The sequence below is a fragment of the Oryzias latipes genome, chromosome 22, assembly GCF_053564925.1.
Source record: "Oryzias latipes strain Hd-rR chromosome 22, Olatipes_Hd-rR_3.1".
NCBI lineage: Eukaryota > Metazoa > Chordata > Actinopteri > Beloniformes > Adrianichthyidae > Oryzias > Oryzias latipes.
In genome coordinates, this window is record NC_136258.1 from 24605962 (window position 1) to 24671933 (window position 65972).

The window sequence follows — 65972 nt, forward strand, 5'->3', positions numbered from 1 at the left end:
TCGGGAAAAGGTGGCCATCTTGAATTTTCTATAAAAAAACACCTTTGCCACTGGATTCAAACGTAAACTTGTCTATGGAATTTTTATCGATCGTCTCGAAACTTTTTGGGCATCAATGGCAAGCTACTGTGGAAAAAATGTTGGAATTAGAAGTTGTAGATTTTGAACGGCGTGCGCGTGGCAAGCTAGCAAAGTGGCGCACTGTTATAACTCCCATGCATTTCAATACAATACAGTGAAAATTGAATGCATGCATTCATGCCTGAAACTGAATACATTGAAAAACACTGGTTCTGGACATATAAGGAATATGGGCGTGGTTAGCATAAAACCACTGTTGCTAAGGACGATAAAAAGTTTACTTTTAACGATTTGTCCGAAACTGACGTCAATCTGTTCGTCTTCTCAAGGGGAACATAACATAAAATGGTTGCTATGGAGATAAAATAAACCAAAAAGCCGCCATTTTGGAAAAAGTGGGTTTTTTATCAACTTATGGCATATAGCTCTCACCAATGGAGGAATGTGTTTTTCTGAGTCAGTTGATGATGCTGATCGCTATGCTAGCACTTTTAGCCACATTAGCATAGCTAGCATAGTTAGCATAATTAGCATATGCAGTTTTGACTAGCCTTCATCAAAAGTGGGCAGTGAGGGCGGTGAGGGCGGTGAGGGCGGTGGTGCGTAGAGTTGGGCGTGGAAGGCGTGGAAGGCGGGTAGCGCCTGCGGGCCATACAACGCCGCTTGCGGCTTTAATTATTATTATTATTTTTCTTCTACTTTCTTTCTTCCACTTTGAGCTCAAATTTGACCCCCGCCACATACCCGAAAACTCACCAAAATTGGCACAGACCTAGGATAAATTGAAAATGAATTTTCGGCAAAGAGAACGTCACCCCCCCCCACGATGATGACATCACAGCGAGCGTTCCCGTCAAAAAAATGAATGGGCCGAAAATCGCTTATGGGGCCAAAAAAAAATATTTCGGAATACAGTTACGAAACCAAAACACGCGTGTTGGAGATATCCCCAAGAAGTTTTGAAATCATTATGGGATGGCCACACGACCTACGGCTTGGCAGCCATTTTGTGGCGAACTCTGAGAAATGGCGATTTTTGTGTTTTTTGACAATATGGGAAAACAACACTTTTGTTCAAGCGATTTTCACGAAATCGGACATACATGCCACTAGCACGATTCTACAATAACCAAAGAAGTTTCGTTGACCTTTGACCTTGGGAAGTGGCGGTCATCTTGAATTTTAAAAAAAAAGCACCTTTAGTAAGGTATTCAAACGAAAACTCTTCCTAGGAATTTTCATCGATCTTTTTGAAACTTCTTGGGCATCAATGGCAATCAATTGTGGACAAAATGTTGGAATTAGAAGTTGTAGATTTTGAAACGCGTGCGCATGGCGAATTCGCAACCGTCGCCATTTTAGCTAGCTTGCACATATTTTATCGGAATGTCGTGAAAATGAAATATACGATTCCCTGGCTCACACTGAACAAAACGATGTCACATACGACAAAATCGATAAAGGAATGTGGCCGTGGTAAACAAAAAACGATCGCAAAAAAAAGTGCTGACTCGGCTAAAAAAAAAAAATTCGGATTTTTTTTTTATGAATCGGCTAGCGAAACCCAGATAACTTTGTCGGGTATATCCAAACAAAGTTTTGAAATCATTACGTGATGGCGACACGACCTACCGTTTGGCGGCCATTTTGTGCCAAAATCGGCCATTTTGAGTTTTTCGCGTTTTTACACAATATGGAAAAATGAACTTTTTTTTGAGCGATTTTCACGAAATTTGACTCGCATGTCCGTAGCATAAGTCTACAATTACCTCTGGAGTTTCGTCGACCTTTGACTTCGGGAAAAGGTGGCCATCTTGAATTTTCTATAAAAAACACCTTTGCCACTGGATTCAAACGTAAACTTGTCTATGGAATTTTTATCGATCGTCTCGAAACTTTTTGGGCATCAATGGCAAGCTACTGTGGAAAAAATGTTGGAATTAGAAGTTGTAGATTTTGAACGGCGTGCGCGTGGCAAGCTAGCAAAGTGGCGCACTGTTATAACTCCCATGCATTTCAATACAATACAGTGAAAATTGAATGCATGCATTCATGCCTGAAACTGAATACATTGAAAAACACTGGTTCTGGACATATAAGGAATATGGGCGTGGTTAGCATAAAACCACTGTTGCTAAGGACGACAAAAAGTTTACTTTTAACGATTTGTCCGAAACTGACGTCAATCTGTTCGTCTTCTCAAGGGGAACATAACATAAAATGGTTGCTATGGAGATAAAATAAACCAAAAAGCCGCCATTTTGGAAAAAGTGGGTTTTTTATCAACTTATGGCATATAGCTCTCACCAATGGAGGAATGTGTTTTTCTGAGTCAGTTGATGATGCCGATCGCTATGCTAGCACTTTTAGCCACATTAGCATAGCTAGCATAGTTAGCATAATTAGCATTTTAGGCAATGTGTTTTTCTGAGTCAGTTGATGATGCTGATCGCAATGCTAGCACTTTTAGCTACATTAGCATAGCTAGCATAGTTAGCATAATTAGCATTTTTAGTAATGTGTTTTTCTGAGTCAGTTGATGATGCTGATCGCAATGCTAGCACTTTTAGCCACATTAGCATAGCTAGCATAGTTAGCATAATTAGCATTTTAGATAATGTGTTTTTCTGAGTCAGTTAATGATGCTGATCACAATGCTAGCACTTTTAGCCACATTAGCATAGCTAGCATAGTTAGCATGATTAGCATTTTAGGTAATGTGTTTTTCTGAGTCAGTTGATGATGCTGATCGCTATGCTAGCACTTTTAGCCACATTAACATAGCTAGCATAGTTAGCGTAATTAGCATTTTAGGTAATGTGTTTTTCTAAGTCAGTTGATGATGCTGATCGCTATGCTAGCACTTTTAGCCACATTAGCATAGCTAGCATAGTTAGCATAATTAGCATATGCAGTTTTGACTAGCCTTCATCAAAAGTGGGCGATGAAGGCGGTGGTGCGTAGAGTTGGGCGTGGAAGTCGGGTTGCGTCTGCGGGCCATACAACGCCGCTTGCGGCTTTAATTATTATTATTCTTCCCGTTTCTAACGGATCCGTAGATCGCAAATTTGACCCCCGCCACATACCCGAAAACTCACCAAAATTGGCACACACCTAGGATAAATTGAAAATGAATTTTCGGCAAAGAGAACATCACCCCCCCCACGATGATGACATCACGGCGAGCGTTCCCGTCAAAAAAATGAATGGGCCTAAAATCGCTTATGGGGCCAAAAAAAAATATTTCGAAATACAGTTACGAAACCAAAACACGTGTGTTGGAGATATCCCAAAGAAGTTATGAAATCATTATGGGATGGCCACACGACCTACGGCTTGGCGGCCATTTTGTGGCAAACACAGAGAAATGGCGATTTTCGTGTTTTTTGACAATATGGGAAAACGATACTTTTGTTTGAGCGATTTTCACGAAATTGCACACACATACCACTAGCACGATTCTACAACTGCCAAAGAAGTTTTGTTGACCTTTGACCTTGGCAAGGGGCGGCCATCTTGAATTTTCATAAAAAAGCACCTTTAGTAACGGATACAAACGAAAACTTGTCCTAGGGATTTTTTTCGATCTTTTTCAAACTTCTCGGGCATCAATGGCAATCAATTGTGGACAAAATGTTGGAATTAGAAGTTGTAGAATTTGAAACGCGTCCGCGTGGCGAATTCGCAACCGTCGCCGTTTTAGCTAGCTCGCACATATTTTATCGGAATAGCCTGAAACTGAAATATGCGATTCCCTGGCCCACACTGAACAAAACGATATCACATACGACAAAATCGATAAAGGAATGTGGCCGTGGTAAACAAAAAACGATCGCAAAAAAAAGTGCTGACTCGGCAAAAAAAAAAAAAAATCGGATTTTATTTTTAAGAATCGGCTAACGAAACCCAGATAACTTTGTCGGGTATATCCAAATAAAGTTTTGAAATCATTACGTGATGGCGACACGACCTACGGTTTGGCGGCCATTCTGTGCCAAAATCTGCCATTTAGAGTTTTTCGCGATTTTACACAATATGGAAAAATGAACTTTTTTTCGAGCGATTTTGACGAAATTTGACTCGCATGTCCTTAGCGTAAGTCTACAATCACCTTTGGAGTTTCGTCGACCTTTGACCTCGGGAAAAGGCGGCCATCTTGAATTTTATATAAAAAACACCTTTACCACCAGATTCAAACGTAAACTTGTCGTTGGAATTTTCATCGATTGTCTCGAAACTTTTTTGACATCAATGGCAAGCTACTGTGGAAAAAATGTTGGAATTAGAAGTTGTAGATTTTGAACGGCGTGCGCGTGGCATGCTAGCAAAGTGGCGCACTGTTATAACTCCCATGTATTTCAATACAATACAGTGAAAATTGAATGCATGCATTAATGCCTGAAACAGAATACATTGAAAAACACTGGATATGGACATATAAGGAATGTGGGCGTGGTTAGCATAAAACCACTGTTGCTAAGGACAACAAAAAGTTTACTTTTACCGATTTGTCCGAAACTGACGTCAATCTGTTCGTCCTCCCAAGGGGACAAAAACATAAAATGGTTGCTATGGAGAAAAAAATCAACAGAAAAGCCGCCATTTTGGAAAAAGTAGGTTTTTTATCAACTTATGACATGTAGCTCTCACCAATGGAGGAATGTGTTTTTCTGAGTCAGTTAATGATGCAGATCGCTATGCTAGCACTTTTAGCCACATTAGCATAGCTAGCATAGTTAGCATAATTAGCATTGTAGGTAATGTGTTTTTCTGAGTCAGTTGATGATGCTGATCGCTATGCTAGCACTTTTAGCCACATAAGCATAGCTAGCATAGTTAGCATAATTAGCATTTTAGGTAATGTGTTTTTCCGAGTGAGTTGATGATGCTGATCGCAATGCTAGCACTTTTAGCCACATTAGCATAGCTAGCATAGTTAGCATAATTAGCATTTTAAGTAATGTGTTTTTCTGAGTCAGTTAATGATGTTGATCGCTAAGCTAGCACTTTTAGCTATGTTAGCATAACTAGCATAGGTAGCATAATTAGCATTTTAGGTAATGTGTTTTTCTGAGTCAGGTGATGTTGATTGCAATGCTAGCACTTTTAGCCTCATTAGCATAGCTAGCATAGTTAGCATAATTAACATTTTAGGTAATGTGTTTTTCTGAGTCAGTTGATGATAATGATCGCTATGCTAGCACTTTTAGCCAAATTAGCATAGCTAGCATAGTTAGCATAATTAGCATATGCAGTTTTGACTAGCCATTATCAAAAGTGGGCAGTGAGGGCGGTGAGGGCGGTTGTGCGTAGAGTTGGGCGTGGAAGGCGGGTTGCGTCTGCGGGCCATACAACGCCGCTTGCGGCTTTAATTATTATTATTATTATTATTCTTGTCCTATAACGGCGTCTTTGAGCTTAATTTTGACCCCCGCCACATACCCGAAAACTCACCAAAATTGGCACACACCTGGGATAAATTGAAAATGAATTTTTGGCAAAGAGAACGCCACCCCCCCCGAAGTCGATGACATCACGGCGAGCGATCCCGTAAAAAAAATGAATGGGCCGAAAATCGCTTATGGGGCCAAAAAAAAACATTTTGAAATACAGTTACGAAACCAAAACACGCGTGTTGGAGATATCCCAAAGAAGTTATGAAATCATTATGGGATGCCCACACGACCTACGGCTTGGCGGCCATTTTTTGGCGAACTCAGAGAAATGGCGATTTTTGTGTTTTTTGACAATATGGGAAAACTACACTTTTGTTAAAGCGATTTTCACGAAATTTCATACACATGCCACAAACACGATTCTACAACTACCAAAGAAGTTTTGTTGACCTTTGACCTTGGGAAGGGGCGGCCATCTTGAATTTTCATAAAAAAGCACCTTTAGTAACGTATACAAACGAAAACTCGTCCTAGGGATTTTTATCGATCTTTTTGAAACTTCTCAGGCATCAATGGCAAGCTACTGTGGACAAAATGTTGGAATTAGAAGTTGTAGATTTTGACACGCGTGCGCGTGGCGAATTCGCAACCGTCGCCATTTTAGCTAGCTCGCACATATTTTATCGGAATAGCCTGAAACTGAAATATGCGATACCCTGGCCAACACTGAACAAAACGATGTCACATACGACAAAATCGATGAAGGAATGTGGCCGTGGTAAACAAAAAACGATCGCAAAAAAAAGTGCTGACTCGGCAAAAAAACTTTTTTTCGGATTTTATTTTTAAGAATCGGCTAGCTAAACCCAGATAACTTTGTCGGGTATATCCAAAGAAAGTTTTGAAATCATTACGTGATGGCGACACGACCTACGGTTTGGCGGCCATTTTGTGCCAAAATCTGCCATTTTGAGTTTTTCGCGTTTTTACACAATATGGAAAAATGAACTTTTTTTCGAGCGATTTTCACGAAATTTGACGCACATGTCCCTAGCGTAAGCCTACAATCACCTCTGGAGTTTCGTTGACCTTTGACCTCGGGAAAAGGCGGCCATCTTGAATTTTTTATAAAAAACACCTTTACCACCAGATTCAAACGTAAACTTGTCGTTGGAATTTTCATCGATTGGGTCGAAACTTTTTGGGCATCAATGGTAAGCTACTGTGGAAAAAATGTTGGAATTAAAAGTTGTAGATTTTGAACGGCGTGCGCGTGGCGAGCTAGCAAAGTGGCGCACTGTTATAACTCCCATGCATTTCAATACAATACAGTGAAAATTGAATGCATGCATTAATGCCTGAAACAGAATACATTGAAAAACACTGGATATGGACATATAAGGAATGTGGGCGTGGTTAGCATAAAACCACTGTTGCTAAGGACAACAAAAAGTTTACTTTTACCGATTTGTCCGAAACTGACGTCAATCTGTTCGTCCTCCAGAGGGGACCAAAACATAAAATGGTTGCTATGGAGATAAAATCAACAGAAAAGCCGCCATTTTGGAAAAAGTGGGTTTTTTATCAACTTATGACATGTAGCTCTCGCCAATGGAGGAATGTGTTTTTCTGAGTCAGTTGATGATGCTAATCGCTATGCTAGCACTTTAAGCTATGTTAGCATAACTAGCATAGTTAGCATAATTAGCATTTCAGGTATTGTGTTTTTCTGAGTCAGTTGATGATGCTGATCGCTATGCTAGCAATTTTAGCGACATTAGCATAGCTAGCATAGTTAGCATAGTTAGCATTTTAGGTAATGTGTTTTTCTGAGTTAGTTGATGATGCTGATTGCAATGCTAGCACTTTTAGCCACATTAGCATAGTTAGCATTGTTAGCATAATTAGCAAATCCAGCCTTGACTAGCTTTTAATTTGCGGGCTGTGAGGGCGGTGAGGTCAGCGGTGGTGCGTAGAGTTGGGCGTGGAAGGCGGGTTGCGTCTGCGGGCCATACAACGCCGCTTGCGGCTTTAATTTCTTATATATTTTTGAGATGACTGGTATCTTGAAATATCCTGACTTACATCACTAGTATTTGTTCTTCAGATATGTCTGCTGGCCATATGTTCCAAATCCTAAATTCAGATATGACTGGTATACGGACATCAGATATCAACAGATATGACATGGATAGAATCTGGAAATATCCTGAACTCAGATATCACTGGTGTTAGTTCTTCAGATATGCCTGCTGGCCATATGTTCCAAATCCTAACTTCAGATATGACTAGTATACGGACATCAGATATCAACAGATATGACATGGATAGAATCTGGAAATATCCTGACCTTGGATATCACTAGTGACGCATCTCATATCTGGAGAGAATCTCATCTCCAGATTCTATCAGAATAAAAGTGTCCCATACTCGGAGTTGATATGCTCAGGACATGAACTTAGAGACAGTCATGTCCGGAGAGTATCCACCGTAGATATCACCAGATATGGGGTATTTCTGAGGATATCCAGACAAATATATGTCCTGATTCTGGGGGCTTTTGCGCAGTGTGTAAAGAAAGTTATTCTCAAAACATTTCATATTTCCTTCAATAATTAAATAATGTCCTTCATCACATTAACTTCAGCCACAAATAATTCAACTTAAATTCTAAAAAGAAAAAACGAGAAACAAAAACAAGATAAATTAGGAACAGTTGTTTCATAAGATTTACAACAATATATAAACAAAAAAAACAAATCCCTCGGTTTGGCTGTCAACGAAGGGGGCGTGGCTAAGACGCCGCTGGTGCTGAGCTGCTGCTGGGCTGCCATGAGTAAGCGTTTGTATGTATGTGTATGCTGAAAACTACTGATGACCAAGTGTGCACCCGAGGTCTAAACTGTAACAATGAAGGGTGAATTGTAAGAAACTATGGTTTCACAGCGAAAAGATTTGATAATGACGTGGACGCGCGCACCAAACCCTGTGGGTGTGTGTGTGTGTGTGTATGTGTGCTCACGGTGTTTGCTCAGCCCGAGAGACGGAGCCGCTCCGTCACATATTTATTTATCCATTTTATCTTGTTTTATGAACTTACACTATATTTTAATGTTATTTTAATTTTAATTTATTTCAACGTTTTATTGTTGTTTGCCTTTGTTGTTTTATTCTAGCTTTCTGTTGAAGGTTTTAATTATAATTGCATGTGAGTTTGACTTATATTATTTTTAGTTTAACTGCATTATCTCCATTTCATTTTTTTATATAGTGTTTATATATAAATATACACATTTAAGGGTATTAAGTGGCATGGTTCCTGACCTGACTTAACAAAAGTGCAGATGGATCCATGACAACCCGGTCTCATCCTAAAATGTGTAGTAGCTACATTTGTTCACATGGAAATGCGTGAGAGTTTTACAAAAACGCCCCCTAAACTGTGACGCGGATATGTTTCATTTTTCTATTCATTTTCTACGAGCCTTCTCAGGATCACGTGACCTTGGAGGTTTTGCCTGCCGTGAGCAAAAAACATGGCGGATGCACGTTCATTTTTCGGTGGAATATCCCATAAAACAAGATATTTTGAGGACTAATTTTTATTTTGACAACATTTCTAGTGAGAAATATACCATTTTCTTTTAAAATATGCTTTCATTTAGGACATACAGTTTGTAGTTTGCCTGTTTCGTTCAACTTTTTCTCCCAAAGGCTCTGTTACGTTGGAGAAACACGTTAACTTTCATTCATATCTGCAGACGTGCGCGTGGGTCACGTGACTAATATGTTTCTCTTTTTTTCCGCAGAAAATTCTATAATATGAGTGAATATGGACTGATTTATTTTTGAAAACATTTCTAGCAGTATATATCCCCTTTATTTTCGTAATATTGCAGACATGAAGTTGTTTTTTTGTTACGTTCAACTTTTCCTCAAAGGATCTGAAAGCGTATGATCTTTTCCATTCATATATGCGGGCTGATGTGGGTCACGTGACGTGACTTTCTCTTTTTTTTCCTGTGGAAAATCTCGTAAAAAGGTACGTTGCGATTTATTAATTTCTTTTATTTACATTTCTAGGGACCCGTGTATAGGTTTTCTCGTTCCGTGTTGCTGTTGCGGCGATTAGGCTTTGATTGACATGTGACAACAAACCGGAAAAATGTTGAGTTCAGGGACGGACCAAGGAGTTCTTTAAATTGATTTTTCTGCATTTTAATTTATTTACACTACGAGTCTAATGGTGTGTGATAAAAAATATAAATATTATGATTAATGAGATAAAACAATTATTTTGATGGAGTTTATAAAATACTAGCATCTATTATATTCTTTTTTCTTTAACTGTCAATTTTTGACGTATATCATATATTATAGTATTACAATGAAGTGCTCTAATTTATCTGTTAAAAATGTTTCATCACTGTTTCCTGTAGTAATTCTCAATAAAGTTTTAAATAGGATATATTAAATAGGATATATTATCTAAAGTAAACGGGCTTTTAAGCCTTCAATTTGCCCCAATTGACATGAAGTGCGCATTTCGAAAAGCCAGTGAACGCAGCGGGCACCCCCACCCCACTCCCACGGATACCACCGGATGAACCCGCAGGAAGGCGCGCGGCTGAAGAACTCTTGTAGTGGGAGGTGGGCGATGCTTTGTACTTTTCTCTGTAGAAAAATCTAATGTTTAGATTTGGGAAACCAGAGATGGGTTTTTAGTAAAAACGTGTTGGCTGTTTAGGATTGACGTTGAATGACGAGGCGTTTTTCCATCTTAAATTTAAAAGGCCGCAGCATCACGGTGAAGGCCTCTTCTGTAGGACGGGGGCGGAAACGTCACGTGGTCTCCGCAGAGGTAAGTTTCCTTTTGGGTCATTTAGCCAGAAACGGGGGTCTGCAGCCCTTAAACAGCTAAGAGCCTTTCCAAACTCACTGTCCAGAACTCAGTAGGACCCACCAGGTGTCTCTTCAGCCTTTAGAAAATCAAACCCTCATTTGCATTTATGTTATTTTGGAAACTTGATAACTACTGGGGTTTACAAAGGCTTTTTTTCCCCACACATTGTGATTTTATGTTGTTAGTACATCTCAGCCAGTATTTTGTTTAAGGGCCTATATCATGCAATATCAACGTTTTAAAATTTTTAAGTGTATTATAATGTTAATTCCTCACAAAAACTAATCCACAGTAGTATTTTGATCCATTCACGCATCTCTCAGCATTCCTCTGAAACCCTCTGAGCACCAGCCCCTCCCAAATCACAATAAGGGGGTCCTCACATTGTGACGTCATCACAAGTGAGGAGCAGCCTCTTCCAGGAAGAGCCTGTGCAGCTAAACCCCCTCCATGCTAACAGACACGCCCACTTTCTCAATGGAGCTAGCGGTGATCAGCAAAATGCTTTCATTGCACAATATGCACATCCATCTTTGCAAAAGTTTGGATGGAAGAAACGCTGCCGACGCCGGTTCTAGGTTGATGTCATGAAGTGGGCGACACCCACAAGAAGAGAAAGGCGGAGCCTCAGAGATCAAGTCGTCTTATTTCTGGGTGGGAGAAAGAGCTGAGATGTTCTTTAGTGTACTAAAGGTAATATCTCATCATATATATATATGGAAATAGTTTACTCTAAATGGCTAGCATGGTATAGGCCCTCTAAATTGTGCGTATTGACCTCAAATTGATTTTTTTGTGGTACGTTGTCAGGTTTAAAAAATTTGTCATAAATGCTGGAATTTCTTAAAATATTGTGCATCACCGCTTGATAGATTATTGAACCATTATGGGTACTGTAGTCAGGAGCCTGGCACAGTAATATGTACTTTGCTTCAACGGTTGAGTAGATCACTTAGTTAAGTAAAGTTTGACTTATCTGACTGTTTTGTTTTGCGTGATGCGTTGTGTCGTCCGCAAAATAGGATATTTGTTTGAATTAAAAACATTTTTATTTTTTGTCAGAGAACCACAGAGGAGGGGTCAAGGGGCCACATGTGGCTGTGGAGCATCAGGCTGCAGACCCCTGGTCTAAAAAGTTATGGCTGATTTGGCTGACCACATTTATTTATCCTAGCGTTGTCAACAAAGATAAAGAGCCGCTCCAATGGAAATCATGTTTTTAAGATCAAACATTTTTCTCATTATTGAGGACATTAACAAAAATATAAACATATACACTATAATATAAGATTAAAACTGTTTCTGAGTATTTATTCAAATCCCAATGGATCAGGAGAAGATGAAACTCATTGTCTCAAAAAGCTCTTAGTTGTGACGCTCTAACTGCCATGAAAGGGCCAAAGTCTGTACTCCGCTCCAATTCTGATGCATCCACTTGCAGACAAATACCAGTAGATCCATTAATGTCCTGAGTTCCCTTGTCTGAGCTGGTATCTGGCTCAAAAGTGTACACATGGATAGCTCCAATGTTGCTCATTGATTTCTTTTTTTGCTATGCTAATGTCAGCTAGGGCTTGTGAGGTGCTATAAGCTAGCGGGAGAGAGAATCAACAAACGGTTTATGGGAAATTAGCAGAGGCAAACATCTGCACCACAGCTCTCAGGTGAAATTCTTATGAGCTGCTGTGCTGCAGAAAAATGTCTTAAAAAAACAAAATGATCGTAATTAAAAACACACTGGGAACGATTTTATAATAGCTAAAAACTCTGTTGGAGTGGGACTTAAAGTCCCACTCCAACAGAATGTCTGATTCCTGATTCTTGTATGTGTGTATGTATGTATATACATAAAAGAACCTCATGTTTTTTTCCCTTTCCTCTCTCAGACTGGTTACTTATTTGGAGACAGCGAGCCGCTGGTTCATCTCAAACACGTCTATCGTTGCATTTTCCCCACGTATTTTCAGTGTGTCTAAAACTAATGTTTTTGCTCGAGCGTGTTTAAAGTTCAAGCCCCGTTAGCTGTCACGCATGTACGTGTGGGACATTTATTCTCCTCAGCTGACCCGACTCCCGCGGGAGCGGTGTGCTGCCGTAACGGCCATGCATAAACCGTCTGATGCGCCGCCGTAACCGTAACCAAAACCTAAACCTTCCTCCGGTTCTGTGCGGCCCAGAGAAAAGTTCAGCACGGACTGCATGTATGTAGAAAATTACGAGCGAATAAATACGTTCTAAAGGAAAGTAAGGAACTCCTTCATGTGGTCTGGGGAGGGAGGGGGCTGTCAGGTTTCCTGCTTTCAAACCCTGTCATTGTCACGCCCCCAAGAGTCATTTACCCCACTGTGATTGGTTTGTCAGCTCCGCGCACGACAATGAAAAAGTGTCATTCATTAAAACTGGCGGGCTGCAGTAACATTAAACCTTCATATTAAGGCGGGGACCGCAAAATATCATCTTGGGGGCCACAAATAGCCTGCGAGTTTGAGACCCCTGCTGTACACTCTGGCACTGGTACACTAGCCGCAGGTTGGAAGAACGAATCAATAGTTCGCTTGCTCATAGCTCAGACGCACATATCAGGTTGTGATGATATTTGTCTCCGTTTCCTTCCCACAGATGTTAACGCGCACTCGATTATCTCTAGGCCCCTCCCCCTACACGCATTTTAGCCACTCACAGTGGCTTTCCCTATTCTTCTCACACGCAGTGGCCCCCTCACAGACAGGTATCACGCGAGAGTGCACGTGCTCGCGTTTCATGAATATGTGCGCGAGTGTGTGTGTCTACCTGCGTGTGTGTGGGCTCGCGTCTCATTGATTATTTCATTGCTCATTGACGTGCCCCTTCCACGTTTAATGTATAAAAAAATACGGAGGGTGGGGGAGGCAAATTTACTGGTCGCACATGTGCGACTGGATGTAAAATTCAGTCGCACACTCTCAAATTTTGGTCACAAAATGCGACCAATTGCTCGCAGTCTGGAGCCCTGACATATGTGTCAAAAACTGGTAAATACTCATTGAAGATGCATCCTTTTTGTGTAGTTTGTTTTCTCAGTTTAATACATTTTGATCCTTTCATTCTGCACAGACATCCTCGCCGTTCAGGCCGGTGGCTGGAACAAGCGGAAGTCAGAAAAGCTGGAGCAGACGTTACCAGAATGATACGTCCAGGTAAAGATTGTGGTAATGTTGTAGATAAATGTTGGCTTGTTTCTTTCATGTTACTCTCATGCTGTTGATGTGGAATATCTCTTGATTTCTTCAGTATTATTAATGCATTAATCTCTTCCCGCAAGGACCAATCAAAATGACCCAGAGAAAAACACTGAAGGGCTTTGTCTGAGCATCAGGAAAACAAGAATCAGCTGTCATCAACATATGGTAAAAATCTTTTGTAACCCTTGTGCTATCTTGTGACCCCACCCTCACATTGACGTGTTCTCCCTACCATGACAAAGGTGGAAAGATTTCATGTAATCCATGGACACCAGTGAAGATCACAAATCATTGAAGAAAAAAGGTTCAGAGCTCTGTCTAGTGGGTCTAGATGACCCAACTCCCAATGTTAAAGTGTCTAGGATAGCACAAGGGTTACACTTTCTAAAGTTGTTGCATAACTGATCAAGCATGATGTGATGGATTGCAGGTTATGGTGCCATGGTAAAGAACTAAAGGCTCTATGATGTCATGCTGCTGACCAGACTGTGGTTGGTGAAGTCCAGCAGCACTGCGGGTCCTTGAAGTGTGGTTGAAGAGCTCTCCTCCAGCTTTTGGAAGGTTCTGCCCCACAAAGCCAGGTGGTTTCTATTTGTGATCTGCATGGATGTCCAGGGCTTGTGGCATTTATGTGTTTTCCTCTTCATTTCATTCTCAGGCAGCACAGAGGCATTGATGGAGAGAGGACGTGAGGGACTAATTGTCTGCTGAGGAGGAGACTTTCTGCAGTTCAAGCCCCAGCTCCACCCCTAAAAAAAGGCTTATATGAAGGAAAACCTCATTTCAACTTTGTACCAATAAATGACTTTTAATTCAAATGAGAGATTTTTTCTGCACCGCACCAATGAAGATTTTTTCAACCTAAATTTCAACAATTACATTATTTTTTACCTCCGTTCAAGTTTCTACAACACTAGCTAAACATTTCAGTGCTCACACCTGTGCTGAAGACACTTCTCATTTTAACTCAAACGTTTGGCCTTTGATTTGTATGTCCAACACCTTAGAATGAAACACTGTCCCATTAAACTCATATAATAAATGTGCTATGCATCTCCAAATCCTTTGTCAGGGTACTGACTACATTTTAATTGTAGCAAGACTGAAGTAAATGTAACAAAATGACAATGAATTATCTTAAATTAGGGGTAAATGACATGAGAAATTAAGAATATTAGAAGTGTGGAGTGATACGTGTATTTATCAGTATGTTAGCTGCAGGAAGGGTGCTGTCCTCGACACGTTCCTTTACTCAGACAGGATGACAGGTAGGGAAGGGGGTAGCCGATGATCTGCTCCAGTATCTTCAGCACTGAAGCTTCTGCTGCTCTTCTTCAGTTTGATCTGAGAGCCAGACCATGATGCAGTTGGACTGGCTGAGCGGTAGGTTGCCAGCAGCTTCAGACGTGCTAATGTGCCTTGTTGCTAACGTCCTGGATGTTAGGAAACCAAGTTAGATCAGCTGAGATGGGGATGCCCAGGAAAGGGAAGCTGTGAACCGTGCTCTGTGCCTACTATAGACCAAGATGACTTTTATGGACTTTTATTTGCAGATCAGCCTTACACTATACAGTTTCCGCACTTGTCTAGAAAGTTCACCTCAGTGACCTTTAATAAGACTTTGTTATTGGCAAGTTAATTACTTATATCCAAGACATGGAGATGTGCGTGGTGGGTCCAGTATGAGCAGGATTTGGGAAATGGCAGTTGCCAAGAACTTGCATGAAGTTTCAAGGTTTTTCCCTTTATTTGGAGGAAAAACAGTTTTTGTCCCTTGTTTGTTGTGCAGAATTGCAAACCTAGAAAGAAATCAAGTTGAAAGAATTTATATAAATTTATTTGCCCTTCTTTTGACCCTTCTACATCATGAATATTTGGTGGCTGTTGCTTGGCGACTGTGAGATCTCTCCATAGGATTGATATGGGCTGGGCCTCTCCATGACCTTGATATGATTGTTCTTCAGCCATTCCTTGGTTGCCTTGGCTGTAGGTTCTAGGTCACTAACCTGTTGGAAGACCCATCCATGACTGATTTGAAGGGTCCTGGCTTAAGGAGGGTAGGAAGTTCTCACTCAGGATTTTCCATTAATGGCTCCATCAACGTGGTGACGTAGCTCTGTGCAGAAAAATAGCCACAAAGCATAATGCTTCCACCTCCATGTTTGACAGTGGGGAAGCTGTTCTTGGGGTCATAGGTAGCAACTCTATTCCTCCAAACCCAATGGTTGAGTTGATGCCAAAGAGCTCAGTTTTGAGCCAAACATTCCATTATGCAGAATAAAATGATAAAGCAAACCCTATTTTTCAGTGTGTGATTTTAATTTTTTCATAAATCTTAGGACAATTAAGATGATAAAAGTAATAAATATATGAAAACAGTATAATACAGTAAATATGTAAATATTTGATATGATGAACAATGCCTATCTGATTTAGACCCAACATGGAATATTTTTTGACACACACACATCAAGTTGTGTTATTTAATGCTCGTAATTTAGACACAAATGATAGAAATGTTAGGTTTATATGCCAAAGAGGCCATGTGAAAATTTTAGTGCAAACACGCATGCGTGCGCGCCGTGCACATAAAGCCACCCCACCCCCACGTATCCGCGCGCCGGTCGGTGGGTGTTGGGCGTCAATAAGGTAATCTGGTTGTCGTGCTTTCTGCATCTCTGCACGAGCTAAAGAAGTCTCAAAGGTAAGAAATGTAAACACACGAGGCAGAAATAAAAATACTTTCAGATCATCTGAAAGTATTTTCAACTGACAGATGAATGCAGCTGTTGTTATTGCTGTGACGGAAGAGCGGTGCTGAAAAATACAGCCTCCATCGAGAGACTGAACGTAACACGACTGCAGGGTACTATGATCATAGAAAAATGTATTAATTATTTGTTTCGACTGTATAGTTATTGTGGTCGAGCAGAAGAAGGGAGGTTTGTGAGAATCGGGGTTACATTAGCTAATGATATGGCAGCGCTCGCGCCACCGCCGGTTTCCCGGCAAAAAAGGAACAGTAATTTCCTGATATATTTAAGTGTTATGATTGACCTATTTTGGGTTTTTCTTCAAATTTACATAAAGAACGTTGTAACAACGATCAGCTGGACTTGGTTTGGTAAATATTTTAAAACAGTCTCTGTCTCAGAGACCTGGACTGACTCCTCCCCCTCACGTTCCAAACAGGAAGTACAAGGAGCTGTAATCCTATAGACTTCTAAAGAGAAACAAACAGCTGTTAGTCAGTCATTCTATGGGTCAGATTAACCATTCTTGTTGTGATACCCTTTTAACTATGTTTTTGCTAATTCCAGTTATTTGTTTTATAAAACTGTTTCTTTATCACAAGTTATTCAAATTATAGACTGACCAACAGATGCCTCAGTAAAAGCATGTGCCACCTTGAATGTTTGTTTGACAAATTCCACCAAGCACACTTTCAGTGGAAGCATTGTGGACTTTCAACAAGCTTACTCCTGATTGGGGACAGTAGTTGCCATAGAAACGTTGACTCAGATCAATCACAGAATTATTCATCTGGTGGTTATTTTTACACTTTTCCTCAAATCTTTAATAAGAAAAAAATAATTCAGTTCAAGTTTAGTTATGCTTTTCTTTTTAATGGGCATTACAGTTTATATAAAACATATAACATGCAATTAAAATGCTTTGTAGTTAAAAACATTTTACACACTATTAAAAGATTCTATAAAATATTATTTAAAAAAAAAAGAATCCTTTCCAAGAAAATCTTGACTACCATATATCTTCCAATTGTAGCCCTGGCGTTTATTCCATCACAGGCAGAACGGTGATGGTTAATGGGTTTATTTTGCAGCAAAATTTCATCAAGAAATGCAGACAAACACCAGCAGATGAACATTTCAGGATTTATTCAAATGATGAGAACATTGGATTGTGTTCTGATCAGCACTGGCTGTTGACGTTTCTTTTCTCTTTGAAGCATCAGCCTCCGTATCAAAAATCCTCTTGGTTAGGGCACTATTGGTACGGGGCAGGGGGGGTTGACGGGTCGGGGTCTCCGCTGAGGCCATCGGCGGTTTCCCCGGCCGGTTGGCTGCCTCGGTCCCGTCAAGGCCTGACCAGAGCTCTTCTAGGGCCGGCGTTTGGGGGTGGGGGCCTGGGCTTGCTCCGGGGGGGGGGGGGGGGGCAACGCTTTCTGGCTCCTCTCTCTCTGTGTGGGGGGGGTGGTGCTGGGCCTGGGGTGTCGGCGCCTCCGGGGGTGGGGCCCCTGAGCTGGGTGGGCCTGGCCCCCTTGTTGGGGGATGTCCTCCTAGCACCCTACCCGCCAATTTTAACTGCACCTTAGACATTTAGGGCCCCTTGGTGGGGAGGGTGAGGGGACGTCACTGTGAGTAATCAGGAGATATCCCCTTAGTGCCCTACCCACCAATTTTAACTGCACCCCCCTTAGTACACACACCCCTCCCCCCTCAATATATACATCCCAACATAAACACACGCACATGCACACACACACCCTCTCAAACACACATACACGCACACACATTTTGCAAGGAAGGTGGGACCTAGGACCATCTGTCCCCTGCCTCTTCCCTGGTGGGAGGTACGGGCCCCTTTGCAACGGCGGCCGTGTCCCCGGGGTGCCGGCTTCCTGGGCCCGGCGGTGCTCTCTCCGCGCGGTGGGGGGGATCACATTACATCTGAGCCGGGGGTGTTCGTGTCCCTGGGGGGTGGGTTCTGGTCCTTGCCCCTGAGTGCTGGGCCCCGCCAAATTTCCAACTGTGGCCGAGCCTGGTCGGGCCATATTTACAACACCCCTTGTGGGCCCTCTTTTTTCCCCGGGGTTCCCCCCTCCTGGGCGGGGGCGGCGGGCCCCTGCCTCGCTCCTCCCTGGACCAACCGTGGGCCGGGCGGATGGCTGCCTGGAGTGCGGAGCGGGTCTCCCTTGGGGGGTCCTGGCTCATACCTGGGGTTGGGGCGGGGGGATGCCCGGAACTCCTGGGTGGTGGTGGGGTGGTCGTCTGGGGCTGTGGGCATCCTTCTCCGGTGGGGCCCTGCGTTGGGTTCTCCCGGCGCGGTGGGGGGGCTGCTTTCCTGGTTGGGCTGGGGCGGCGCTCTCTTTCCCTCCGTGCCTCCCTGCTCTCTGGCTCTGGGGGCCTTGGGGCGGCCCTGCTGGCCCTGGCCTGGGTGGCGGGCTTGGTCGCCCGGGCGGCGGTTGTTCCCTGCCGGTTCCCGTGTGGCATTGGGGGGATTCCGGCTGCCGCTGCTGCTGCGGTGGGGGTCTTGGGGTGGGGATGGCTGGGCACTCTCCCTCCTTCTTTTCACGTTCCACCATCCATTTTAGAAGAACATAAACACTCACCTGAGCACTGGTGTTAGCTCACCTTTGCACTAACAGTTTGCATGACTGAATGACTGAAATATTTCACACTAGTTGGTTTTAAGGCATAAGAATGCGTGTGTGAACACTATCTGTTTTGTGTACATGTCGACAGGTGGACATTTTTGCAGCTAGCAGGTGTGTTTATAACATTTGAGTGTGTGTGTGGACAGGCTCCGCCCTTTATGTACTACATTTGAACCTTACCATAATGATTAACAACCAGTAAACTTGTTGCTTTATGCTGCTTCATGGTCTTATCCCCCTTCCCCTCCTATTATCACCCCCTACCCCCCCTCTCTCTAACGTCCCTCTCTCTTCTTCCCCTCTTTCCTTTTCCGTCCGGTCCATCACCAAAGATTTTCAGACATGATTGAAATTAATAAAGTTTGGCCTCAATTACAAAAGGGGTTTATTCAGACATACCTTTGGTTTGTCTGAAGATTAATAACCCCTCTTGTTAAAGTAAAATATGTCCAACACAAGAGGCCCTCAGCTCTCATCTGTCTGCCCAGCTGTTGGACAGGACAAGTTAAAAAAAAAAAAAATCCTCTTGGTTGTCATGAGGATCTCTTTCCTGGAGACACGCCCACTTTTCCGTCTTTGTGCAATAATTCATGTTCAAACCAGTTATTCTAATTTGTCGCTTTTCTTTGCATTTCCAATAAAAAGTAATACAACAAAATACTTACAGAATTTGTAAAGATTTTGATTTTGTATTATTAATTTGCCTTTTTTAGTCTTTTATTATAAAATAACTATGCATTATTACTTTATTTTCTAACACATTTATCTTAGTTTAAAGTAGTCCTCTTAAACATCTCTTAAACAAGTTTACACTTTTCATCTTTCAGAATGCAGCCGTGTGATTGGAGGAAAAGATTAATATGCAATGAGGACATCAAAAGAAAAAAGGAGCAGTTTTTATTTCACATTATTACTATTTTAAAGTAGAAGTCTAATGTATATACATGCTTTTTTTTATTAATTTGTTTGGCAAATTTACTATGTTAGAGATCTGAAGATTGTTTTGAGTGGTAAACGTTTTTGTTTTATTTATGAAACCCAGATGGAGTCAATGGAGTGATAGTCATGTCTTATTTTGGATATATTATTAATGAATTTATTTATTTATTTTGAAGTGCCTATTTGCAAGTAAAGAAGGCGGGGTTATGGTTAAAATACGTATAGACAATCCAGCAACGTGCCTCTTCAACATGAATTTCCATCAGTTTTTTTGCTTGGTCGCAAATAAATAAGTCCAAATAATAATCAGCTTAATTTGTTTTTTTTTTGTTTATTTAAAATTATATAAATATTTTCTAATTTTCTTTGTCAATAAAAGGAGAAAAGGGGTAGATAATGGATGCATGTCCAAGTTTTATTATTCATGTTCTACAAGTTGTTAGATATTGATTATTTGATGCTTTTGTGCTATGCGTTAAAAATCAATGTAATATTGTAATTATTCATAAATATTTGAATAATACTAATATTTCCTACAAAGGATAACTGACACAAATCAAATTAAAAACAGTCGTCCTGTAAGCACTGAGTGAACAAACTGTTGCCCATCGTCTTCTATCACTGTATGATGGAACCTTCTCTACTTTTCTTGCAGGGGGGGGGGGGGGTCATGGCCTCTACGCTGGATTCCAAAAAAGAGACAAAAAAAACCCCGCCCTCAACCCCCACTCTTAGTCAGACATGTTTATTTTTTTATTTACAATAATAAATAATATACTTTGTACATTTCTTTTGTTTTACTTTTTTATACTTAGTTTCCTTATTTCCTATAATATTTATTAGTAGTTGTTCGTTGATGTTAGTTCTTTTTAGCCCCTTTTATGTTAAAATAGACGTAAATGATCCAGATGCTGATATTCTAATATATAGACAGATTTATGAATGAATTATTCTCAACAGAAGTTCAACACTATTGTGGTAGCAGTTTGACTGTTTTACTGCAATCTGTCGTGCCTAACACACTGTCCATCCCATAAAAAAGAACAATTCTACATCATTAACCTTTTATTATTTTTATTCATATGGCACATTCATAAATACAAAGTTAGAAATTATACCCCCCATTTTTCTATCTTTATCAATGAGTTCAAACAAAACATGAACACAATAAATAACTCTGACAATAAGAAAGCATTTAAAACATTCAATCTGTGCGTCAGTTTCAATGTTTTTGTGAAAAATTTCATAATAATCCCCTGGTTTGTTTCTTTCTTGTTGCTGTTTAGAATTGTTGTTTTAAATTGTTACAGTCAATAAAGTTTGTATAAAAACAACTGCAACTGCAATCTGTCATGGGACATATCTTCCCTCTGAGAAATATTTGATGTTTTGTTTCTTTAAGTATCTGCAAAACAAAAAGTTTGCATTAGTAATGGGAACATTAATTTCTGTAAAAATTAAAACCTGTTTGTCGCAGGGCTTACTTTTAGAACTTAACCTTCCCGATAAAAGTGGGACCAATCACAAAACCAGTTTGGAGCCAAACGTCTTTTTTATTATTTACAGTGTATTTCTAAACTCAATTGGTTGATGTTGAAAAAATACGTTTGCATGGACGTTACGACAGAGTACATCGGTCCCTAGAAATGTTATTAAACGTAAATATTAAACCTCAGACGATCTTATTTTACGAGATTTTTTTCCACAGGAAAAAAAGAAACTCGCGTCACATGACCCCACGTCAGCCCACAGATATGATGGAAAAGATCAGAAATTGTACACAACATTTAGACTTGTAGTGTGAATACTTTAACATGTAAAAGAATATTGAATAAAAAAAATCGCTAAGTAAATTTAGAGAACTCTCCAGTCCATTCCTGAACAACATTCTTCCGGTTTGTTTAAATGTCCTTCAAAGTCGCAACAACACAGCATGAAACCTATACACGGGTCCGTAGAAATGTAAATAATAAATAAATAGCAACGTACCTTTTCACGAGATCTTCTATATGAAAAAAAGAGAAACTCACGTCACGTCACGTCACGTCACGTCAAGTGACCCACGTCAGCCCGCATATATTTATGGAAAAGATCAAACGCGTTCAGATCCTTTGAGGAAAAGTTGAACGTAAAAAACAAAATATGAACTGCATGTCTTCAATGAACGGATATTATGAAAATAAAGAGGATATATACTGCTAGAAATGTTTTCAAAAATAAATTGGTCCACAATCACTCCTATTTTATGGCATTTTCTGCGGAAAAAAAGAAAAACATTAATCACGTGACCCACGCGCACGTCTGCAGATATGAATGAAAGTTAACGTTATTGTCCAACGTAACAAAGCCTTTGGGAGAAAAAGTTGTACGAAACAAGCAAACTACAAACTGTATGTCCAAAATGAAAGCATATTTTAAAAGAAAAATGTATATTTCTCACTAGAAGTGTTGTCAAAATAAAAATTAGTCCTCAAAATATCTTGTTTTATGGGATATTCCACCGAAAAATGAACGTGCATCCGCCATGTTTTTTGCTCACGGCAGGCCAAACCAATGAGTTATATCATGATATATTATATCATGATATAACTCATTGGGCAAAACCTCCAAAGTCACGTGATCCTGAAAAGGCTCGTAGAAAATGAATAAAAAATGAAACGTATCCGCGTCACAGTTTAGGGGGCGTTTTTGTAAAACTCTCACGCATTTCCATGTGGACAAATGTAGCTACTGCACATTTTAGGATGAGACTGGGTTGCTATGATGATGTGTGGTCTTATTTGTAATATCTAGCAATAAATGTAATTTTTGCAATGGCTATTGCATTTGAAACACTAAAGTCTTTAAAATAAACTGTATCTCAGATTCAACTGGCCATCTTGCCCTCTAATCGAAACAAAAGAAAAGGATTTGGCAAGACTTTGTGATGGCATTCATACTGTCTCTAAGAAAGAATATATTTTTGTTCTGTATCTGGCATGTTTAAGTAAAAGAAAACCTTGAAGTAAAAACAAAACTGCATTGTTCAAGTTCCGCTTGAAGTATCATCAGGAAAAACCTGAATTATTTGGTTTTCTGGAAGACACGTCCTTTCAGACGTGGCATAGCCTTTTTTTTCCAGCATTGCTGATTAAATATGCAGATGTTTCCTGATGCTCAGGTATTTTGCGACATTACGCCAAGCATTTTATAACTTTAATTTAACAGCATTTAAGAGAGTTTCTCCTGACCAGATGGTCTAACAACTGTAAGTTACTGGTTTAATTTTTACAATTTCTTTTTCCCCATTGTAAATTTCCTTGGGGGAAAAAACGGTTAAACTAATTCATACCTTAGATTATTCAATTTGATGAAAATTTTGGAGCAAAAAACTAAGTTAAACCCCTTTAAGCACCCTGCAGGCTCCAACTATTTTAAATTCTAAAGCACACAAACTTTTTTCCTCCAGAAATCATACTCATAGTCATATTGAGGAGTTATGTGACTAAAAGAATGAAGTTACATGTTTTTATAAAGAAGGAATAGAACATAAATAAGAAAAAGTACTGAATTTGTCAAGAACTGAACTGTTTAAAGTTAAAACCCCAAGACGTTGGGTATTAAACATGAAAATGCAAATTTGATATTCATTCAAGCAGGTCATTTGTGCGTTCAAAGCTTGTTTATTACAATGAAAAAATGATATGCACCTGTGCAGAAGCAATTCTGCTCCCATCCTCCCTTTAAAGGATGAATGTTATTTTTTTGGGAAACTTGAGGTCATCTGGAAAATGTATTTTTATTTTTGTTTACATACAAACTATCATAAATAATAATAGTAATAATAAATAACAAAGGCCCACTTGTATTGACTTTAAACCACAAAAAAACAAGAGAAATTACAAAATCAAATTACTTTTCTGCTCCAGAACTGATACATTGGTGTTAATATCTATTAGGCCTACTTTAGGACGTGGATGTTGAAGAAATCATGCCATAAATTAACTTACAATGTTTTTAAGTATAGCTTAAGTAAATCAGTCAACAAAAACATAGAATACATTTTCAATCATTTGAAAATTCTTATTTTATATTAATATAGTAATTTTTATAGCTTCAACTTACTCACCTGTGAAGGAGAACGCTTAGGTCTCTTGTGATCCGACCTGTGGTAAAATGAGTCACGTTAGGAACCACCGAGACAGCCCACACAGCGGTCTGATTGGAGACAATCGGCCAATCAGAGTTTGCCTCATTGCATCTTTCGGTCTTTCTTTTTATTTTTTTTTTCATCTTTCGGATGAAAGCGCGTGCGGGTTGAGCGCGTGTGCAGGCGGAGTTAAGCGCGAACAGAAGAGATGCTGGGGAGCGCGAGCACAGGTGTGAGTGAGCGCGCAGAGACCGACCGGATTCATCAGAGGCAAATGAAAGAGTTATTTATCAGACAAAGGTTTTTGTGAGTTTTATCTGTTCAGCTCTGTACATATAAGGTTACAGTCTAGATTCTATTAACGTCACAGTTTAGGGAATGAGGATTTGGGGGGTTTTGAGCGTCATTTTCTTCGGTATGAACAGCGCAGCGGCTGGTAAGTTATTCTGTTTTACCTTTTTTTATTAACTACTTGTTTCTTGATTGTTCTTTTTAAGCCTTAAATATACTTTTTATATCGAAATGTTATTATTTTAAGGTAAATAAAAACTAAACAAAAGTTGAAAAGGGGGTCAAGTTGAGTTTTAGAATTTGAATTTTTATTTAAAGACTCAAAAATGTTTGGAGAAAAGGTTCATGTGAAAAATATTTCCGACAGTCTTGATTCGGACCCATTTTAAAGTTCTAGTTATTTTTCGTTTGTCCTAATTCACTTAAGCGACGTTAGTTTCTCTCGGGTTCTTTAGAAATTGAAATATTGTGTCACTCATGACCCGGTCAAAATTAATAACGCATTTGAAAACTTTTATAAAAACTTGTACACACCACAGATCAATCCGTCAGAGCAAAGTATTGACTCATTTCTTAATAATGTAAACCTGCCCAGGTTAAATGAGGATCAAATCACAAATTTAGACTCTCCGCGTTCATTGTCTGAACTTCATGAAGCTCTGTTACTTATGCCCAATGGTAAAGCACCAGGGCCTGACGGCTTTCCTGCTGAGTTTTATAAGGAATTCTGGGAACAACTGGCACCAACATTTTATAAAACGGTCACATATATTAATGAGAGCCAATCAATGCCACCTAACATGAACTCAGCCAACATAATTCTTCTTCTAAAACCAGACAAAGATCCCACTAGTCCTTCAAGCTATCGCCCTATTTCTTTAATCAATGCAGATGTAAAAATTATCTGCAAAGCACTAGCATAGAATAGAAAAAAATCACTCCTCACATAATTCACTTCGACCAAACTGGATTCATCAAAGGTAGACACTCGGATGATAATGTCCGTAGACTAGTTAATATAATAGACTTTGCCACCATTGAAAACCAGGAAATGACGGTACTATCGCTGGATGCTGAAAAAGCCTTTGACAGAGTAAATTGTAAGTTCCTTATTGCTGCCCTCCATAAGTTTGGTTTTGGAGAAGCATTCATCAATTGGATCAAAATATTATATCACAACCCCAATGCATCAGTTAGAACTAATAAACAGACTTTAAACAGGTTTTTTCTTGGAAGAGGAACCAGACAGGGTTGCCCACTCTCTCCTTCTCTTTTTGCTATATTAATTGAGCCTTTAGCTGCAGCAATAAGACAGAATGAGAGCATTATAGGAATAAAAACCAAACACAGCCATCATAAAATTAGTCTTTATGCAGATGACATATTACTGTTTTTAAGGAATTTACATTCTGTAAATGAAACAGCAATGATCATAAATGAATTCTCCTCCATATCAGACTATTCCATTAATTGGAATAAGTCTGTTTTATTACCACTCAACAGGAATATGGAACAAAGACTCAGAATTCCAGTTAAAACAGGAAATATCAAATATCTGAGTATCTACTTTTCCCCCAAACTTTCAGAACTGGTGCAGCTAAACCACACCCCATTACTGAAAAGCATACAGGACGACCTAACACGCTGGACCAACCTGCCTCTGTCCCTTATGGGCAAGGTAGCCACGGTTAAAATGAAAATCTTACCCAAAGTTAATTATCTCTTCTCAGTGATTCCCACACAACCGCCATTAAAATGGTTCAAAACATTAGACTCATCCATATCAAGCTTTCTATGGAACAATAAACCTGCAAGAATTAGTCTAAAAACTTTAAAATCTGCAAAAAGCTGTGGAGGATTAGAATTACCTAATTTCCACAAATACTTTCTTGCAAATAGATTACAATAAATCTTAAAATGGTTAAAAAATAATCCAGAAACCAACTTATGGTTAGACTTGGAGTTTTTTAAATTAGAGCACTTTGGCTTAGGCCTTTGTTCTGTTTGAGACTGAAGAATTACCACTTAGTGGTACAAAAGTAAAGGTTGGAAAAAAGTCTGTTACACTAAGAAAACTTCATAAAGCCACCCTTTAAATTGTATTTTATATTTCTTTTACTGTGACACAATCTTGCTATTTAAATCAAATTACCCCAAAATAAGGATTTTTCACAGCTAAATTTTAGGTTAGCCAGGGCTGCTCATTCCTGGTCCTTGGGATCCATCACCCTGCCTGTTTTCTAGATCTCCAAGCCCTGCTAGCTGTTGATCAGCTCAACCAGACGTCTCCACATTCTGACTGAATGAACACACCTGGTCCAGCTAATCAGCAGCAAGCAATTCAGGGAGAGTTGGAAAACAGGCAGGGTGGTAGATCTCAAGGACCAGGGATGAGCAGCCCTGAGTTAGATTAATACAAGATTAATTAGAATAATTAACTGCAGGTCATGATTAACTAACCACACCCAAAAATGAATCGCATGACAGCACTCATAAATATGTACCTTTGCAGAAACTCCAGGGTTGAAGCCAGCTCAGTTGGATAATGACTGTTAAAGCAGAAGTAGCTTCTGAACATCAGGCACAGTGCTGCAATGTTGTTGTGTACGATGGAGCGGTTCCAAATGAGCATGAACCTCCTTGGGGAAAAGCAAGACTGTCCTAAAGACAGAACAATGGATGAAGTAAACATGTCACTCATGTACAGTGTACAAAGACAAAACCTTTAGAATAATTTAACATTTGAAACTTTACTTACCACATAAATAACAGTTGGAGTCAACGGCACCTGCTGCAGCTGGACCTCGTCTCCATCTTCTACAAGAACATGGCATCCTCCTCATTAAAGTAGCAGAGCAGAAGAAAGCGCATCTCTTTAACATCTCATCTCTTCTGAGCAGCCACTCTGCTCTCCCCGCATCATCTGCAGCCTTTTAGAGTCTGGAAAACCGTCTTGCTTTCATCATTTCTGCAAAAAGAGTGCAAACCATTTCCTTCCTTAGTCTTGGGCCAGGTCTCTTTCCCCTCTGCACAAATTCCTCAGAAAACTTACTCCAAGGAATTTCAAAGCTGTCCTCCCAGTCAATGTATGTACAGTCCTCAGCTTCTGGAAGATGTGGATGACGAACACCTCGGTGACAATAACAAAAGTGATGATGATTGTGTTGGTGAGGTCTCAACAGATGACGATGTGCTGTTCTCTGGTGTTTGGTCTGCAACAAAAAACAAACAAACAGTATAAGTGTATTAAGTTTACACTGTACTGTCAGTGTGTTACCCATTCATATTCATATCCACTTCCGTGCATTACAAAAACTCATTTGTAATGTTTGACACTCACATTTCAATTTCCAGAAAGCAAGACGTTTCCGGGCTTGAACAGGTCTCAAAGCTGGCAGCAAGTCAGCCTCTTCTATGAATCGTAGATCCTCATACAACTCCATTTATTCCAATGGACTGCAAGTGTTCTTCCAGGATGTCTTTTGTGGCTCTCGTAGGACCTCCATAATGGCAGTGTGGAGAAACATGGGTTCTGATTCACTTATTTTCACGTGTAGAATTTAGATCACCTTGAATCAGAAAGGGGAAAAAAAAACGTGTATACACATTTTATACAGCACAAATTAAGATCTGGATAGGTTTTTAAATATGATTTATATGATTCACTAAAATCCTTGTACATATCAGTGTTGACATTTGTTGGCTTAGCTACATCTGTGCTCTCTAAACATCTCCACCACTGACAGAGGGCTGAGAACATGTTTCCCTAATATGCATACTTAAATTTTCAGATTAGGATTTCTAGACATGTGAGCAGTTAATGATGACTTCACTTTAAACACATGTCCATAACCAGTTTCAAAAGATGACGTCACGTGCCAGGCCAAACGTCTGCAAGATGATCTTTCAAACAAGAAAAGGCCTTTAGCGTAAAAATGCATTGAAACTGCACATTTTGAAGTTTGCAATAATGGAAATGGTCTGTGGTGTCGTCACACTGTGAATGGACGAACCCTGCAGACCCTTAACTGAAGAGCAAAATGTCTTCCAACAGTTACTTAGCACTCACGCGTTTGGAAAAATATCGAGGCTCATTCCTGTAAACTCTGCACCGCAAATAACACTTCAATATGTCTATTTTTTATTACAAAAAGTACAAGTTATCCTTTTTAAAATTTAATAATTACTTATACAGCCACAGCCACCGCGAGTAGCCCAGACGTCTGCAGTACTGGCGGAGCTAGCTTAAAACACCTTTAGCATTCAACTGAGTTCAGAGTTGGAGGAAAGAAATCGCAAACTTACCGTGCAAACTTCAAAGATTTTACTTGAATCTTTTCTAGACAAGCAAAAAAAAAGTTGGAGATTCATCCCACGGATTGTTAAAACGCAGAAAAAATACGATAAACGGTCGTCAAAAGTCTCTCGTTCTCTGCACTTCTCCCGCTTGCAGATTCCGGCCCGTTGGTGACGTCAACCACAGAGTTTTCCCTCCCACTGTGATCAACCAATCAGAAATCTGTGTCAAGTGAGGCTGTGATACAGTTTAAAATTCAAATCGGGTTACTCCAGGCTTCTGTTTGTTCAATATGATGCAGACTAAGATCAAGAAAAAAGAAAATATTTTCAGCTTGTAAGGCTGCATGAAGGGGGATTTTTAAAGACAAAGATAAATTAACTCAAACTGAACCCCATAAATCTGTACCGCCCTAAAGTTGATTTATTAATTTGATTATTTTTATTTATGTATTTTATTTGTTTGTTTCAAATCTATTGTTTGTTCACTTTAAGGTGATCCAAATTTGATCCCAAATGTCCTTTATTTAGTTCAGACATCAATGTGTTAAATGTTTTATACCCACCAATATATAAGTGTGCGTATATGCACTTATGCGTGTATGCATGTGTGCCAGTGCATGCGTGTGTTTGTGTTTAACTAAACCTAGCATCATTAACCCAACATACATTCTTCATTTATGTTTATCTAAGCAGTCAAAAGAAAAGTTTATTAAATCGACACTGCAACGTTGTCTTGAAATTTCATGTTTTTTAAAAAGTTTCAAAAATATGTCTTTTGAGGACATGACCGTCTTAATGATTTAACTTTTTTTCTCTTGAAATTGTAATTGAGTTATATAAATGTGTAAGCAATAGACAACTTTTTTAAGTTGAACATAAAATAAATAAATAAATAAATATTATTTTCTAGAGATGAACTATAATGGTGTCATCCTGAGACTCATTTTAGGGCTTGTACTACTCTCATTTTTCTTTTTGCTGAGACAATTAAAAAAAAGGCTAAAACAAGATCTAAATTATTGAGCAACGAGAGACAGAACCATTGATGTCTTTCACTGAGACATAACTGAGATAGGAATTTGAAGTAAGGATATCCAATTGAGACATACTTGAGCGCAACATAATATGGCTCATTTTTCTCTTAATTGAGATCTGGAGAAGAGACAGTTGTGAGAGAATTTTGAGATCTCAAACAGTGCTCACTGTGAGACTTATTTCTCAGGAGAAATGTTTGAGAAGAATGAGAAAAGCAGTTTAGTCTCAAACAGTTCTCATTTATGTCTAGGAGACGTAAATGTGACAGAAACGAGATCTCATCTTCAGTTTTGCTTTGCTATGGGAGGGGACAACCTGGACAGGTCGCCAGTCTGTCGCAGGGTAGAATGTCCACAAACACACACCCATTCACTCTCACACTCACACCGAGGGACAATTTAGAGTTGCCAATTAACCTATGAAGCATGTTTTTGGATGGTGGGAGGAAGCCGGAGACCCCGGAGAGAACCCAGGCATGCAGGGGGAGAACATGCAAACTCCACACAGAAAGGACCCTGTTGATGTTGTTTTTCATGTCCCCCAGCCAGGACTTGAACGGAGGCCTTCTTGCTGTGAGGCAAGAGCGCTAACCACTGCGCCACCGTTTAGCTGTGCTTTTATTATTTTAAGTCAGACCCAAATCTTTTGTTACATTTCAAACATGTAAAATTGTTTATTTTATTAAAAAAAAGTTCAACAAAAGTTTTAAGTTTTGTTTTAGTTTGTGATACAGATCAGAATACCTTGAATTGAACAACTTTGTTTTTTGAGTTTGTGTTGTTTCTAAGAATGTTAAAAAAGTCAGTTTTGTTGTTCTGCTGGAAGCAGCCCTGCTCTCTTCAGTGCCTTGTCCACATTAGGAATCAGTTTTTCCTGGAAGTCCCAAAGTCGTTTGTCTTCATTAAGCTCCTCCAACTTCAAATATCCACGCATAGATACACAAACGTGAATAATGCGACAGACCTCCAGTGGAACTTTGTAACGTTCTCCAAACTTCCTAAGGACTTCATGCACTGAGGTCTGCTCTATCAACCTGAAACACATAGAAATCAAAGTAGTGAATTCATCACATCCTTCATATTTGACTTTTTTGTTCCACATAACATTTTTGTAAATATTTGTTTAAAGTACTTTGGTTTTACTATCATCTTATGTGGATGGTAAACCCCTCTTTCTGGGTCTTCTCTGTAGATGTGCTCCAGAATGTTGATTCCTGGAACCTTCTCCCACTGGGGAAGATGAAACCTCCCACTTGGTTCAAAGTGCTTTTTGGGAAAGATATGGTTCTCAATGAGGAACTCTCCAACCTAAAGTGCATGAATGTGGAACAAAAGATGAGCGTGAACCGTAAAGCAAATGGTGATATTTTTCCCTTTAAGTTGACTTACATTTGAATGTTGTGGTTCCAGCGAGTTCATCAGAGACACCAGGTTTTCGTGTTTATATGGCATTATGATCTCATCTATGTCATTCAGCAGGACATAGCGTGAACGCTCCATGGACCGATACATGCATTCATTAAGGGTCACGATCTGTCCAAAGTAATGCAAGTCTCCTCCATGTTTTGAGAAAAGCCAACCCCTAGATGGATTCAGAAACCTGTCTATGGGCCATGGAACCATTTCAACAAAACCCTCCTGTCTGTAACTTTGTAAAAGACGTTCCAGTTCTGGACCACAGCTGGTGTTGTAGATCACCACTCTGTTCACACCAAGCAACCTGCAAACATGAAGAAGTTATTGGCTCTTTGGAGCATATGATTAGTTGTGTTTAACATTTCAAATGTTAATACAAATGTCTACCCAGTAAGCCAACTATAGGAACAAATAATAGTAATTACATAGAAGGCAGGCAAACACTTGGATACAAATACACAAGATTTACCAATACTCAAAATAAAGATAAAGAGTTAATAATAAAACGTTGAAGTTTCACATGATAAAACAATTGAGGTTTTAATGACAGATGAGAAAATTGGCAGTTTGTTGTCAGATGAGCAGGGCTTATCTATTGTTTAGATCAGTAACAACAATTTCCCTGTTGATGTTCAGTCACTTTTTTATGAGCACCAGAAACAGGAACTGAAATATGCAAACTCCAGCTACCATCTCCTTTTAAAACCCTTAATTGTAAATCCATAAGTGCACTTTAAACACAGCGCAATGAAAGGTTTGTCTTACTTGTACATTTCCAGAGTCTGTGCAAACTGAAGCACGTTGTTGTAATCTCCAAACAGGCTGGAGATACAGACGGTGAAGTTGAACCTTATTTCCTCTTTTTTGTTTCTTATAGGAATGAATACATGGTCAGACGCATTCGATGACGGCTGAGTCAGAACAGTGACAGAAGAAGGATCGCAGTTTTTGGGGATCTGACACAGGACATCTGTGGCAGTGTAAGGAAAACCAAAGTGATCACTGTGTGGGAGAATGGTGGCTGGGGAGGTTTTGTTACACACACCACCACAGCAGAAAGAGCAGTGAAGAGGATTTATGGAGTCTCTCTTGAAAATGCCAATGATGCGTATGTCGAAACCCTTCACTCTCTGGTCCATGAAGGCTGACACCAGGTAGTGTTTGGTATTTTTGAGTGGAGTGATGCTCTCCTCTGAGATTGCTACTGGGCAAAGGACGGGTTTTTCTTGAAGCTTTGAGACTAAAATCCTTTCTGTTCTAATTTTTTCTGTGGTCAGGCTGTAGATGAGCAAGACCATGAGCCCAGTAAAGATGAGAAGGACAAAATCTCTCTTCCAGAGGCAGTTTGTGTTTCCTGTCCTAGTATTCATGACGATTCCCAATCTGAGGTAGAACTGAAATGGGAGACAAAACAACAATGTCACAAAGGTGGTTCTTGAAGGCTGTTAATGGAAAATATTGAAAGGGTTTCGAACAATAATGGATAAAAAAAGATATTTCTGGGCACAGACTTTTAGAATTGCAGGCGGTGTCCGCATTCCTTGACTGCGCCACGTTGTGCCTTTGCTATTTTGTAGAGCTGTCTGGATTTCCCTGAAGTCTCTGCGAAAAACCAGTGGGCATTGATGCTTGTCACTACCCAATCTGCGCAAACATTACGTCGCATATATATATATATATATATATATATATATATATATATATATATATATATATATATATATATATATATATATATATATATATATATATATATATATATATAGATACGTAAAGCGTACACTTTATATATATAATACATCTATATCTGTAGATATATAAAGATATGTATATAGATATGGGGTGTGAGTGTCAGGGGGAAAAGGCAGTTTTCTCTTTAAAACCAGCTTGGACAAATGTTTTACTGATGTCTGATCAGGAAGTTTGCGATTCAAATTTTCTGCCACACAAAGCAAACAGCTCTTTCAGAGGCAGAGACGCCATTTTTATCTCAGAGAAGGAAAGCACTCTGAAGTGATGAAGGCCTTTTGGGCCTTCATCACTTCACTTTATTTAGTTCCTGGTTCAACAACCACACATTCTTTGGCAGGTTTACATCCGTCATACCTTTACTTCAGTTATTTTGCCATAAAAAATCGACTTGTTCAGGAGAATTTTACTTTTGTTTCCGGCATTGTTTTATGGTTCTGAAGTGCTAGGCCAAAAAAGTATTTTGCTTTACAAAAGAAAGAAGATCCATTTAACTTTTTGAAAAACATTTTGCTCAAGGATGAATTACTTTTAAAGGATACCGTAATGGTTTTGAATATTTGTTTGAAGGGTGTGAACATTACCAGTGAGACTAGTATTTGGGTTCAGTGCCATTTGAGTCACCATTCCATATTTTGTGTAAAAAACGGACTAATACTAATTATAAAAATGGTTAATATGCATGGTTAAGTGTCATTTTACCCTAAAAAACAACATGGATGAATTAATTTAGAATAGTATTCTTCTTCAAAAACAATTCAACTAAACTGCTACATTTTGGTTAAAGTTTTTATATAAATATAAGTACTACAAATTTGTTGTAGGTACTATAAACAATGATGTGTGGTCTTATTTGTAATATCTAGCAATAAATGTAATTTTTGCAATGGCTATTGCATTTGAAACGCTAAAGTCTTTAAAATAAACTGTATCTCAGATTCAACTGGCCATCTTGCCCTCAAATCGAAACAAAAGAAAAGGATTTGGCAAGACTTTGTGATGGCATTCATACTGTCTCTAAGAAAGAATATATTTTTGTTCTGTATCTGGCATGTTTAAGTAAAAAGAAAACCTTGAATTAAAAACAAAACGGCATTGTTCAAGTTCCGCTTGAAGTATCATCAGGAAAAACCTGAATTATTTGGTTTTCTGGAAGACACGTCCTTTCAGACGTGGCATAGCCTTTTTTTTCCAGCATTGCTGATTAAATATGCAGATGTTTCCTGATGCTCAGGTATTTTGAGACATCACGCCAAGCATTTTATAACTTTAATTTAACAGCATTTAAGAGAGTTTCTCCTGACCAGATGGTCTAACAACTGTAAGTTACTGGTTTAATTTTTACAATTTCTTTTTCCCCCATTGTAAATTTCCTTGGGGGAAAACACGGTTAAACTAATTCATACCTTAGATTATTCAATTTGATGAAATTTTTGGAGCAAAGAACTAAGTTAAACCCCTTTAAGCACCCTGCAGGCTCCAACTATTTTAAATTCTAAAGCACACAAACTTTTTTCCTCCAGAAATCATACTCATAGTCATATTGAGGAGTTATGTGACTAAAAGAATGAAGTTACATGTTTTTATAAAGAAGGAATAGAACATAAATAAGAAAAAGTACTGAATTTGTCAAGAACTGAACTGTTTAAAGTTAAAACCCCAAGACGTTGGGTATTAAACATGAAAATGCAAATTTGATATTCATTCAAGCAGGTCATTTGTGCGTTCAAAGCTTGTTTATTACAATGAAAAAATGATATGCACCTGTGCAGAAGCAATTCTGCTCCCATCCTCCCTTTAAAGGATGAATGTTATTTTTTTGGGAAACTTGAGGTCATCTGGAAAATGTATTTTTATTTTTGTTTACATACAAACTATCATAAATAATAATAGTAATAATAAATAACAAAGGCCCACTTGTATTGACTTTAAACCACAAAAAAACAAGAGAAATTACAAAATCAAATTACTTTTCTGCTCCAGAACTGATACATTGGTGTTAATATCTATTAGGCCTACTTTAGGACGTGGATGTTGAAGAAATCATGTCATAAATTAACTTACAATGTTTTTAAGTATAGCTTAAGTAAATCAGTCAACAAAAACATAGAATACATTTTCAATCATTTGAAAATTCTTATTTTATATTAATATAGTAATTTTTATAGCTTCAACTTACTCACCTGTGAAGGAGAACGCTTAGGTCTCTTGTGATCCGACCTGTGGTAAAATGAGTCACGTTAGGAACCACCGAGACAGCCCACACAGCGGTCTGATTGGAGACAATCGGCCAATCAGAGTTTGCCTCATTGCATCTTTCGGTCTTTCTTTTTATTTATTTTTTTCATCTTTCGGATGAAAGCGCGTGCGGGTTGAGCGCGTGTGCAGGCGGAGTTAAGCGCGAACAGAAGAGATGCTGGGGAGCGCGAGCACAGGTGTGAGTGAGCGCGCAGAGACCGACCGGATTCATCAGAGGCAAATGAAAGAGTTATTTATCAGACAAAGGTTTTTGTGAGTTTTATCTGTTCAGCTCTGTACATATAAGGTTACAGTCTAGATTCTATTAACGTCACAGTTTAGGGAATGAGGATTTTGGGGGTTTTGAGCGTCATTTTCTTCGGTATGAACAGCGCAGCGGCTGGTAAGTTATTCTGTTTTACCTTTTTTTATTAACTACTTGTTTCTTGATTGTTCTTTTTAAGCCTTAAATATACTTTTTATATCGAAATGTTATTATTTTAAGGTAAATAAAAACTAAACAAAAGTTGAAAAGGGGGTCAAGTTGAGTTTTAGAATTTGAATTTTTATTTAAAGACTCAAAAATGTTTGGAGAAAAGGTTCATGTGAAAAATATTTCTAACATTCTAGATTCGGACCCATTTTAAAGTTCTAGTTATTTTTCGTTTGTCCTAATTTACTTAAGCGATGTTAGTTTCTCTCGGGTTCTTTAGAAATTGAAATATTGTATTAATTGAGAAAAAAAACGTTGATCTTTTCGATTCTTTGGTTGAGTTTCTTATTTGATTTCGGCTTCAAAAACTTTTTTTCATTATTTGAGTTATGAAGAGATCTTTATCACTTTTCATTTTCAAAGCGCACCCGAGACGTTGGCTGTTGCGCAACCGCTTCGTTTCCCTTCAGGGTAACATGTTGGATTAACGATGAAGCCATAATATGTCTCCTTTTACCAGTCACGCATTCGCTGCGGTACCTGCACACGGCAGCTTCAGGAATCCCAGCATTCCCAGAGTTTGTGACGGTGGTCCTGGTGGACGGACAGCCCTTCTCTTACTATGACAGCAGCATCAGAAGGGAACAGGCAGACCTGGACGGTCCAAACCGAAGACCCGAATTTCTGGGAGAGACGCACAAAGAGGTCCATTGTTGACGAACAAGTCTTCAAAAGTAAAGTGGAGATGATTAAACCAAGCTTTAACCAGACAGGAGGTGAGTTATCTCCTTTTTTAAATGAAATTTCGTTATTTTTAATTTAAAAACTATTAATACTTTTGGTGAATCAAATCCCAGAGGCTCTAATTTATGAATTTAAAATCAAATGTTTAATATGGATTATCCTTTAAGCTTTTATTTGTTAAAAAACGTTTTACATATAAAGAAATAAATGAAGAGGAAAAAAATATTTGTAACTCTTATTTTTTCATTTGCAAATGACTGAAAATCCCCATTTGAGTGACATTTTACAGTTTACTCAGGAACTGGTTCTCTAAATCCTTTTGAATTGTGCCTGCGTGTACGAAATGTTATGTAAGGTCGGCAGGATTAATGTATAAATATTATTTAGACATAATTAGAAAAAATAACCAACACATTTCTTGTTCCAGGGCAAATGATGTAGGTAAGTTTGGGTAAAACCTTTAGGAAACATGAAAACCATCCCTGCAGAATTTAGGGAATTAAAAAAATAATTATAGTAAATTGCGAGTCTTTACATGGATTATAAGACATCCAAAAACTGGATATTTTTCAACCCCGTAGTTTTGACGTGTGATTCAAGGAAATTATTTCCTTCTAAAGAAGAAAATATGTCATTATGTGCGCTCCAGGCAATCAGCCTGAAGATCCGCAGTCACGCGCCAGAAAGGAACGCTTCGTTGAAGAAACGACCACAGTGGCAGGTTTTTACGGTTGAGCTCTACAATCCAGTTTTGCAGGAAGAAACTTTGTTCTCTCCGTCTGATCAAGATCTTTCTGATAAACTGAACGCTGTTATCCCCTCAGTTTGTTTGAACAAACGCCACCATTCAACTATTCAACTTCAAACCTGGATCTTTACCAGGAATGAGGAAACGAAAAACAAACAGGTGACTTGAGATCAATGTTATCTTTTGTTCAGGTGATCTGCGCGCTTTTGGGTGTCCGCGGGAACAAACTGCGCTCCGCACGCAAATGTCAGCCTCAAGGCAGGGCTCTCTTTAATAGCAGAAGTGTTTTACTGTGTTGGACTACGATGAATATCACTGCATGTTTTTGTTTGGGGAACTATTTTGTGCAGCGTAAAGTTACATGCCTGTATAAATAAAGGCGGAGTCACCTGCCCCGTTGTTCTTCATGGGTGACAGGTTTAATGGCTGCCGGAAAGTTTAAAGTGCCTCCAGTCTCATTTGTTATAGTGAAACCAGTGGCGGTTTTTGATATGGGTGAAGTGGGCGGTGGACCAGGGCGGCACTTCATAGGGGGCGGCATTTTCCGTGCCCGATGCGTTACACATAATGTGCTACTAAATTCAATGAGGCAGCTTTGAGCTTTTATTTTGACATTGCTGCAGCTGCCGACACTTTGCGCTTTTAGTTTGATACATCAGACTATTAAGAATGTCTTCATTTTATTCCCTCTTCACACTTATGGTGCAAAACAAAAGGATGAAATAACTCAGAGTGAAACAACGTAAAACAGGCACATGAAAAGGAATTAGGCAGAAGAAACACCCGTGCTCAACCCAATTTCGACAAAAGCAGGCAATGGGGATTATTTCCCACAATTCCCACAAGTCCGACACAGCAGACCCGACGCGCACGTGACCACCGTCCTCTGCTGCAAGACGCTTGCGCCCACACCTCTTTGCGGTAGTCATTGGAACATAACAATTCAAAAAACTCGAGAGGGGGCGCAACTCACCGGTGGCTGGGTGAATCAAACTAACAGGTAATTGGGAGTCTTTTTCTATCTGACAATTAACTCTGGGCCGCAGCTGCGCCTCCCGTCATAGAGACGGAGCCGCGTGTGTCAGAGGGAAGGGGAGGGGTGGTGGGGGCAGACCATTTTTTATGGATTGAGTTTTTTTTGGAGGATTTCTGCTGTTGGTGTAGCAAAAAATTAGGGAAATGCCAAATATTTTTTGAGTAATCCCACTGATGAGTTCTATGATTTAGTTTTTAATGTTTTATAAGAGCTAAAAATAGTATTCACAATAAGTTTTTTTTTTTTTTAAGATCTAATCCCTCTGATATGTTTCACAAAGACACACACAGGACGTCACACATTAAGAAATTATTGCTAAAAATGAAGCAGGAGTCCAGCTCTAAAAAAATGATCTAAAAAATGATAAAAGAGCAAAGAAAACTGAATTATTTGATTTGTTATTTCTTCTTATTATTATTTCCAGGCTTTCCTTGTTTTGTTCTGCAACATGTTCATATTTGTATAATTTTGACAGAATATATTTCTATGGAGAGCCAAATATTAGTTATTTAACTTTAACTTGAGTTATTCTGGATAAATGTTCCTGTTTTTATTCATATTTATGTTCAAAAAGTTCAGTTTAAAAGGTTTAAAAGTTTAGCTTTAGTGTGTTCAGTAAATGTTCATCTTCTTCGGCCCAAAACCTTAAGCGTGTTTTTAACTTAGGCCCCCTGTGTGACTGAGTTTGACCCCCCTGTAATACGTGTCTAGAAAATTCATGCATTTTTTGTGTAAAATTGCTAAATAGAAGATAGGAAGAGAGGGAACAAAACAGGATGTTGTCAAATTTTGTATGTGGGGGGGGGGGGGGGGGGGGGGGGGTTACTCGCCCAGGGAGTAAGTTAGTGTAGAACCGCCACTGAGTGAAACAGATCATTTTCAAGAGGGATGTCTGAACCGGGGAGCACGGGTGGGAGCTCGTACGCAGCTCGTCCGCTGCAGGATTCAACATACTGTTATCTTATCAGAAAGTTCGGAATTTAAATCTGCAGCCACACAAAAGAGAGGCGGAGATGCTTTACCTCCGAGAAGGAAAGCGCTCTGTGCGCAGACACACCCTTTAACCACCATCACTACACTATTGAGATCATATTTCCACATCCATAGGTTTTTTTATTTGACAAGTTAACATCCGTTAAACCTTTACTGACTTCAGTTATTTTAGCATAAAAAATCAGTTTGTTCAGGAAAACTCTATTTTGTTTCTGTTTAATGGCTTTGAGACCAAACAAGCGTTTTGCTTTAGAAATAATGCAGATCTGTTTCACTAAAACCTTGTACTCAGGGTTGAATTACTTTGGTTATGAAGATTTATTTGAAGCGGGTGAACTCACTTTTCTAATCAGTTTTACATAAATTTATATATCTTTTTAATTTATAATGCTGCATTCTTCCTCCAAGATTTACAAAACCGAACCAAATATGATGGGATGGTTTAGGAGAAGCGTTCTAAACAAGGTGGGTGAAGGTGTGTCTCTGCACTTTTTCTGTCTGAAGAAGCTGAATTTGCTCTCAATGCAGAGAAGCTGCTGCTTCTGTCTCCCACAGACAAGTCAGGGCTTTTTGTCCATTTAAGTGTTTGAAAATCTACAGAAATGTTGATCCACTCATCAAATCAATATCTTATTTTGTTGTTGGATGTGTATTTTCATTTCCAAATAGGAGTTTGCTAATTTCAGAAAGAACTATTTTAAATAAAAAGTTCATTGAGGTATTGATCAATTGAGGTTGGGTTCAGTCATTTTGATTATATTTAAAACTTCAACAGAAGGAGGTTGTTTTTGTTATTGCTTGTTACGATACAGTTACTGAGGAGCTAACTGTCTGGCTTTTGGCTTCAGATCAGTTCAGTACGGTGGCCCTGAAGTGCAAATCACTCGACAAAAAAAACATTTTAGAGATCATAACGACAAAACTACTTTTGTTTTCCCAAATTCTTTTTCATTTTGTTTATTTTTCTGGAATTTTGTTTAGTTTTCCAAAGTATAATACTGTTTTTCTTATATTTGCTTTTTTTTATTAGTCATTGTGATAATTAAAAGGTTTTTTGAGTTGAGTCATTTGTTGATGGGATTTGCAGTTCAGGGCCACCGTAGCTCAGTGAACTTTAATAACAGGCTATGTTTGGGGTTAGTAGGGCAGTAAAATAAAAATAAGTTTTGCCAGATTTATAACGTTTCTAATATTTTCTGCATTTTTATTACCTTATCAGCATTTACTGTAAACAAATATGCTACTCATGTCATTTGAAAATAGTCTGGCTTAAATGCTAAACTGAAAAGTAAACACAAATGTTCAATAAAAATAATAAGGTTTTAAATGATAAATCTTATTATTGAAGCAAAATAAAATCTAAATCTTTATCCTGAATGGTAAATCTAAATGTTAAAACTTAATGCTTTTTTCAAATATTCATTTAAAAACTAAATGTTTAATCCAACCTTTAATGTTTGGAAAGTATTCTAATATGGCCACGCCTATGAAATGATTCCTAAAAATAAGCCACGCCCCAATCGCTTGTTTAAGGGCCTATATCATGCTCTTCTTAAGCTTTTTATACTAAAAAAATCTCCATATATAAGAAAATGTAATACTTTTGACACAAGAAAGAACCATTCTTTCATGAAATATTTGTTGTTGTCGCAGCTAATTTTTCTACCGGGAAGTACAACGACTCGATGTCTGAGGCACAGCTTTTCGCTCCGTGTGGGTGTCGCCCATTTCATGACGTCAACCTAGAGCCACCCTCGGCAGCATGCCTGTATTTTACCAACGAAAACAAACAACATCTGAACTTTTGCAAAGATGGATGTGAATATTACGCATATATAAAGTGCGTTTTGCCAATCAGCTAGCTCTGCGGTGAAAGTGGGCGTGTGCGTTAGCCTGGGGGCGGGGCTGACAGCACAGACTCTTCCTGGAAGGATATTCAGAGCGCAGGTTTTTAGTGAAATGCTCAGAAATGCGCAAATGGAGAAAAAAAAACACTTTGAGGAATTAGCATTATGATACAATTAAAAGCTCAAAACAGTTGTTTTTGCATCATGTAGGCCCTTTCAATATTCAAATCTGTATTGCTGATTTGACTGTGTGTGAGAAGCATAGTGGCTGAGCGCTGATCAAGGTTCCTGTCTTACAGGTGTTCACATTATTCAGCTGATGTACGGCTGTGAGTGGGATGATGAGACTGGAAGCATCAAGGGCTGGTGGCAGTTTGGTTATAATGGAGAAGACCTCATGGCTTTGGACCTGAAGACGAACACGGGGACGGCACAGACTCCAGCTGCCACCTTCCATAAACACAAAAAGGACAAAGATAAAGGCTGGGCCATACGAATGAACACCTATCTGTCCCAGGGGTGTCCTGATCATCTTAAGAAGTATGTGAGCTATGGGAAGAGCACATTGCTGAGAACAGGTGCGTCCCAAGCCCCTATGTATCTATCATATATACAGTAGATACATTATTTTATGTCTCTCTTTTTTTTACCATCATCAATTGTGCGGCTTTCTTTCAATTTTATTCACATTTTCCTTGTTTTTCTCACCAAACCTGTGTGTTTATTTGGTAACGCAAGTCTGAAAGTTGTTGGAACCAGTGCAGTGAGGTTGTTAGTGACACTCGGCAGTCAAAGGTCCAAAACTTTATTTGAGCATCGTTATTTGAGAACATTTTCATTTTCATGTGAGATCATTTTGTGCTGTTGGTATTTCTTGATCTGAAACACAGCAAGATGTTTTACACAGATAGAAATACTGGTTGCAAATTCAGCTTCATATTTGCACAAAGGCTCATGAAGCAGTGCTAATACACAGAAAGAAAGAAAAACAACTGTGCAAAACATTGTAGTCTAATTAACAATCAGCTGCTGCCTGGCATGATTATTGTTTAAAAATGAGAAGCAACTCTTGTCCTTCACAACCAAAACTGTTAACAGTAAAGAAATATATATTTAGCCAAAAACTATACAAGACTTATGATAAACAGGACGGCGGGTTCCAGTTGTAGCAGGTTTATTAGCTCAGCTAAAAGTCCATAAAGCTAAATCAGGGTCAGGCGGGCAGGGGTCGACAACAAGTAGGAGCCTCAAAGGAGAAACGGGAGAAGTCAGGATCCAGGGTCCCTGAGTGATCAAAGTTCAACAGGTTTAAATTTCAATGGCCACGTGTTTTGGATGTAGAGTCCAAAAACGGACTTAAAACTTGTGTTGCAAAGCACAAACGAATGAGCTTTGAACGCGGAAGCCCAAAACATACATTTACAAAGACTCTTCATTGGAAGTGGCTGCTTCACTGGCTGCCACTGAGAGCATAGCATGAGAGTACCGGTAATAACAATTTAACTCATGGATGGTTTTCTTTTATCAGAGACTCCATCAGTGTTTCTCCTCCAGAAGAATTTCCTGTCCCCGGTCAGATGTCACGCTACAGGCTTTTACCCCAACAGAGCTGTGATGTTCTGGAGGAAAGATGGAAAGGAGATAACCGAAGGAGTGGAGACCGGAGAGATCCTCCCAAACAATGACGGGACCTTTCAGATGAGCACTGATCTGAAACTTTTATTAGACACAACAGAAAAGAAGAGGTACGAATGTGTTTTTCAGCTTTCTGGTGCAAATGAAAGCATCATCACCAAACTGGAGCAGTCAAAAATCAAGACCAATGGAGGTAAGTGGAAAACAGGCATTAGTGTAGCTTAGACATAAATCTTTGAAACTGTTTATAATTTTGATGAATTCATTGTTGTTATAAAATAAACAGGAAAGAATAAAATAATTATCTTTAAATAGTAAAATTAACCACAAAATATATAAAAGAATGTCAGTTTATCAATATGATGGTGCAAGCAAGAAAAACCAGTACTGCTTAAATTAGCCAATAAAATGAAATATGAACAGAAAGACCATAAAGTCTTAAAAAACAATACATATAGTGTACATTTACATTTTTTGTTATTAGATATTTAAAAATCTGCACAACCTTGTGTAATTGTCACTTTTGTGTTTCTGACAGCAAACCCCTATGAAGTGACCATCTCCGTTGTTTTTGCAGTCATTATTTTTGCTGCTGTCATTGCTGACTGGCTCATTGTTTATAAAGGCAGAAAAGGTGAGAAACTTTTCTATTACATTAGTGCCATTAAAATCTATTTCACTTGTTAGAAATGAATCAAATGAATCAAATTTTCTTGCTGAGTTTAGTCAAATAAAAAACAAGAGTGGAATAAATGCAAGTTTTTTAGTTAATATTAGATTGCTATTTTTTATCAGCTGAATGTATTACTATTTATTTACTTGGTTTATTTAGCCTATAGGGAGAACTTAGGATGTCTAGAGTTACAGATTTGTTTAGGAGTTTAGAACAGAACACAAACTCTGTGTTTTTCTTGTTGCAGCTGCAGATCACTTGAACGTAAAGAAGTAAATGCATCTTTGAGTCTGGATGCAAATGAAACTCTGCACTCAGTGATTCGTTTCATCAAATTTACATAGATTCTAAAGGCCGTGTCACACGTGGAATTTTTAACAGATGCATCACGTATGAACATGAATGAATTTCTTTCTTAACTTGTCTTGTCCAACAGCTGAGCAAACAGATGAGATCTCTTGTGTTGGACATATTTTACTGTTAAACATGGGGTTATGAATCTTCTGACACATGAGGTGTATATTTGTATAAACCCCTTTTGTGATTTCGGCTAAATTTTATTTATATTGATTATATTTTTAACACTTTTTTGATGGACCGGACAGAAAAGAAGAAGAGAGAGGGAAGTTGGGGGGTGGGGGTGGGGTACAAAAGATTAATCACAAAGCAACAATTTACTGGAAGTTCATCATCATTACTAAGGTGTAAATGTTGGTCTAAAAGGGGCGGGGCTTGTCTACACACACACTCAAGTGTTACATACCTGTTGGCTCAGAAAATCTTCACATACAAACATGTCCTTATGTACACAATACAACTAGAGTTCACACACATACTTATGCACAAACCAACACATGTAAAGCATTTCATTCAGTCACATATTGGTGCAAAGGTGAGCTCTCTGTGCTCAAGAGTGTGGATTTTCTGCTGAGAGGTCTATTACATAACTTTAAACAGCATATGTGCGCTGTATACAGGATATAAAAGTTATACATCGGTGGTACATGCGTGACCAGTCAGTTTGACATATATGGAACGGTCCTGGAAAGCTACAAATTTGCGTGTGTGTCTCGCAAGAATCACACACAATTCATGTTAAGACCCATCAGCCGAAACCCTCGACGGACATCTGTGCACATCCATGAATAGAATGCAAGGAACACTTATAGATTACGTATATTACGCATGTATCACAAAAGACCGAAATTTCATACGTGGAAAATGGAAAAAAGGTATATAGTGGCTTTGTGACATGGCCTTTAGCTGCTGCTCATCGTGGTTGTTGGTGGTTGTGTCATCCTGTTATGAGCCACAAATCTGTCCAAGAAGACATCCAGTGACAATTGTTATAAGTTTCCAAAATTTTATTGTTTTGTCTCCACAGGTTTTCAAATGAAGTCTGCACTTAAAAAAAAGGGAACTCCATTAATATCATGGATTTACTACGTATTTATTACATTTATTTAATTTAATCTGGCAGCAGATGTATAAAACATTTACAGGGTTGCAACTGTTTGACTTTAAAGAGAAGTTAATTTGACATTTTTCTTTAGCACAATAGATGAGTCTCATATGATTAATTTTTGTTTTCAAACTGGAGTTTGGTGTTGAATATTGTCAAAGGAAGCCAAAAAACAAAAACAAATGAGGTTTAAGACCTTAATTTACTTTCAAGCAGACAACATTTTTCTATGCTGTTTTTTTTTAAAGCTAAGGTGTTTTTGTCTGCAGCTTTATAACTGATATAGGAGCAAAATGCTTGTTCACCATTTAACCAATTGGATAAAAAATAGGATTTTTCATTTTATGGAATAGAAACAATCACAAAGAAATACCCAAGCACTAAAGATTGAAAAACATATATTTTTTGGTAACTTGCCTTTATTCTTACTATAAAAAATCAAACAGTCATCCTTTATCATCATCCTAAATGGATTGAAGAATGATCTTTAGATTATATCTGTTCAGCTTTAAAAATTCACAGTATATCAACCCTCACCTTATGCAATGATACATAAATAGATAAAGCCAATAACTGAATTATTAAAATGCTTGAAAGAATGGCTTCCCTTCCTGACATTTTTATTTGTATATCTTGTGGAAAACACCTTCATCTTAGTTTTTTGAATAACTCAGTTGATAGTAAAGTCATGGTTGAAAAGGTGCAAAAGTTTCCTGATGTGATGAGGAAAATCAATGTAAAGTCCTACAAAGACTATAATATTCAGATATCATGTTGTAAAATTCTAATCAAAAATGGAAATCTGAAAATAATGTCCCATATAAATCTTTTTCACAGTGTGTATAATAGCAAATACAACTATTAAATGAGCACTTCTAAAGAAAAGCTTGGGGGTTTAAAGACAAACAATGAGCCAAACACAAGAAATAAGTGGGACAAGGCTTTCACCAATGTTTTCAGTTATCTCCAACATTCCAAATATGACTTTCTTATGGTTTATATATGTGTCATGTTTAATTTTATTTTATTTTTCATTTAAAAAGTTTGAGGGTAATCTTGTTTGAGTGTGGACAGTTACAGAAATGTGCTGGTTATTAAAGTTTATTTGGAGTTTAGCTAAGGATTATGAAGTTGCTTTTTTTCTAGTACTTCTTTTGTAAAATACAGACATTTACTTTTTTCAACTTTTTGTGGCATTGAGTTTGATTTATTGAAAAGCACCCAGAAAATGTTGCTCTTTTCGTGAAGTTTCGATGGTCATAAAATACTGGTGTAATATGTAAGTGTGTGTGTGTGTACAGACTTCAAAATTAAATAAAGGTAAAAACTTTTGTTGGCTGATCTTAAACTTCTTTTTCCTTTTTAAACTTGTATCCCTCAGGTGTTAAAACATGTGTTTGATTGAAGGTAAAATGAAGTCCCTTCATAATATATGGAGAGAAAATAGCTTTGAAACACGTGTGGTACATTTGTAATACTTGATTTGTATGTAAGAGGGACGTAACACACACCTATTCAGAAAGTTCAAGCAAAGATAAGATGAACTTGTAAGCAAATATAAAAACTCAGGTTCATTGCTTATTATTGTTACTGTGCTCTTCATCATCATCATCACACTCCTCTACAGCATAATCAAAGAAAATACAACAAAAATGAGGAGTCTAGACTGAAAGCTGCACATAAAAAGTCACATTCCTATTTTTAAAACCCATCTTTCTCTTTTTTGATTATTTTATGTTTTATAGTTGGATTGGAAGAAAGATTTCCTTACAGGGTTTGTATGATCTTCTGATACCACACAAAAAAAGACTGTTATTTTTGTCTAAGATCTATTTTAAAAGATTTTTTTACCCAGCAACTTTCAGAAACAGAACATATAGTAATCATCACGCACACAAGAAAACATACAGTTCAGTGTCTCTGAACTGATATGGGAGTTAAGGCCACATATGATTATAAAATACATTTCCTTGACTTTGTCTTTAACACGTGAAACTTGTGACTGAAGCTTGTGCATTACTGTTCTACTCGTTGCTACAGTAGAACAAGAAAAATTGCCTTTAGGCCCTTTTTACATCAACCTTTCAGTTATTCACTCTTGACAGGAGATCAAACTAGTTTCTGGAGTTGGCAGTGTAGGTGTGTGCCTCAAGCAAAGTAAAAAAAAACTTGGCAGGTAAATGAGCTGGAACTTAAATACTGCACATAAACAATCATGAAGCACGTTCAAATGTTCCTGTATTTTATTTTAGCTTTTTAGTTGAAGGTTTAAATAAGAATTGTACATGTGAGTTTGTTGAGTTACATTATTTTTTAGTTTAATTGCATTATCTCCATTTGATTTATTTATAAAGGGTTTATATATAAATATACATGTTTAAGAGTGTTAATTAGCATTAATCCTGACCTGATTTTACAAAAGTGCAGATGGATCCATGAGCAGAGTTTAATGAATGAACCTAATGGGCATTTGTGGAACAGCACTTGACTGGTTCAGGTCTTATCTGGCTGATAGGTCTTTTTGTGTGAGCATCTTGGATGCTGTGTCGTTTTGTGCCCTCCTGTCATGTGGGGTCCCTCAGGGTTCAGTTCTAGGACCACTGCTGTTCTCCCTCTACTTGATGCCTTTAGGCTCTGTCCTTCAGAGACACAACATTGCCTTTCACTGCTATGCTGATGATTGGCAGATCTACTTACCTTTAAAAAAGAATGATGGCTTCAGATAAAGCACTCCTGGATTTCCTGCACTCAAAAACACCAAACACTACCTGGTGTCAGCCTTCATGGACCAGAGAGTGAAGGGTTTCGACATACTGGACATTGGCATTTTCAAGAGAGACTCCATCCATCCTCTTTACTGCTCTTTCTGCTGTGGTGGTGGATGCAAAAATTTCAAGGCCAATAAAACGTGATGCTCTCCTCTGAGATTTCTACTGGGTAAAGGGCGGATTTTTCTGCAGGTTTGCAGGCTGAAATGACCCAATTCCTATTTTTTTGCCCCCTGTATCTTATCTTTTCATGACAGTCTGAACAACACAGAACCAATCTTTTTAACTGCGAAACCAGGCTTTCACCAATGTTTTCAGGTATCTCCAACATTCCAAATATGGCTTTCTTATGGTTTATATGTGTGTCATGTTTAATTTTATTTTATTTTTCATTTAAAAAGTTTGAGGGTAATCTTGTTTGAGTGTGGACAGTTACAAAAATGTGCTGGTTATTAAAGTTTATTTGGAGTTTAGCTAAGGATTATGAAGTTGCTTTTTTTCTAGTACTTCTTTTGTAAAATACAGACATTTACTTTTTTCAACTTTTTGTGGCATTGAGTTTGATTTATTGAAAAGCACCCAGAAAATGTTGCTCTTTGGAGAGAAGTTTCGATGGTCATAAAATACTGGTGTAATATGTAAGTGTGTGTGTGTGTACAGACTTCAAAATTAAATAAAGGTAAAAGCTTTTGTTGGCTGATCTTAAACTTCTTTTTCTGTTTTAAAATTGTATCCGTCAGGTGTATAAACATTTATTTGATCGAGGGTAAAATGAAGTCCCTTCATAATATATGGAGAGAAAATAGCTTTGAAACACGTGTGGTACATTTGTAATACTTGATTTGTATGTAAGAGGGACGTAACACACACCTATTCAGAAAGTTCAGGCAAAGATAGGATGAATTTGTAAGTAAATATAAAAACTGTGGTTCATTAGCCGCAGTGCTCCCATCAACATACAGATCAGCCACCTGTATGGTTTTGTCTTTGTTTATATTTACATTTGGTTGTGAATGTCATGATCACCAGGACAGGGAGCATAAATTACAGCTCAAAGAAATATTATGTCTATAGTTTTACTGTGCTCTTCATCATCATCATCATCACACTCCTCTACAGCATAATCAAAGAAAATACAACAAAAATGAGGAGTCTAGACTGAAAGCTGCACATAAAAAAAAACAGTCACATTGCTATATTTAAAACCCATATTTCTCTTTTCTGATGATTTGATGTTTCAGAGTTGGAGTGGAAGAAAGATTTCCTTACAGGGTTTGTATGATCTTCTGATACCACACAAAAAAAGACTATTATTTTTGTCTAAGATTTATTTTAAAAGATAATTTTACCCAGCAACTTTCAGAAACAGATCAGATTGTAACCATCACGCAAACCTGAAAAAAAACAAAAACATGCAGTTCAGTGTCTCTGAACTGATATGGGAGTTAAGGCCACATATGATTATAAAATACATTTCCTTGACTTTGTCTTTAACACGTGAAACTTGTGACTGAAGCTTGTGCATTACTGTTCTACTCGTTGCTACAGTAGAACAAGAAAAATTGCCTTTAGGCCCTTTTTTACGACAACCTCTCAGTTATTCACTCTTGACAGGAGATCAAACTAGTTTCTGGAGTTGGCAGTGTAGGTGTGTGCCTCAAGCAAAGTAAGAAAAACTTGGCAGGTAAATGAGCTGGAACTTAAATAGTGCACATAAACAATCATGAAGCACGTTCAAATGTTCGGGGTCCGCGGCGGGCGGCTCGGGTTCGGGGTCCGCGGCGGGCGGCAGCGGCTCGGGTTCGGGGTCCGCGGCGGGCGGCAGCGGCTCGGGTTCGGGGTCCGCGGCGGGCGGCAGCGGCTCGGGTTCGGGGTCCGCGGCGGGCGGCTCGGGTTCGGGGTCCGCGGCGGGCGGCTCGGGTTCGGGGTCCGCGGCGGGCGGCTCGGGTTCGGGGTCCGTGGCAGGCGGCAGGAACGGGAGGGGTTGAGTCCGACAACCTCCTCGGAGCCGGAACGGGTCGTGGAGCGTCCGGGACCCTCCTAGGAGCAGGAACGGGAGGGGTTGAGTCCGGCAACCTCCTCGGAGCCGGAACGGGTCGTGGAGCGTCCGGGACCCTCCTAGGAGCAGGAACGGGCGGGGTCGCGTCCAGCAACCTCCTTGGAGCCGGAACCGGTCGTGGACGGTCCGACACCCTCCTCGGAGCAGGAACTGGAGGAGTTGCGTCCAGCAACCTCCTCGGAGCCGGAACGGGAGGAGGTGCGTCCGGGACCCTCCTAGGAGCCGGAACGGGTCGTGGTGCGTCCGGGACCCTCCTAGGAGCCGGAACGGGTCGAGGTGCGTCCAGCAACCTCCTCGGAGCCGGAACGGGTCGTGGTGCGTCCGGGACCCTCCTGGGAGCCGGAACGGGTCGTGGTGGGTCCGACTCCCTCCTGGACGCAGGACCGGGTTGGGACGCCTCCAGTTCCACCACCGGAACCAAAACGGGGCGTCGAGAGGGACGGTGGCGACGACGACGGCCCCTTCGCACAGCCAAACGAGGCCCGTCGAAGAAGGAGGCGGGGAGCTGACCCTCCAAAGTCCACTTGGACTCGACCCCCTCCTCCTCCAGGTAAGGGTCCTCCCACAGCCACAGGTCCTGGTCCAGAGGCTCCAGGAAGGCCCGTGGCCGGAGACTGTCCAGCGCCATCCAGGAGTCAAGGGAGGACTTACGGTGAGGGCGGCGGTGACGGCGACCTCCTCTTGAGGCTAGGCGACTCCCCTCGAAAATGGAACCGGAGACCTGGGACCAGGGGCATCTGGTCCTCTCTGCCTCCTGGCAATATGCCTCCAGGAGCCGCATGTCCCTCATGCCCGGGTAGAGGAACTCGTCCGGCCGTTCTTCGTCTGCCTCCTGGCAGAATGCTCCAAAACACCCAACGTCACTCTCTGCTGGGTACATATTTGGCTGGTCCATAATGTTACGGGGAGCGGTGGGAGGTACCCAGGCGCAGAGAGGAGAGGAGGCAGGAGGATGCAGGGAATGGAGGTTTAATAACAAAACTGGAACTACAAAACAAAACCACTGCAACAGGCAGGCAAAACTCGAGACTCGAAAAACTCTGAAAACGGGGGAGCGAGACAATTACAAACTATGGACCAGCACAGGAGGAAGGGAAAGACAGGACTTAAATACATACAAGGCAACAAGACACAGGTGGAAACACTCAGGACTGAATGGGTCAAGGTAAAACTCAAAACAACAACGAAACAGGAAATACTACAAAATAAAACAGGAAATCAAGGAACAAAACACAAAGTGACTGAAACCGTAACAATATCAACATCTTAAATTGAGTTGGATAGACATAAAAGTTAAGTTGAACATTAACCCTAACTTAATTCAATTACGTGTTACCAATTGAAGTGATTTAGGTTGAATCTAAATACATTAAGTTCACCTAACCTAGGTACATTAAGTAAGACCAATATGATCCATTTTTGTTCAAGTAAAGCTATCCACTCAGGTGGAAATCCTAACCATAATTTGTTTATGTTTATTCAATGTAATAGTTTTTTTAGTGTAGAATGAAATGAAATCATGCAGCACGGATTACAAAAGTTAATCTTTTGGCAGAAAATAGGGATGGCCCATTTGACACGACGCTTTGGCGCATGTTTCACCTTCATGAAACAGAGCAGTTCGGCACAATGTTTCAGGGCGTGTGTCAAAGCACAGATGACGTGGTTGATGACGTATGAAGCGCCAAATGTAGTTTGGTCGAACCACAGTTCAAATGTCACTTGTGTTCGAACAGTTTGGCGCGCTTGTTCTCTAGAAACACGAAAGGAATCCCAAACGTTTCCCGACCAGTTCTATTGTTTCCCCTGTATCTGAATCAGCGTCAGTTCATTGCACTTTACCATGACTCCTGGTAAAAAACGTACGGGGGCTCTGGATCGTTTCAACTCGATTCAATCTGTCTCAAGAAACAATGTATGGTGAGAGAACAAATTTGCAAGAAATCACAAGATGGGGCAAAAACAGGAGGATGGACGTACGGCACACACATGCATATCTACATTAGAAAACAAAAACAACAACTATGGCGTTTCGTCTCTGCTATAAAGTGAAAGGGCATAAAGACAACTGAGCGGGCGTATTCAGGAACTAAGTGAGCGAATCTTACAACCGCGCAGCAAGGTTATAATAGTTTCGGATTTTTTATTAGTTTTAGTTTTTCTTTAGTTTTGAATTTTTGTTTTTAAATTTATTTAGTTTTAATTAGTTTTTAGAGGCTGCTTTACTAGTTTTTATTAGTTTTTATTTTTTGAAATTGCTTCGTTTTAGTTTAGTTTTTATTAGTTTTAGTGTTAGTTTTAGTTTTTTAAGCCAGAGTTTCACCCACCAGGTGAAATTATTATGAGCTGCTGTGCTGCAGAAAAATGTCTTTAAAAACAAAATGATCGTAATTAAAAAAAACACTGGGAACGATTTTATAATAGCTAAAAATTCTGTTAGAATGTCTGATTCCTGATTCTTTTGTGTGTGTATGTATATACATAAAAGAACCTCGTGTTTTTTTCCCTTTCCTCTCTCAGACTGGTCAGTTATTTGGAGACAACATGCACAAATAGTTCCTGGACTGATTTTCTGCTAACTCTGAGATGGAGAGGCTGTCAGGTTCATCTGTTTCAGTGTCCTGCATGCTCTCCCTCTATGTTTGCCGTAGCAGTGGATGCAACTTGCAAAATGTACTGTTTTGAGAGCCAACTGGGGTGTGTAAAAAATTTTTCCACCTACATTTTTGATGGTATAAATGTTTTTCTTATGTAAACTTTTCTGTTCTTTTAGGCTCAGTGGTTATTTTGAAGATGCGTTTCTGACCAAAAACACTGTGGAGACCTCCTTTGTGAACTGCATTCATGGGGAAATAGAAAATGTAAAGTTATTTTCATGTCTTCTTCCTTAAGAAAATGAACATGCCTGCATATATGTTTTATTGTATTTTGTGTCATATCATCATGTTAATATACGACATTCATTTGTTTTGATAGAATCCTGGAGATGGGAGATGTGGAGCAGGAAAGTTTGTGGCAGCACCAGAGTCCTCCAAAAAGTCTTCTGGCAAAGTAAATGAGGAAGGATCGCAGTCTGCCATCGTGGAGTTTTGCTGAAAGGACTGAACATGTTCCATCCATCCAACCATCTTCTTCCATTCATCCAGAACCAGGTTGTGAGGGCAGCAGTCTTAGCAAAGATGCCCACACTTCCCTCTCCTCCAGCTCCTCTTGGGGGACCCCGGGGCCAGCTGAGAGACGTAGTCTCCCCAGCGTGTCCTGGGTCTCCCTTAGGGCCTCTGCCCAGTGAGACATGCATGGAACCCCCCCCCCCCCCCCCCAGGGAGGCGTCCTCCTCTGGATGTAGAGAGGAAGTGGCTCCACTCAGAGCTCTCTCCAGGTGAGCGAGCTTCCTGAACCTGTTCCGTTGAGATATTTTCATGAACCCCTTCTATTTGCAGAAACGGCTTTCTCCACAGACCGTGCAGTTCTTCTGCTCTGATGTAGTCTACGAGTTCTGATCGCATTTGGAGAAGGTTGTGGTTCTGTGTCCTGAGATGCAGGACCTGTTGAACATGTGTCCTTTTCAAGTTCACTCTTGGATGTGTGAGGTAATAATTATCAATGGCTTACTTCTCATTATTCCTGTTGGAGTTTTTTTCTAATCCCTTATGTTTCAAAAGTTTGCAAACATACATTTTGGTTGAAATGATGAGGATCCGAGGATGAAATCAAGAAGGGACAACTTCAGGGAAAGGGACTGAACCGACTGAACAGCTTCCTCTCTTCAGCAGACACATGTTCCGAGTACATATGTGTCAAATATTGGTAAATACTCATTGAAGATGAATCCTTTTTGTGTAATTTGTTTTCTCAGTTTAATACATCTTGATCCTTTCATTCTGCACAGACATCCTCGCCGTTCAGGCCGGTGGCTGGAACAAGCGGAAGTCAGAAAAGCTGGAGCAGACGTTACCAGAATGATACGTCCAGGTAAAGATTGTGGTAATGTTGTAGATAAATGTTGGCTTGTTTCTTTCATGTTACTCTCATGCTGTTGATGTGGAATATCTCATGATTTCTTCAGTATTATTAATACATTAATCTCTTCCCACAAGGACCAATCAAAATGACCCAGAGAAAAACACTGAAGGGCTTTGTCTGAGCATCAGGAAAACAAGAATCAGCATATGGTAAAAATCTTTTGTTACACTTTCTAAAGTTGTTGCATAACTGATCAAGCACGATGTGATGGATTGCAGGTTATGGTGCCATAGTAAAGAACTAAAGGCTCTATGATGTCATGCTGCTGACCAGACTGTGGTTGGTGAAGTCCAGCAGCACTGCGGGTCCTTGAAGTGTGGTTGAAGAGCTCTCCTCCAGCTTTTGGAAGGTTCTGCCCCACAAAGCCAGGTGGTTTCTCTTTGTGATCTGCATGGATGTCCAGGGCTTGTGGCATGTATGTGTTTTCCTCTTCATTTCATTCTCAGGCAGCAAAGAGGCATTGATGGAGAGAGGACGTGAGGGACTAATTGTCTGCTGAGGAGGAGACTTTCTGCAGGTCAAGCCCCAGCTCCACCCCTAAAAAAAGGCTTATATGAAGGAAAACCTCATTTCAACTTTGTACCAATAAATGACTTTTAATTGAAATGAGAGATTTTTTTTCTGCACCGCACCAATGAAGGTTTTTTCAACCTAAATTTCAACAATTACATTATTTTTTACCTCCGTTCTACTACACAATGTAGCTACTACACATTTTAGGATGAGACTGGGTTGTCTTTTTTTCCATCTTAAATAATTATAATTCTTGAACTCTCATATGTCTAAGTTTAAGATATTCTCATTTTTATTTTAAAAAAATCAAAATGCCTCACGTAGAGTGCAGACAACTATTTTAGGAATTTCCATCATCGTCAATACAACAAGTGGCAGGGGTGCTTTATAAACTCATCATCCTCTCACTTATGGTGCAGAGACATAAGCTTAGTAGGGAAAAATAACTCAACAAAACACGGTGAAACACAGTAAAACAGCTAAACCACTAAACACATTTAGTCAAAAACCCACACTTAAACCCAAATCCGTCCAGACAGGCAAAGGGAATGGTATCCCACAATCCCTTGCGGTGCCGATCTAACAGCAGCACCAAAGTTACACCTACTTCATTGAATGAATTTGAATGAAAGTAAAATAACTGTCTGAAAACATGTTATTGTTAAACTGACTAAACCATAAAATGATTTATCTTAACTGAAGCAAATAATTAAGTTAGATCAATGTAAAAAAGTTTATCTTTTCAACATGAATATGTGGTCTTCTCACCCTCTCATGGTGGAAAAAGTATTATCTGAGCTTCTTCATCCACTAAATCATCATCAAATGGACACGCCATGCTGCTTCACCTCTCTGAAAACAAACTAACCATCAACTAAACCTGCTCCGGACCAGGTTATGTTCAGAGCATGAGTTGCTATAGCAACTTGACATACCCTGAAACATACCTCCATTTCTGGAACCGAAAGCTGAGGTTATCATCTTCCTTAGCCTCAAACTTACCGTGGGAGCTAGCATAACCTGCTTTCTGCTTTCTGCAGGTACAGAGCAGAGACGAGCCAAAGATGAGCCAGAGGCAGGAACCACAGCCAGGTGTAGGAGCGGGAGCAAAGGCGAGGTAGACGGTCAGCAACTGGAGCACGGATGAGCCAACAGGAGTCTGGAAGTGTGTGTGGAAGTCTGGAAGTGTGTTCTGGTGTCCCCCAAAGTTCTGTCCTTGGTCCTCTTCTTTTCATTACTTTTCGTCTTCCCCTTGGCAATATCTTCTGTAAATTTAATGTTCATTTTCACTGTTTTGCGGATGACAGCCAGCTCTATGTATCGAGCAAACCTAACTCCTCTTTTCCACCCTCCTCCTTCCACTCTTGTCTATCCGAAATAAAAAACTGGTTCACCTTAAACCTTCTCAAACTAAATTGTGATAAAACTGAACTACTTCTAGTAGGTTCCAAATCCAGCCTCTCCAAAGCCACAAGTGTTACTCTTTCCATCGACCCAGCATCTATCTCCCCCACCCCTCAGGTGAAGTGTTTGGTGTCATCCTAGATAGCTCCTTATCTTTTCAGTCCCACATCAGTAACATTACTGGGTCAGCCCATTTCCATCTACGTAACATTAATCGTATACGCCCCTCTCTCACTGTCCCCTCTGCATCTATTCTGGTTCACAGTCTGGTCACTTCCTGTCTAGATTAGTGTAATTTCCTCCTCTTTGGTTTCCCCCAAAAATCCTCAATAAGCTTCAACTGGTCCAGAACTCAGCTGCCCGCATCATCTCCCTCCTTCAGCCATATCACCCCAGTTCTCCACCAGCTGCACTGGCTTCCCATAACCTCCAGAATCCAATTCAAACTCCTCCTGTTCACCTTTAAAGCCCTCCATAACCTGGCTCATCCATATCTCTCCGACCTCATCCATATCAAAACCTCCTCTCGATCTCTCCGGTCCTCCTCCTCTGTGCAGCTATCTGTCCCTCCGGCCCGCCTCGTCCCTATGGGAAGCAGCTGCTCGGCTCCCAAACTCTGGAATTCCCTCCCTCCTGATCTCTGTAACATAGACTCTCTTCCTACTTTCAAATCTAAACTCAAAACTCATCTGTTTATTTCTGCCTTCCCATCCTGATTCACTTTTAATTTTCTTTTCACATTTACTGTGCTTTTAATGTCTATTTTTTACCTTTGTTTGTACAGTGTCCTTGGGTGTCATGAAAGGCGCTTTAAATAAAATGGATTATTAGATCTTTTTTAAACTTGGTGAAGAAGTGTTTCACTGGATAAAATTTATGAAGAATTTTGAAAGAAATTTTCTTATTTAATTGGTGATGAAATACTTTTGGGGAGGGACCAAACCTTTTCCCACTAAATTCTACAGCCAAACCTATTCCTGTATGAGATAACATGCGGTTTTGTGGAAATCTCATTTTTAACACAGAGAACGGATACTTTGATTATTCCTGCCAGCTAAAACAACAAATCTTTCCACACCACAATTCTGTTAATTTGGGAGGAGAACATGGACTATTAGGAGAACTGCAACACAGAAGTCTTACACCACCTGGGATAGCTCCCGTAACCTGTGCAAACTCTGCAGGTGAGACTTGCAGACTATAGGTGGACAGAAACTCAACATATGACATCAGGTTACCTTGTGGATTAATAAGCTGTGTCACATGAGAAATGTTCTTTTCTAACCAATTTTCAAGAAAAAATAGTATATCTGCATTATTCCAAATATAGTAGCGATGAGGAGAAAAACTATGTTTTTAGATCAAAGTCCATGCCAATAATACCTGCTTATGAAAATTAAACCGTTTTAAAAGAATTTTTCCTATTTTGAATTTACATAATAGAAGAAATATATATCAAATATATATTTTGGTATGAAATTCCAAAATGAGGTTTCACTTTTTAAGAAGTTTTTTAACCATTTAATTTTGAAGACATTATTTAGAGTGGAAAAGTCAAGAAAGTCAAGTCCTCCGTCTTTTGATGAATTAATCACTACTGATTTTCGTACATAGTGAATTCTATTTCTCCAAATTAAAAAGTATCTGATCAATCCTTTTTGCATTTATACTGTCCAGAGATAGCGAGGAAGCAATGTCAACTAGTCTGGTAATTCCTTCCGCTTTTGCTAAGAGGGCACAACCTTTTAGTGATAGATCTCTTTGTAGCCAGCGATTAAATTTATTTTGTGCTTTTGCAATCATAGGATTATAGTTGTTCAGTTCTTTTTGTTTTTTATCTTTAGTTATCTGCAATCCCAAATATGTGACATTTTCTTTGACTACTATACTATTTATGGATGTTAGAGCACATTGTTTAAGAGGAAATAACTCACATTTCTTTAGGTTTAGATAAAGTCCAGATGCTTTTGAAAATGTTACTATAACTTGAAGAACCCTGGGAACCTGTGAGGAGTATTTTAAGAACAATGTTGTGTCATCTGCCAGTTGACTTATAAGAATGTTTTTACCAGCAATAGAAAATCCCAGCAATATTACTCGATTTTATATATCTGCAGAAAACTTGTGCAACCAGAAGAAACAGGTACACAGAGACAGGACACCCCTGTCTTATTCCTCTCTGAAGACAGAATCTGCGAGTAGTGCCAGCACTCAATTTAACATAACTATTTCCGTGTGCGTAGAGTGTTTTAACAGCACTACACAAATATTCCCCAAAAGCCATCTTTTCCAGACAGTAGAATAGAAAAGGATGCTCAACAGTATCAAATGCCTTACAAAAATCAAGGAACAGAATGAAGCTTTCATCATCAGTAATAAGGTCTGAATAATCAATGAGATCTAAAGTCTTAGATTGTTTGAGATGCATCTGTCTTTCATGAAACCTGACTGATTCTCATCTATTACTGCATCAAAAACAATTTTCATTCTCATGGCTAATATTGTGGCAAGAATTTTATAATCATTATTAAGTAGACTAATAGGTCTCCAGTTATCTATTAGCAAAGTATCTTTGTTGGGTTTGGGGATTCAGGGAAAGAACACCCTGAGTCATATTTGTGATACTTTTTGTATAAACAATCAGTAAAAATAGGGTTAAGAGTTCTGAGAAAAGCTTATAAAATTCTGCTGTTATTCCGTCGTTCCCAGGGGACTTGTTGTTTTTCCGATTGTTAATCGCATCTGAAACTTCCTGTAAAGAAATGACAGAATCACATGCCAATTTATCTTCTTCTCTGATTGTATTTATATTATTCAAGGAATCACAGAATGAAATCATTGCTTCCTGACTAAATGTTGTCTTATAAAGTTCACAGTAATAATCATGACAAAAACTGGAAATAAGCTTTTTATCATTTGTAATTTTCCATGTATATTTAACTGTAACACTGAGTCGAACTTTGCTTGGGACTTTTCCTCATTTGAAAAAATAAGGAGTCATTTGTTCCCCTTGTTCCAACCATTTTTGCCGGGATCTCATAAAAGCTCCTTCAGCCTTAGCTTTGTACATATTGTCAAGTTTTAATTGTAAATCTATTAGTCTTAAATTTTGCTCCTCATTTAGGTTTTCTGGTGGTAAACTTAAGAGTTCAGTAATTTCTTCTTCTAATTTAAGTTTAGATTTTGCCTGAATGCTGCGATATCTTCGCAAAAATTTAGAAACTTCAAATTTGAATAGTTTCCAGTTCAAGCTGTAAGCCTTTTCCTGTTGAGCTTTATCCCAGTAAAGTTTAATGAGTATCTTAATCACTGATTAAACACGTTCTTTTTTTAATACTGTGCTGTTCAGTTTCCAGTAACGGATATTTTGAGACCCATTTTCATCAGGAAAAAATTGTATTCTAATTGTGAAGGCTTTGTGGTCAGTTAGTGGTTTTGTTAAAATGTCTGCAGAAACATTCTCTTTGTCTACATGCTTTGAAAGAAGCCAAAAGTCTAAACTTGATTGCTTTGATCTGCTTTTACTACTCCATGTATACTCCCTGTTATCGGGAAATTTGGTCCTCCATGTCACATAAATCCATCTTTCTTCTAGTAGCTTCAGCTCTGATGTAGACTTTAGAGGCTGACCTGGAGGCTGTCTATAAGCGTTTTGGTCCATTACCACATTGAAGGTACCTCCAATTAGCACTTGTGCACTTGGAAATTTGGGTAACTAGAACATTATTTTTTCTTCCAGAGTGTCCAGAAGCTGGTCGCTATCAGAGTTGGAATTATAGCCGTAAATAATGATCATTATAGAGTGAATATTGCTCATTTAAAAAAGTAGAAAAATAAGAACCTTTTTAACTTGTAGGAAAACTTAAGTCCAACAAAAAATACTTAGGTCAACAGCAAACGCAGTTGCATCTTCTTAATCAAACTTGTGTGAAAAAAAAAATAACACTAAGGACATTCAAGTATTAAGTCAACATCCTCTTTGCATATAAAAATGTCAAGAAAAATGACATTCGTATGTCCATTGTGTCAACACTTCAAACTGAACATGTTTTTTTTTCCTTCTCCCTTGTGCTATCCTATGACCCCATCCATTCATTGACGTGTTTTCCCTAGACAAAGGTGGGTGGATAAAGGTGGAAAGATTTCATGTAATCCATGGACACCAGTGAAGATCACAAATCATTGAAGAAAAAAGGTTCAGAGCACTGTCTAGTGGGTCTAGATGACCCAACTCCCAATGTTAAAGTGCCTAGGATAGCACAAGGGTTAAATTGAAGTGACGTTATCGATCACTGTTACGCACCCCCCCCCCCTCGTCTAGTGGCCCAAAAAGGACGCAACACAAAAATGAAGCCCCATCTCCCTCCAGTCTCAAAAGCCAGCACACTTAAAGCAGGTTAAGATATTTTATTTTGATTAAAACATTAGAGATAGAGTATTTACTTCAGAGTGGACCCAGGCCAAAATAACAAACAAAAATTGGCCTACCTAACAAGAACCCAAATCTTACCTAATAAAACCACATAAACCAAAAGACAAGAACTTACCTCCCTAACATAACATAAACATGAGAAAACATGGGTCAAAGTAAATGGCAGTCCACTCCTACAACTCTAAACTCCATATAGTTGGTTTTGGGAGAGGTGGGAGATGTCAAATGAGCCTCCTTTGGTCTTCTTCCTGGTTCCTTTTATAGCAGGTGTGATTCCAGGTGCGACTTCTGGCAGCCAGTCCACCCCTGGTGTTGGAGCACCACACCAATCGCAGCCCGGCACCTGCACACTGACATTTGCAAGACACAAAAAGAAAACCACACAAAGAAAAACGTCTTGGGACGTAACACCCCCATTCCCAAAGATTAAACATTAAAACAAAATGTTTAATACAACCCTGATCGCGAAAGGGTATCAGCTAACACGTTCTCTTCTTGTAATGAACTGAAATATTAAAGTCCTGCAGGATAAGGGACCAGCGCATCAATCTCTGATTTGAATTACGCATTTGAGAGACAAATACCAACGGATTATGATCAGTATAAACTCTGACAGGGCTAGAACTAGAGCCGAGGTAGACCTCAAAATGCTGTAAGGCTAACAGTAATGCAAGAGCCTCCTTCTCTATTGTACTGTAATTTAACTTCTTTGAAAAATAGCTGACTGGATGATCAATCCCCTGCTGATCCTGCTGCAAAAGAACAGCCCCAGCTCCACCAGCGCATGCATCAACCTCCACAGCAAATGGTTTTGAAAAATCAGGTGCAGCAAGAACTGGTGCACTGCAAAGCAATGCTTTAGCTGCCACAAAAGCATTTTCACAATCAGAAGACCAAACAAATGGTAATGAAGGGCTAACAAGATGTGTGAGAGGAGCTACCACTGCAGAAAAATTCTTGCAAAATCCTCGATAGTCACCACACATCCCCAAAAACCAACGCAGCGCTCTCCTGGTCTGGGGGGCAGGGAAATCAAGAATAGCCTGCACTTTTGCAGCCAGTGGGCGTACTTCACCTTGCCCTACTTGTTTTCCCAAATAAGTAATTGTGGCCTTACCAAACTCACATTTTGCAAGATTTAGGGTAAGGGAGGCACCACAAAGACGGCTGAAAATATCAGGCAAGGTTTTGAGATGTTCCGACCAAGTTGAAGAATAAACAACCACGTCATCCAAGTAAGCCTCACAGTTCTTAACTCCAAACAATACTGTATGCATCAGTCGTTGGAATGTTGCGGGAGCATTGCGCAACCCGAATGGCATGACAGTATACTGGAGGAAGTGGTCAGGTGTAACAAACGCAGAGATCTCTGAGGCACGTGGTGTCAATGGCACTTGCCAATAACCCTTCAGCAGGTCTAATTTTGTTACAAAGTTGGCTGAGCCAACTCTATCAATACAATCCTCCATCCTTGGAAGAGGAAACGAATCAGCCTTGGTGACCGCATTTACTTTTCTGTAATCGGTGCAGAAACGAAACGTGCAATCTGGTTTTGGGACCAAAACACGTGGTGAACTCCAAGCACTACTGCTCTGAACAGCTAAGCCATGTTCGAGGAGGTAGCTCACTTCCTGCTCCATTATAGTCCGCTTAGTTGGATTAACGCAATAAGCGTGTTGTTTAATAGGTTTCCGACCTTCCACATCAATGTCATGACTCAGAACAGACGTCTGACGAGGATGATCGGAAAACAACAGCAAATTATCTTCAATCAACCGGATGATGTCACCACGCGCAGGTTGACACTAACAAGACAAAAAACTGTCCAGTTGGCTTAATATTTCAGAATTCCCCAAACAAGCGGTAGGTATAATTCCACTTTTCTCTACAAGTCCATCCTCTGAAATATGATATTCCGAGGGACGAGTACACATGGAGACCGAAATTATTGGAGCATCACCAGAAGTACAGCTCGAGTCCCTTCTGGAAAAATAACGCTTCAGCATGTTGATGTGACAAACTCGAGATTTCTTCTTTCCGTCATGAGTTTGGATAACATAATTGGTGTCATTAATTTTCTTCTCCACCTCATACGGACCAGAAAACTGTGCCTGCAGGCTGGAACCAGGCAAAGGCAACAACACCAGAACTTTATCACCTGCACAGAAACTTCTAGTCACAGACTTCTTATCATAACGTGACTTCATTTTAAACTGAGCACGTGCCAAGTTCTCCTTTGCCAACTGACACACATGATGAAGACGCTCCCGAAAATTACTAACGTAATCCAACACATTACATTCAAGAGATTCCTGAACAGTCTCTCTGACAGCAAAAAGTAAAAGTGGAAGACCCTCATCCCACTCTTTACCAGACTCAAGACAGTATTTAGCCAGCATAAACTTTAGAGTCTGATGGAATCGTTCCAGTGCAGCCTGGGACTCGGGATGGTATGGACTCGAAGTTTGATGTTTAATCTTTAGTTCAGCGAGCACTTGTGCGAACAAACGAGACATAAAATTTGTTCCTTGGTCTGTTTGAATAACCTTGGGCAACCCGAAAGTTGAAAAGAATTTTATAAGCGCTTTCACAATAGGTGTAGCCTTCATTGTGCGCAATGGGATAGCCTCTGGAAAACGAGTGGCAGCACACATCACCGTTAAGATGTATTGATGACCAGATTTAGTTTTTGGCAGAGGACCCACACAGTCCAACAAAACTCGTTCAAATGGTTCTCCCAGAACCGGAATTGGCTTTAACGGAGCTTGTGGAATAGGTTGATTTGGTTTTCCCACAAGCTGACACGTATGGCATGATGGACATTTCTTAAACTCCTCCAATAGGAAAAGTTCTCTTAAATCCTCAAGACTTTTTACTTTGCATGCAGAGCACCACTTATCAAACAAAATACTTTTTTCTCGCGCAAATTCTACAAATGTCTGGTTGGCAGTTTTTACTACGTTCCTGAAGTTCTGTCGATATGCTTCAGGGACAAGTTCATAAGCCTGCAACACAGTTTTCTTCAAAACTTCATAATCTAGACTTTGGTCAAGCAATAAAGAAGAGCAGACTTCTTGGGCTTTACCAACAAGCTTACACTGCAACAGCAAAGACCAACACTCCTTAGGACAATTTAATGCAGTGGCTATGCGCTCAAAAGCACCAAAATAAGAGTCAACTTCTGATTCACGAAATGAGGGAACTAATGGTATATATTTACTGATGTCAAAACCGTTCAAAGGAGAGGCAGATGTGTCTGGAGGTGACGTGGCAACAGATGATCTTTTCTCCAACTCAAGAGCTCTAATGCGAAGATGCATAGCTTGTACCTCGAGCTCTTTGTGACGGGTTTCCACTTCTTTAATACGGAGGGTCAACCGAAGATCCTCGGTGGACATATGAGGATGAAAATCAGAACCCGATTCATTTTTCTGTCTGGCATCGAACACACCAGCAACCTCTGCCACCGTAGTCTCCACAGCATCACCATCCTCAGCAACAGGTGACGCAGAGAACACGCCCCTCTCCAAAAGGGCCTCGCACAGCAGCTGCTTAATCTCAGCTTTCCGGATGCTGGAAGAGACTTCAAGGCCAAAGCTGTTAGCAATGAGAATCAAACGTGCTTTTGTACAGTCATCTAATTTGTCCAGTGACGGAGTCGCCAGAAAATCCTCAAGAAAAACATCCATAATGTCCCCACACCACAAGAAAAAAAACTGCCAACCAGAACTCACATCACAGAGCGGAGAAAAACCAATAGACGAGCCCCCAATTTATGAACCCCCCCCCCGTCTAGTGGCCCAAAAAGGACGCAACACAAAAATGAAGCCCCATCTCCCTCCAGTCTCAATAGCCAGCTCACTTAAAGCAGGTTAAGATATTTTATTTTGATTGAAATATTAGAGATAGAGTGATGATTTTCCAATGATGATTTCCCCTTCTCCTTTGATGAAGGCCCTGGCACCAGCATAGTAGGCCACTTCCAGCAGCTCGAGTCTTCTGAATCTCTGGCCACAGCCGCAGCCTCCTCTCTCTGTCGCCTGTAAAAAATCCTCCTTGAACTGCAGACCACGTTCCTTCATGTAAGGTGAATACTTTGCCGCCATCCAGACTGCATCCCTCCCCAGCCGAGAGATGAACTGCAGAATAATAGCTCTGGGACGTGTGTTGCCTGAAGACTGCCTCTTATGCACAGTGTCTATAACATCCACCAGCTTTTCCTTCATGGAAGGGAGGACCATCTGACAGATCTTTATCACGACAAGGCGGGTGTTTTCATTCTCTGTCTTGGGAACTCCCACAAGCTTCAGGTTCCATCTTCTTGTGTAAGATTCAAGCTCATCCACTCTACTTTGTAGAAGCTTAACAAGCATGCATCTCCAAGGAGTCTGCGCAACACCAGGGTCATCGTGCCTTTAGATGACTCAGCTCATGCTAATAATGTCATTCTTTATTAACTATTGTAGACATTTTGATGACGTGTCTTTATTTTCCATAAATATATTCTTTGTCTGCCTGTCGTTTAGTTGGTGTCAGTATTTGACATAAAGACAGCAGATAATGCAGGAAAACAGCTGCACTTTATGAGATCATAAATAAACAATCCATCATACAACAAATATTCAAAACTATTACGGTATCCTTTAAAAATAATTTATCCCTGATCAAAATGTTTATCAAAAAATAAATGGATCTCTTTTTGATTTGTAAAGCAAAATACTTGTTTGGCCTATAGCACTTCAGAACCATCCAACAAGTCAGAAACAAAAGTAGAATTCTCCTGAACAAGCTGATTTTTTTATGTCAAAATAACTGAAGTAAAGGTATGATGGATGTAAACCTGCCAAACAACGTACAGTTGTTGAACCAGGAACTAAATAAGGTGAAGTGATGAAGGCCCAAAGGGCGTGTCTGCGCTCAGAGTGCTTTCCTTCTCAGAGGTTAAACTGTCATCTCCACCTCTGAAAAAGCTGCTTTGTTTTTTGTGGCAGAAAATTTAAATTCGAAACTTCCTGAACAGACAACAGTAAAACATTTGTGCAAGCTGGTTTTACAGTTTTTCTCAATCGCTTTAGTACAATTCTCAGATCAGAATGAAATTCCCAAAACTATTTGTTCAATCTTCACATCATGATGTCACTTGTGCACATCATATAAGCAGTTTCTCACGTCTTTGAACAAGTTGCAATTGCTTTGGTACATCCATGCAAATGATTATGTATAACTCTCTGCTCTTTCCTACATTATTAATTGTTTATGTCATGTTGATCAAAATGTATTACATAGTTCACTGTGCAATAGTCTTACTCCTCAAAACACCTAGTCATTAGTTCATCGTATAAGTCATTAACTGCAAAATGGTTGACCAAGTTGTCATAATGTGACAAACATATTTTGCTGCATTGCAAGAGAGGATATTCGCTGTGATGTGGATGAGAATTTGTGGCCTAACATACAGGAACGACAAGAGGTGTAGGAAGACCACATCAATTCCTAATGCACTGCCTGGACTGTTGTACAGAATATTGTCCTATCTTTTTTTCCCTTTGTGTTACTGTTTGCAGTGTTTTTTTTCTATGTTGATATGACATGGTCTGTCAAAAAATTACAATATGAACAATAAAAGTGTAAATGTGAATCTTGTCCAGTCTCTTGCAATCAAACATAAAAGGTGTAACTTACATTTTACAATAATTGTCATCAAAACTTTAGCCATAGTTTACATCAGAACCTCCCTCTAAAGTACACAGTTATATTGACAACATGACTAAGTAATTTGACTGTCGTGTTCGTAGACAATGACACAAGGACTTGACATTCTGATGGCACTGACATGTTCAATGACATAAAGACTTAGTTTTGAGAGATGAACTAAAGATTTTGAGCAAGTTACAGGCTTTTGCAAGAAATACATAGTGTTTTGCTGTTTGTACAAATTGTTTTGAGAAATGCACACACGTATTTGCAAACTTCAATTCTGATCTGAGAATTGTACTAAAGAGACTGAGAAAAACTTTAAAGAGAAAACTGCCTTCTCCGCTGAGGGGTTAACAGCCTTCAAGAACCAGTTTTGTGACATTGTTGTTTTGTCTCCCATTTCAGTTCTAC

At 39.4% G+C, this 65972-nt stretch overlaps 1 protein-coding gene, 2 long non-coding RNA genes and 1 pseudogene across 7 annotated transcripts; 3 read left to right on the forward strand and 1 right to left on the reverse strand.

Annotated features, from left to right (window-relative positions):
- Positions 1-13679: 13679 nt before the first annotated feature.
- LOC144988974 (uncharacterized) lies at positions 13680-14419 on the forward strand. Its single transcript, XR_013653083.1, has 2 exons — positions 13680-13766; positions 14032-14419. It is a non-coding gene; the product is annotated as an uncharacterized LOC144988974 (long non-coding RNA).
- Positions 14420-14547: 128 nt separating this feature from the next.
- LOC111946869 (beta-1,4-galactosyltransferase galt-1-like) lies at positions 14548-35121 on the reverse strand. The gene is made up of 13 exons (XM_078940481.1): positions 35040-35121; positions 32619-32709; positions 31873-32501; positions 31081-31411; positions 30824-30999; positions 28664-30725; positions 27699-27927; positions 27411-27570; positions 27117-27326; positions 26863-27019; positions 24047-24083; positions 15608-15717; positions 14548-15400 (listed from the first exon to the last, which is right to left on the reverse strand). The coding sequence occupies exons 2-6, from the start codon at positions 32643-32645 to the stop codon at positions 30494-30496; spliced, it is 1395 nt and encodes a 464-aa protein (XP_078796607.1). The 5' UTR covers positions 32646-32709; positions 35040-35121; the 3' UTR covers positions 14548-15400; positions 15608-15717; positions 24047-24083; positions 26863-27019; positions 27117-27326; positions 27411-27570; positions 27699-27927; positions 28664-30493.
- A 175-nt stretch (positions 35122-35296) lies between these two features.
- Positions 35297-45997, forward strand: LOC101169825 (class I histocompatibility antigen, F10 alpha chain-like; annotated as a pseudogene). The gene is made up of 6 exons (XR_013653082.1): positions 35297-35497; positions 36048-36303; positions 41195-41473; positions 42424-42723; positions 43069-43164; positions 43451-45997. The product of XR_013653082.1 is annotated as a class I histocompatibility antigen, F10 alpha chain-like (transcript).
- A 5375-nt stretch (positions 45998-51372) lies between these two features.
- LOC105356897 (uncharacterized) lies at positions 51373-54121 on the forward strand. 4 transcript variants are annotated; one of them, XR_013653086.1, is made up of 9 exons: positions 51380-52189; positions 52266-52353; positions 52469-52871; positions 52933-53082; positions 53155-53299; positions 53382-53464; positions 53590-53664; positions 53734-53879; positions 53962-54121. It is a non-coding gene; the product is annotated as an uncharacterized LOC105356897 (long non-coding RNA). The 4 variants fall into 4 exon arrangements; XR_013653085.1 differs by having other exon boundaries at positions 51387-52189; positions 52469-52543; positions 52639-53082; XR_013653087.1 differs by having other exon boundaries at positions 51373-52189; positions 52469-53082; positions 53188-53299.
- The last annotated feature ends 11851 nt before the right edge of the window (positions 54122-65972 follow it).

Coding starts and splice junctions, on each gene's coding strand:
- LOC111946869 (XM_078940481.1), bottom strand. CDS start 32,645: ATGCGGACACCGCCTGCAATTCTAAAA. Junction 31,000..31,080: donor TGGAACCACAACATTCAAAT/GTAAGTCAACTT, acceptor CATGCACTTTAG/GTTGGAGAGTTCCTCATTGA. Junction 30,726..30,823: donor AAGATGATAGTAAAACCAAA/GTACTTTAAACA, acceptor TATGTGTTTCAG/GTTGATAGAGCAGACCTCAG.